Source organism: Crassostrea angulata, chromosome 2 (assembly GCF_025612915.1).
Source record: "Crassostrea angulata isolate pt1a10 chromosome 2, ASM2561291v2, whole genome shotgun sequence".
NCBI classification, from domain to species: Eukaryota; Metazoa; Mollusca; class Bivalvia; order Ostreida; family Ostreidae; genus Magallana; species Magallana angulata.
Genome location: NC_069112.1, coordinates 40,167,662 through 40,239,750, shown reverse-complemented (window position 1 = coordinate 40,239,750; position 72,089 = coordinate 40,167,662). Strand labels below are relative to the sequence as shown.

The following is a 72,089-nucleotide window of genomic DNA, read 5'->3' as shown; positions in this document are numbered from 1 at the left end:
ATGTGACAACAAGCAAGCACAACCCATTTTTTTTCCTGTGACAAAATTTATCAAATGGACTATATTTTATTGGTTTGTAACGCTCGTACAAATTTATATGTAAAGTTAACGTAATATGTTTTATTTACTCTAAGCAACGTATCTAACTTATAGTAAAAAAAAAAATGTTTGCTTTCAATAATGTTGTTGTGGATTTTATATACAATAAAAAAACTTTAGAAAATGACATTTATTTTTCCTTTTCATTTAAGGTTCTCCAATCCTCAGCCTCAAAGTAATTTTTTCATCATAAAGATGACATTATTTTTTCCACCTTTATAAATGAAATGATATAAAATGATTTTTTTAGAGGGTACCCATGCATTTTACAAAGTAATTGCAAATTTGCCTACGATGGATACATTTGTATAATGGAATAAAGAAACAAGTTGAGTCTTACAAAAAGTTCCGGAGCATCGATGGCTCGAACTCTATACCAAGATGTATATGTGGGAAAGCTCCGTAAATCCACTACGCCAAGCATGTAATTGTGTGACTGATGGTTATACTAGCAGTAGAATACTAAATTAAACTTGTCTGTATAAAAGTCTGAATATTGTACAAATAAAAGAAATCCGGATAATTTAGAGTTATCGAACTTTGCTGAGGATCGGAGATCGTTAACAATATTGATTCGCGTAATACATGTCACCATAGAAAATTATCAACTTTTGTAATGTATGGAAACAAAATAGACCTCAACTCGTAGCTCATAATGTTTTGGAATCGATGTGAATCAGGCTGTTATAAAAAGCTTTCTTAAATTCACTTGATTTAAGCGCATTGTTGATCAAGAAAAATGGTGTAGAAAATAAAATTCAGGTCCGGATCTTAACGATGTAGAGCCGGTTACCCCCCTCCCCCCGGAAAAAAACAAAAGACAAAAAGTTATTAATTTAAAAGTTGATAAAAAATGATGACGGAATGCTAACAGTAATAGGTGGTACTAAAAAATACACTATCTAAATTTTGATATCGTGCAAGATTGGGTGGTGGTGGGGTTACAATGCTCCCTTTATTAGACAATGACTTACTGAAAGAAACTAATAGAAACAGACTACATTTGATATGGTCAAAAAGCTGGCCCCGATTTTTGACAAATTTGTATATACTGTGATATGATATCAAAATCAATAATATTGATGCAACCGAGATGTCTATCACATTATGTTAATTATGAGCCACCACTGTACAGTGTGAATTTCCATCATTTCATCTATGATGTCACTAAACTGGGCTATAAAATCAAACTAACAAAATTATTGTAACTTTATCTTCAAAATTTGCTTTCAAGTACAGAACAAGTAAACTATATTATATACATTTGAGTTAAAAATTCTGCTTGAGCACTTTTGCATGCACTTGATGTTTCTCAATCAAAATTTAAAATTATAAAAAAAAGCACCCATATTTTGTTAAAAAACATACCGCAATAAGACCATATTCAAGACGTCATTACTATCATATTATGCCGTCACTGAAGTGATAACTTTTTACATACTTTTTACCCCCCCCCCCCTAAAAAAAATGCTACATGCCTTATGATGACATTAATTAAATGAGATTATATTATTAAGAGGACCTCTACTAGAGCAATTTATAAATATAACCTTTTTTATTTACTTTTTGATACAAAATTTGCCACATAAATCAAAGAAACACTTTCAACCTTTCATATACATTTGCTTTATTCAATGGCTTATTTCCTCAGAACAGCAGTTTATAATACTGTGTAATCAGTTTAAATTCATTGGACTGAGTGTCTTGATCATAAAAATTCTTTAGGTACATGTTGCAATATATTCATGATTTATTAAGGGGCAAGTGTGTACCAGAAAACCTTGAAAATTAGCTCCTCTGAATTTCTATGATTACACAGTACAATAAATTTAAGAAGCAAAGATAAAGAAACAAATAAACACAAATAAATGCAATAACTGTTCAATTCTAGCTTGTTCGAGCATGTATGTTATTAATATATTGAAAAGCACAGATAACATTTTTAATACAATAATATAGCATGCATATTTTTCATTACAATTTCAAATATAACATATGATAATAGAAATTTTGGAGCGGACTATTGCCGCACCCGAATCAACACTCCCAAAAAAAGTAAAAATCAAACCAACATATAAAAACCTTTGGAGCAGACTATTGCCGTACCTGATTAAACACCTCCATTTAAATAAAAATTTAAAATATTTTTTAGAAATTTTGGAGCGGACAATTGCTGCACCCGAATTAGAACTCCCAATAAAAGTAAATCAAACATTTAAAACAAACTTTGGAGTGGACTATGGCTGCTCCGAATAAACACTCCCATTGCTCCGACAAACAACAATTTCAAATCAAACAAATTAGAAATTTTGGAGCGGACTTTTGCCGCACCCGATTTAACACTCCCAATAAAAATAAAAATCAAATCTATTAAACATATTAAAAAACTTTGGAGCGGACTATTACCGCACCCGAATTAACACTCGTCCACAATTTCAAACTTGACATTTACATTGAATCTCAAATGTTGACATTTGTCACTTTAACCAACAATTCCAACAAGTAAATTAAGGTATTCTTCTTTGTCTTGCTGTTCGAATCTGTAGAAAAGTACATAAAAATAGATATAAAATAAATTTATACAACTTACGAGATAGAGACACACACACAGACTAAAACTTTGAAATTTATTTAAAAGGTTTTCCTTTAAGACTTGTTTCCAAATGTTTTCACTAACGATATATATCACCAAAGTTTTACAGCTAAGGAAACTCTTACAAGAATAGTTTACATAATTTGCTATTGATCACTTACTGTTGACTCCTGTGTCAGACTTGTCATGTGTCTGTAGATGGCTTCCGCCACAGCTGAGGGACCATTTCCTCAGTGGGAACCAGCCTCAGATGCTCCCTGAAGGCACTCAGCGTTGTTATGGTGGGTTGGTGATATTGAAACTGTCCATGTACATGTAAGTGGCCAGTCCACCAGTTCCTCTCCTTTGGAGACATACTCCCACTCTTCTCCCACTTCCGAGGGTCTGATTCCATGCTGCTAAATGCTTTCCTCCCCTTCTCAGGCATGGTTCCAATTTGCAGAGGTTCGCCTCTGAAAGCCCCTGCCAGGTTGGTTATGTCCACACACTTGTAGTCTGACCGCTCCATTGGCCACTCTTTGTAGAATAGCTTGACCTCCTCCTCCACCAGTTTGAACTTGAATATGTGGGGGGATTAGTGGCCGGACAACTGGACTGGGAATTCCAAGGCAAAGCCCCTGTAGTCCCAAATGTTCTCCAGGAATGTTGTCGTTGGTTCCGGATGGTACAACTGGTGGATTTCAGCATGAAGATGGTCCAGGGTTTTGATGGCCTGTTGCCAATTTGGATGGACATGCGAGGAAATAGCTGGTCCACATCTTTATGGGTATGTCCTACCATCAAAAAGGACAATTTAACCTGCAGCAATAAACAAGTGGAACATGTGAATTATTTTTTTTAAAAGAAGATATGAAAATTGTGTGCTTAATTTTCCATACCATTTGTCATGACTTTATTGATATTATACGGTATACTATAACTATGACAATTTTATTCATAAACTGAAACAGTGATGGAAGTTATTCCCAGTTATGTGTAATTAATAATCCATTATTTAAATATTTATCGAACGAATCCATCTTAAAGTGGTGGAAACTGTCCATTGCTTAATTATTTTCAAAACTTACAGTTAGCTAGCACATATAAACAATTGAATGAGATTGTTTATGGACATTATTTACATCTACCGAGTGTGGGACGCCTCTATTTCTTACGGAAACTTTATGGTTAATTCATAGTTCCAAAGAAACAGCAAGACTGAAATCTACATGTCCCTTTATCCATAGGTCAAAATCAACAGCGGCTGAAATTGACATAACTGAAATTTACATGCTCCTTTTATCAATTTTAAATTCATTATTTTTTTCAATGCGTTTTTTTCCTAACTTTCTCCTGTGATTTCAAGATTTCAAGTTGATAATTTAGTTTAAAAAATATATTTAATGGAGACAACAATAGGTTTTCCTTTTTTTCTCCCCCAAAACCAAGGACTAAAAGATTCACCTACGCTGCAAAGTAAAGGCATGTTTAAGTAGGCGGGGCTTATTTTATTGAACTTCGAGCTCAAAAAAAAATTAATCATATCGAAGTCGTTTAAAACTTGCAGGAATAAATAATGCTTTTGGTAGGGTGTTCTGTTTGTTTATTTTTTTGTTTTCTTTTGATTTTTGGGTTTTTTTTTTTTTGGTTTTTGGTTTTGTTTTGTTTTGTTTTGTTTTGTTTTGTTTTGTTTTGTTTTGTTTTGTTTTGTTTTTTTTTTTTTTTTTTTTTTTTTTTTTTTGGGGAGGGGGGGTATATCGAGACAATTAAATATGTATGCTTTCACGGTGCATAATATGTTGTAAATAACGCTTTTTAATGGAAATATAAATATACCTTTTCACGGTAACTGCGCACCGCTATTTTGCAGGGCAAAATGACATATTTTGGTAAACAAAAAAGGAGGGACATTACATTGATTGTTTCATTGATGTTCTTTCAACATCTTTGTCAAAGTATATCAATTTGCTCTACAAGAGATAAGTACTGCAATTATCGTAAAAGGGGTCAATCATTTTTTGGTTCTGATACGCTACCTCTCGACATTTGATGGTGTCTCTGACAACAACTGTATAAAAGAAGCAGGCATGGTTACGGCTAATGGCAAATACGAAGAGCTTTTTTCTTCGTTTTATCTTTTAACATCAACTAATTTCTTAAATTGAAAAGATACTTTAAGAATTCGTTAATTATGTCTATGACTTGCACACACAAGTATTATAGGTGATTTTTAGTAGCTTAATACGAGTTAGAGACCGAGGATGTATAGTTTACACAGACCACGTGTAAATAAAGTTGAAGTGGTGCATACTGGCTGTAGTTCCAATGCAACGAACATTTTGTATAATATTGAGCTAGAAATAGTTTTATCAGTTTTGGATGTAAATGTAAAATTCAGCATGGAGAAGAAAAAATGTATCTAGAGTCATTCTATCTGTAGAAAATAGCTTTGTTGTTTTCACCCGTGAATTTGAAAAGACCAATATTATCGGTGTTTTATACTTCTTGGTTATTGTGTAAAATAATTTTAATGTGATATTGAAAATAACAGAGACATTAATGTTATGACCATTTTGTCTTTTTCTGGTTTATTTTCCAGTATAATTTCAATCACAATGAACAGAAAAAATCAAAATCTACAGCTGACTACGGCTCGTAAAAGGAATTTTTTCTGCTACATTTCTTTTATCATGTCTTATGTCTGAGGCCTGTAATATGTAAGCTGTTCGCCTAATCACAGTTCAGATTATTTTTCACCTCTGTATACGGACGCATTCTACATAGCTACACAAATTGTAATGCATTCCGTAGTGACAAAAAGTAATGTGCTTCTTCCATTGCATTAGATCAAACTACGAAAGAAACAACAGTTTATCTCCTTTTTGTCCAAAATCAATTGCTCAAACCATTTTGCTGTATGATTTTTTTAAGTATTGTAAACTGATTCCCCTGTTTAGATGCCTTTCTGTATCTACCAGAGTTTTCTTAAAGAGGAGGGAACGTTATATCAAAGGTTTACTATGTGTACTTGTAGCGAAACAAATATGGATTTTAAGTAAATTTGAAATTGTAATAAAAGGATTTTTTTTTTAAATCTTAAACTTATGTACATCTTTTTATAGCCATTATAAAAATGGAATATGTTAAAATTGAAAGACGTTATAGCTCGTTAGAAAAAAGAATGAATTTCAGGTCATTGGCAGTTTGGAAAAGATTTGAAACGACAACTTTCGGTTTGGAGTTATTCTCATTATCTTTTTAAATTTTAGGGGCATTCATTTTCAGACAAATGCTCTGAAATGGTGGATAGCAAATGATTTAAAGATAAAAATCTTTAATATTGACAATTGGACGTTGTCCTCTGATTTTTGTGTTTTAGGTTTTTTTTTGTTTTTGTTTTTTTGTTTTTTTTTTTTTGTTGTACATGTATCACTCGAATTATTAAATTGAGATCTTTGTTTTAAAAATTGCTAAATTTTGATGTTTTTGCTGCATGTAAGTAGCACCTTAGTTATGAAATATTTTCTCAATGCACAAAAAAAAAGTTGTGCAAAATTTTGGGGTTTTCAGTTGAGACCATATAAAGGGGGCTGGTCCCTTAAAGAAGTGAAACAAATAAACGCCTGGAAAGTCTTTGCTTTATAACAAAAAAAAAGGTAAATATTTCGATAATGCTCCCGCTGGAAAAGTTAATCGTTATTACCATATCAATTTAATTGTAATATAGTATTGGTTGGATAGTGCGTAATAAGAGAGTGAAAAGTTTGACATAAAAAAAATGTAAATCCGCATTCATTTTGCTAATAAGCAATAACTCCCTGTGTGTTATACTGTTCTAAGGTCGCAATTAATTCTTTTCTTGTTTTTATTGGATGATACAAATTTATCAGAATGCGATTTTAGTACCCCGCGCTTTTATCACAACTCATTTTTGGATTTGTCATCCTCTTATGAAAAATTAGAACAAAATAAGGGAGGGTTTAATCAAATAGAATTGATAATTCTTTGATTTTCTTTTGTTAATTAAGCACAGAAACAGAATGAAATGAACATTTGACTATAAACATACAATAACTGCAACATTTTTAAACTTAAGCTTTGTGTAATATATTTAGTTTTTACTCATTCCCCACACGTGGCCGTGGAGAGTTATCGCGCGTTGATCGACTGGAACTATTTGTAGTTATTTTGTAGACTACCTTAAGGTAGAAACACGCGAAGTGTTTTTGTGTCGCCGTCAGACATCAATGATTAAGCACTATATATTAATTTTCCTCTTTTAGTTTATTAAGAAAAACACCAAAGATCTTCATATATTTTGTATTCTTACTTAGTTAACATTTCACCTGCGATGCTCGTACGTGCGACGACAGGCAGTAGCATGATCTGTGTTGATGCATTTAAATAATGCATTTAAAAATAACAAAAATTAATATACATTGTTAAAATATAAATAAAGTCTATCATAGGATAAATTCTGTTTACAATTTACAATTACCAATGCTAAAAACATGGATTCGTGTAACAAACACATCATGCTCTAGATTTGGACATTTTATATTGTTACGGAACTTCATTTTCTTGATGTTTATTTATTCATAAAACTGAAGAAAGCTATAAACAAACAAAAACAAGGAAGCTGTGTCGAGTTTACTTTGTGTGCATGTAACCCAATTATCAGAACTACGTCGGGGAAATTATCGCAATTCCTACATTGTTTGAACAAAATATTTTTTCATGGAACAATGAAGCAATGTAATACTATTTTGTTCAAAAATATGAAGTAATGATATTGCAGGTGCATATAATTACAATCTTTTTTTGGAAACAAGAGGCTGCTAGCATCTTCTGACAGATATTTTCGCTGCTGACAATACTTTTCACATGAATAAATATTATTATCATTATTATTATTACTATTTTAAAGTTGTTTACATTTACACAGGTTTGGCACTTGACATATTTTCAACCATCAGTTTCAAAATGGTATTGTATTGGTGATGTCCTTTCTGAGTGCTCTTAAATAAGTGTGAATGCAACTAGAAGTATTTTCAGCATGTTGGTAATTCATTTAAACCACCTAAATCTTTGAATTCATAAATGTAGAACTGATTTCGATATCTCATAAATAGACCATAAACACCATGAATGGTAAAAAATTATTTGGAAGTTCCATCATCTAGCAATAGAAATTTAACGAGGCCAGGTCTAATTTGTTCTGCCCTAGATTTTTGAATGACATATTTTGCATGAATTTCTGCTGATATAAAAATTATTTTAAGATAGAAAAATAAGACATATACCACACCGTTTGTTTAACGGGTCAACTCAAAGGTTGTTAATTTCTAACATAGAACCTTATGGGATTTTGATCAATTTTGCAATTTTTTTTTTTTACTTTTTTTTAAACTTCTGCCCAAGAGGTTTCTTTTTCTGTATTAAATATTAAAGGTTTGCTAAAAGGTATCATATGGTAAAATAAAATCAAAGGCCTGAAGGGCCATAATGGCTTACGGGTTTGATATGACTATATTTACATGGATCGAGTATGATTCCCTCTATTTATTACGGAAACTTTAGTTTATTTATAGCTCTAAAGAAAGTAACTAGCTACATGTAATTCATAGATCTATAGAAACTAACAGGACCGATATGAACATGCCCCATTTATTGATTGGTTGCACCTTAGTGACCGAAACAGACAGGATTGAAATCTGGACGCCTGTTTTATCAATTGGTTGAAACCACCATTGCTTTTAGGAAAATCATAGACTGCATAAAATAATAATGATGATGTCAGACTCAAACTCCAATATGAGACAATTTGTTTCTTTCTTTTATCCAACGACTTAAGTACATTAACTGTAAATTCATTCAACTATATAGGACACAAAAACACTTAAAACCAACATGCTCTCAAATATCGGTATACCTTGTATTCCTACGCACTATGAACTTGCGCGAGAGTTGGTGCACGGTGCGACGTAACAGCGCCACAGCCAGCGCACAATCACTGCGCGTAAAAATAATATAACCAAATGATAAAATGTACTGCATGTTATGTACTATAATTAATGAATTTTCATGAAATCTACACCAACAAGTATTATTCCATTTTCTTTGTATTTCATAAATGTATATTTATTCATATTTTCTGGGTTTTTTCTACTTTTTTAAGAGGCTGACCTTCACAAGCTTTTAGAAGAAATATAGATTCACAAGGCAGTTCTAACACCTTCTGTTTTATTTTTTTCCCTTTGTACAGAGATAAACTCTTTGGAAAGGGGGGGGGGGGCAAGAAACAGGCAGAACTATGCAATTACAGCAAACTTGTTTTGACACCAAATTTAATTAAAATTGATTATTGCACTATTACTTTGCAGTCAGTCTCTCTTCACATGACAGGTGTACACAGTCATTTTCAGAGGCATACTATACGTCGACGTCTCTATGTTATAGTAAAATATTTGTATTTGTATTTGTGACATCGCTTCCGTATATGACTTGCAATCAAGCTTAACTGTAAATTGTTTTCTTATTTGAGTACATTTGGTCTAAAGTTTCAAATATTTTAACGACAAATAAACAGTTCAATCATAGCACAACCAAGGTAACTCCATCGAGGGAACATTGTGCTAGTTTTAGATCTTGGAAAATCCCTAACATTCGATAATGGCGGAGGTGTCTAAGAAGGCACATTATATTAAAACAAGTATTAATTGCCCCTCTATTTATGCATTTATTACCGATTTATGATCCCAGTTTCAATATATCTCAATCATAAGTTCAGTTCTTTAACCGTTAAACACTTTCCCCCTTGCTGAGATCGATGTTAGCGACGCTCTCTGCGGGTGCAAACGTTTTTATGAAGATTGAACGAAATAACGACAACTTTACATTTACTTATCACTGTTAGGATCTGAAATAATTGAGAAAAGATTTTTTGCTTATAATACATGTAAGTATGCATAGCGGAAAGCATGGCGGGGGCCTATACCTCTATGCAAAAACGGCCTAGGGAAAACACTGCAGTTAATATTCATTCGCGTTGGATTTTATTTAAATAAAGTCAATTCATATTGGTTACAATAACATAAGTGATAATAACATATGGAAAATGTAATCTTGCTTAAAGATATTTATTATGAACAACAAACAGTTAACTTTGCAACATTCGAATAGAACTATTTTTTGTCGCGCATGTTCAGATAACTGAACTCTTTGCCGTAAAGACTATCCGGCAACTAGATGGCCGTAAGCCATAAAAAACCTTTTACCTCCAGGTTTGTTCCAGGGGTCTTATCAAAGTTGTTTTTTTTTTTGTATGCCCAAGTTCCCAGTTTGTCAGATAATGGCTATTTTTTATTTGACAAAGGTGGGAATGGTGATCTTTATAGTATTATTAAAACATTAAGATATATTTAAGTAATAAATAAATATGTAATATCACCTATTAAGTGTCATTAATAAAAAAGACATGGTCATTGTTTTGAAATATATGAATTAAGCTATATTTAGGCGAGTTAAGAAAGCATGACAAAGAGCTAGGCTTGCTGAACCCTCTTCACATTTTCGATGATTGGAGACCAAATAAAGCTTATGCTTCGAAACATTTATATATAATATCAATTCACGCATCAAACGAGCCATTTTCAACAAATTTCGCTGAATATCCGCAACTGAAACTATCACGCTATGGCGTCAACAAAGCAAAAAGATGACGTCATAATACAAATGAAACGCTGCGCGAAAGTGCGCGTACTCGTTCTGTACTCGGCCTCGGTAACTAATGATTCAAACTTGTTTTATATCCCTTCATTACCCATTGAATTCCTCAAATATTAGATTGTAGAATTTTGTGTTTTTACATATAAGGTAGAAAACATAGAAATAATTACATTTTAACGTTTAAGGAAATGTGTACATGTGTAGTATTCTAACAATAATCATTTCTGTTTATTATTATATAACATGTTTCATAATTGTCAAGTATCCCGAACAAGTGTTTACATGCAACATATAAAAAGAGAACTGTTTACTTCCTCTTTGTTAAAAGTCTCAGACAGACGACTTGTCTCAAGTATTACAGCATAAAATATTTCGACAGTATTTAGCCGACTAAGACGTTTTTCATTGCAACACAGATTTGTGTGAACTGTGAGCTATTCTTTTAGACATTTTTTGCAGTTGCAGAACGAATAAAAAGCAATAAAAAAAATGAGTGGATTGTACATTGTTCAAGTGGCTATATGCATTTGTTTCATGGACGGCTTTGATGGACAACCGTTGTATGAAGACAAATGCCATGTCGATGAGATGGACAGACGTTTCAACGGAGCTTACAGTAAGATTTAAACAGTTAATCATTTTATATTAAAAAAAAAATAAACGTTTAAACAATTTTTAATTCATCATAATTAATTTCTCCTATTATAAAAAGTGCTTATGATATGTTTTGCACGTTTCAATATTTTTATATTATCGAATAGAACACCTCAAGGATTTGTCAAATCCAAATTTTAATGGCTCTACGCCTAATCTTGGTAGAGTTTTTTTTATCCGTTTGTAATGATGATAATTGAACTTAAAAAATCTTGACCTTGGGTTCTACAAACGTAACGTCATTGATTAAAAGTAGAAATGTTTAAACATGGCTCTCTTCGCAGTACACTGAACCCCGCGTTATTATTTCTTTATGCCATTGTACTTATCCCAAAGGCACATGTTGTTTAATGTATGCATTTATTATATCAATTTATTTAAGACGGTCTGCTTATGAATGTTAAACATTCTATGATTTTAACAAAAATGGAAAAGGAATAGCTCTCCTATCAGCCGCGTAGTTCAGATCACTTGACTCGGCACTTATTTGTGTTTCGGCGGTGTGATATTATTGAGGTTAATTGAAGGATTTGTAGCTGCAAATCTGCTATTCTTAGGAATTATTTTATTAGAGGAGAAGTACGCATAGTGCACCTTTTAGTATAGTGTGCCAACATTTGATGGATTTTTCTAAGGTTATGAATTTGTTACAACTCAAATTTGAGAGCTCTTTTTCTTTGTATTATTTTCAGCTGTGAGAGTCATTTGATTATCATTTCTTGAGTTATAAGCGAGTTACAGAGCTTGAAATGCTTCGCTATGTAAACAAAGCGTTTGTTTACATTTTGAACGTTGAAGTAATAATTTCAGTTTTAAACCTTAAACGAATGTTTTAAACGTTATGAACTGTTTATCTATGCTTAGAATAATTAAAAAGATAGAATATGTTGAAAAAGAATTTTTACTGGTATATTGAACATATGAAAACAAAAAAAAAAGGCGGGAGTCTTCTATTGTTACCCATGCATCTTGATTATAACTCTACGAATGACTCTCAAAGGACTATGTGCGGTATGGTCAAATATCTGCCCCCGATTTCAACCAATTTTTAAATAGTATCGTATAAAAATGAAATCTTCACAAATCATTGTAAAGAGGATGCCTATAACTTTACTCTTGATTTTAGTCATCATTGCTCACTCGCTTTTTATCTATGACGTCACTTAAATGACCTAATTCCCGCAAATTTGCAAACAAATGAAGATATTCTCATTTTTGCTCTAAATTTTGCATTCGGAAGTATAGAGCGCAGGTCTGCTCAAGTGCGATTTTAATATATGTTTTTCTTCAGATAGTTATACATATAATACTAAAAAATGGAACTTGAGCAAGCCTGCGCTCGATGTTTCCCAGTCAAGATACCGTCGGAAAACACCCATATTTTGCTACAAAACATCAATTTATCAAAATAATGCAATATTCATGACGTCATTTCTACATTATGACGTCACTGTGGTAATAACCTTTTACACCTTTATTCCAATATGATTTTAACTATCTTTCACCTTATTTTAAAGCTATTTCTAAAACTTTGATTTTGGGGGGCAAAAATTGAATAAAACCGCACTTAGTCCTTTTATTTGATCATTAAAATGCAATTCTAAAGCATTGTAAATAATAAAAAAAAAATGGAATTTCACCAAAATCGTGACCATGCCCCTTTAAAATAGCGTAGTGTCAAAAAATGCAAATGTTTTGTAAACGGATTTAAGCAATCGGCAAAGGTTATTTGCTAAGATGAATATGTCGTATATTTTGTTTTCATTTCCATGAAATAAATATGTATTCATTGTTTTTATTGCGGTCATGAAACAGTATATCTGTTTTCCTTTGAAATATCTGTAGAATCCATTCTTTTTTTTTTATGTACGCAAACACTATACAGGGCGGGGTGACACTATGAACCCATAACACTACTTGTAATTTGTTTATATGTGTGCATTAGAGTGTCATTGACATATTTTTTTTTCTTAAATTAGATTACGTAAGTAATTCGGATCTGATATGGGCGGGGCTAGTATTGAATAAACACTCTTGTCAAACTTACTTTAAACCACTTTTTATTTGCAACGATTTTCTTTCGCGATTTTCTTCAGATGAACTGGTTCGCGACGAGTGTTGTTTACATCAAAGACTGCTTAAGCTGAAATTAATGACTTCTCTAGAAAAAATAAATGTAGATACAAGTTTTACAACCCAGAAGAAGAAAATAGTTATAATATTTTTACGATTTAACAGCAGATTTAAACAGGTTTTTTTCATAATGACTCTTTTCATACATGGACGGAAACAAACTTGATTTGTCGTCGGTCGAAATTAAGAAAACTTCAGATGATTTTAATTTTGTCTTAATGGAAAGCATTGTAACACTGAAAGGAACGCACTGATTTTAGCATAAACAAGGCAGAAGAAATAATATGTGCGTTGTCTTGCCCAATGTTGTCTAAATAGTTAAAGGTGAAAGACATTTAAAATTAAAATAAAACCAAGAAATAACAAATCCGGATTTAAAATGTCACAACAATATTATCCAAGAAAAAAATATTGATATGAAAACAAAGGGTTTTACTGAAGATGCGAACTTCAACTATTAAACGAAAACCAAAATAAAATCGAGGTATGGGAGTTTTTGTCTGCGTCCCCCCCCCCTTCAGAAGAACACAAACTGGACATAAATGTATTTGATGCCATTAAAACAATGGTTGCTGCAAACACATTACGATAATTTCTAAGGAAAGACAAATTATCTCCCCATATAACAACGCCAACAGAAAATATTTATTTAGTCAATATGTTGCTTATATGTTAACAACAATTTTGCACTCGTTAAGCATTTCTATAAGGGGCGGCTGTAATTTCATTATAAATATAGAGCATATCAGACCACAGGCACAATGCCTGCTTGTCAGTTATATGATATTTAACATGAAATAGCCTACGATAAGTTCGACAAGAGTGTTTATTCAATACTAGCCCCTTCCACATCAGATCCGAGTAGCTTACGCAATTTGATTTTAGAAAACAACACATTTAAATGTAATTCTCACACCTATGAATAAATTATACATGTACAGTCCCTGAAACGTTCTATTTTCCCACTTTAACGGCGAGTGAACGGTGAGCGCACGCTGAGCGAGCGGTGAGTGCACAATGAACTAAATATGAACGCAGGCTGAATTGAAATTGATGAGCACTTATGAAAGGTGAAAGGTGAGCGATCGCGAGCGCAAAGTGAAAGGTAAACGCACGGTAACAATATGTGAACGCAAGATGAATGATTTATTCTGAGTTCCTTGGGAGTTATTCTTACATTGTGTTTCGTTGGTAATCGGGGAAAAATAACAAATATACAAAATGTATGTATTGTTATCAGCCTAAATATAATATAATCTGACTGAAGAATAAGTGAACGCTCGACGAACGGTGAGTGCAAGGTGAACGCACGTTGAGCGCTCTGTGAACAGTAGGGTCGAGTTAAACGAAGCGTATAGCCCAAATAAACACACGAAGAAAGCACGGAATAAGAAAGTAAAACGTTTCAGGGACTGCACTTTATAATACTTGAACAACATGTAAAATGGAGGCTTTCGTTATTAAAAAATATATATTTTTTAAAAAAGCTTGAATTTTTTATCATGGTAAAAGTGAACAAAGATGTATAAGGTGTATGCATGATTCTGCGACTTATGATAAATGTATGAACAAAAACATAATTGATTACATTTGGTAACAAGTCAACTCATTTTAAAGAATAAAATGTTCAGGGTACAGTCGAAATTGTTAAGACCCTCAAATATGAAAATAAATTTCGCAATGAAAAGGCTTGTCGCTATTTCCCTTAGATTAATTATTTTCACAGGAAGACCAGCAGTTCAAAAGTTTGTTGCGATTTGTATTTCAAAATATCATATCCTTTTTTTTCTATTAATTTACTTTGTAGATGTACTCTTTAGAGACAGGTGAAAAAATGATCATTTTAATGGACAACAAAAGCCGACCTATTTGTCATAAATAAATAAACAAAATAAGCTTATGAACAAAAATGATGACAAAAACTATTACATATTATTATATATACTTTTAATTTACAATATCTTTTCAAAACGTGTATTTAACTTTCACAGATAGAGAAGTGGTATTGCAAAGACAAATTGGCAGTTTAAAAAATCAACTTGACTCCTTTAGAGGTATTTCTTTTTATAAACGATGAGTTTATGCTTAGTACACTTCAATCATTAAGAAATATGTCATAAAGCTTAAGAAAGCTAGTTTTAGAAGTACAAAAACTGATTGTTTATCTTAATTTAAAAAAAAAAACTTAGCTATCAAATATGTAATACTTTTGTTTTGGGTTTCAGAGACAATAGAACGTTTACAATTTCATCTTGGATGTTTAAATGAGAACGGAACATGTAAGTAATCTATTCTTGCTGTCCATACGTTCGAACGTCCATCAGTCTGTCTGATATGACGGCACATGTGTTACTGTTTAAATCACTTGAACAAGGATTCGGCAACACAAGTACACAACTATAGCAACCATTTCTACATTGTACGCAGGGCGTAGCTTTTATCGTTTGAAGAGTTAATCTTTGACTGGCCTAAGTATGATACTTCTTTTAAACATGACTCTTAAACAATCTTAACTTCTCGGGCCTTTACGACAAGCTTGGAAAAACACCTCGAATGTATTAACATCACCAGATGTTAGAATTTAATACAAAATGGAGTCGATTCCCATCAAAATAACTATCGGTTAGACAGCCTTGTATGTCGCTTATGTGTTCTATATTAGGGTATATAGTTGACTTTAATGAAGTATATAGCTCACATCTCAACAGATCGTAAAATGTGTTGTATTTATATCAAATTTTTATAAAAAAAAAGGGGGGGGGGTCATGGACGCCAAGGTAATACATTCGAGGTGTGTTCCCAGCTTGCCGGAAAGGCCCGAGAAATTGCGAATGGGCTCTCAATAACAGAACAGTATACAAGTTTAGCATTTTTAAAAAAGCTTACCGTCTTTAGAACAAACCCGAAACACCAATTAGTTATCAAAGACAGTTTAATTCTCCTTTTATATATATAAATGCCACCTTCCTCTACATAGCATGGCGAGTGGATTTATCCGAACATTTTTGTGTCTTGTGTCGTTTAAGCCTGCGTGTCTAAAATTGAGAACTGTGTGCGCGAGCATGTAAGTTGAGATCGACTATAAGGTAAACGAGATCTTAGGTAGGGTCGTAGACTTGTATTTTTTTGATAAAATCAAAGTTATACCACTGCATTTATCTATCTAAGGTGCAAATAACTTTACCGATATCAGGCATACCGCATCATTTTTTTTTACATTTTGGTATAAATATTTGAATTAACAATGCTTAAGAAAAACACATAATTTCAATAGATTGTAGAATGTTACTTTCAACTAGTTGGACCTGAAAACCAAAGGCTGGATTTCATTCATAGCAATTTGTATTGCATTTTCGTTTTCTCACTTTTTAATATTTGAAATCTACGAAATTTGTTAAGTCGTACGTGAAAAAGATCATCAGAAAATTATCTCCCTTGCGCCGAACAGTATTTCAACTAATGAAATTAATGTAAATTTTCACATCATGTATTTTCAACCAATCACAAAGGAAAGGAAGTGCCCACCCCGGAGACTGTAAATTATTTCAACTCTTTATACTGTCTTTTAAGGAAGACGGTTATAAAGGTGGTGGTATGGGAGGGTGCTTTCAATTAAACTACACACTATTGTATGTTTTATTTCAATTATTAACATTTTCAATGCCAACATTGCATAATCGGCGAAAAAAGAACAATAACTTATGCATTATTTTCAGATCTCGAAGACAACGTTACAAAGAGTCGATACTGTTTCATTAAAGCACCTTTCAACTGGAAAAATGCCAAGGTAAATTGTTTATTGCTTTAATATAATGTTTATATCCTTAGTTTATTCGAATATGAAATTTACGAAAACAACCTGGTTCTCATGTTTTTCTTATTAATTAATATATATTTACATAATCAAGTATGTGTACCTCTAATTCAAAGGAAAATATATTGTAAATTTATCTCAATCGAAACTGACAAGACTGAAATCTACACCGCGGTTAAGGTACTTCACTACACCGATACTTATACTTTTTAAGACACTACGTCACAAGATGACGATTTAAATGCTTTGTTAAACTGTTTGTATCAATCGATTCAGATGCATATCGTCATAGCTCAGTGGTTAAAGTATCAGGCTTGTGAACCGCAGGTCATGAGTTCGAATCCACCTTGGGCTTTTGTTTATGTTTACTGAATGACATTTTTGAAAATATCATTTTTTTATATAAATTGGTCATTTTTTTTGGCCTATTTGACATATATACTTCTTATCTATCATGGTTTCTATCATAATCAAGTAATTTTCTGCTGATTTGAGAAACTATTTCAAGGTGTAGTGAGGCACCTTAAGGCAAGTGTTTAAAGATAGTAGATATTATGGTCATTTTGAATAATATTTCATTCTAACAAAACCAATGCTGAATACAAGTATCTATAGTCTGTCCCAAGGTATTTATGCAGCACATTTGGACGATTCGTAATAAAAATACACATACCTGTGAAAGAAGTACAATTGAAAAAGTTGAAAGGGATAATTTCCAAGATAATTTCATTGACACATTATCATCTCTCACTGAAAAAAATTCACAGGAACGAAAACATGATGCCTAAGGTACTTATAAAAATCGAATTAGTAACAAAATGTGAATCCGGGATTTCTTGGAACAGAGTATAGTGAATGTGTTCACGAAGGATGTATATTTGTACTTTGGAATGGAGTCACTCTTAATGTAATTTCCGAATTTCATTTTATGGTTTGACAATATGCTATATCTGCATAGATTTTTTAAAATGTTATTTCATCCTCTTTATTCTGTTGTATTTAGTTCAAAATGACCTATTTTTTCATCCCCCCTACTTATACTTACTGTACATGCATGCAAAATTAACTTAAAATTAGATCGATATGACTGTAAGAATGACCATTGCTTCTATATATATAATATCTCTATCAAACCAAATCTGAGGCAGTAATCGCAGTTTATACTAAAATAGTTAGTACAGCATTACAGATGTTTGATCCACGTATTTTCCACAAATTTATCACGGAAAATATAGCACGAGATCACTGTGACGTCATACATTAAAATCAATGATCATTTGTTTGCATATCTCGACTCAATACGAAGTAATGCAAGCATGTAAAATCTCTGGTCTCACCGAAGCTTTTTGGTCTCAAAACGTGCCTTCAAACCTCAAGGCACCCTTAATTACGAGTTAAAAGTAAGTCATTTTTAGCACAGCACCATTGGAGAAAACATTAGCGAGCATTATGGGACCTAGACAAAAAAAAATTCTTAATGAATCTGTAGGTTTAGTTTGTTCTTTTTCCCGCGTGCACTGGTTCATAGTTCCAATTTTGACATTGTTTACACTTCATTCCGATGATTTTGTTCCGACATTGATCACCAAAAAAGCATTTACTTGTTTAAATACTAGTAATACATTTTGCCAAACGCATTTTTTAAACTTTGTTGGCTGTATACATTGAGAACAAAGTTAAACATGGCAATTCACATATTACTTTGATAATATAATACATGTGTATATAAACTGCTGCATTGTTTTTTGTTTTTTATTTTGTTCCTCACATATATAATAACGCAACATTTGTCAAATATGCGAATCGCTGTCAAAGGAATAAGACAAATCCTATTTTTTGACAGTAGCTGGAAACTGTATTCTAAGGAAAACTAATTGCGTGACTTTACCTCATTAAGACATTGGCCAATTCATTGATAATTGAATTATTTGTATTTTATTCATTTACCTATTTGTTCATTACCAGGGTAAATGCCAATCATTTGGGTCACATCTTCTTGAGATCAACACAGAATCAGAACAGAAATGGTTGAGAGATAAAGGTAGTTTCTTGTGCTTTAAATAGTTCTATTTGAGTTGGCCATCAGATTACGTCCATGATATAATTATGTTGCTTAACCTTCAAAAATAATGTCACGTGTTAAACTTCTTGACATTTTTGGGATTTAAAAGTAAACTCTTTAATTCTTACTTTGCAGGAACGGGCAATAGGTTACTTTCAAGTTAATAAACGTTTCAATCTCTTTCTTATGGTTTCATAGGAGTAGTAATACAATGTGACAAGCATTTTATACATAAAGGCAATCAGTTTAAATCTCTTATTGACTATATCTGCCTATATCTGCCTATAGTGAAAGATCAAAATATACATAAATAGGTTGCTCACTGCTTGAAAAGTAGGTTCCAGAGGTCGTGAGTTCAAACGCCTGCCGGGGCGGAGATGGAGCTCCATTATAGTGAATTTCTCTGTGGTTTATGCATATCTATATCCTTCACTTTGGGCAGGTATATGTCAACTTTAGAGTCGTTGCAATGTTTTTTCTTAATATATGTATATATCTATGCAATGTATATCGTTTAGATCCTCTCAAAATGTCGGTTAACCTGTACCTCAAGCGACCGTTTATTGTGCGATCAGCGCACAAGGTTCCGTTCGTCATCGAAGGCAGGAATAATGTCTTGCCTAGAAGGCCAATTGGTTGGCCCGGTGGTCGCTCACTGCTAGGAAAAAAGATTCCAGAAGTCATGTGTTTAGCCCCGGCCGGGGTGAGCTTGAGCTCCAATATAGTGAATTTCACGGTGCTTTATGTATATCTATATCCTTCACTATGGGCAGGTGTATGTCAATTTGAATGTGTTTGCAATGTTTTTGCTCTTATATATATATATATATATATATATATATATATATATATATATATATATATATATATATATATATATATATATATAAGTTTTCTTAGTCGATTACTCGTACACTCGTACAAGTTATTGAGTAAATTAATTTAAAAAAGCTTGTTCTTAACGCTGCAGTTTTGAGCTACGAATGATAATAAAAGTTTCTTTTTCTCGGTATGTTTTATGCCTTAGTTACAGGTTTTTTTTTCCATCAGTCTCCCTGGTGTATTTTTTAAGCGGCTAATGAATGATCTCTTTTGATTTACTTAGGCAATTATGTACTTGAGGAGAACAAATTGTGTTTCTTCTAATCAGTTATCTATTGGATTAGGTGTTTGTGTCTTGAAAAATCTAATCATATCAAAATTATCTCAAGGTGTTCAGTTTAATAATCATTAAGCTATTATTGTTGATTTGTCGCGGACGTAGCATGGACCTGGTCACATTTGATTTGCTTAAGATAACATGAAGCTCATTTATATGTTCTACTAGCATCACACGAAAAAGAAAAAAACTAGGACATTTGCTAACACATATCTAGATGGAAAACTTTTGTACATATTATTTTAGGTTTTTAAATGCATTTTTTAGTTTTACACAAGATGCATGTGACAGTAGCACTATTTGATTTCATCAGGACACACAATTTCAGATAAATACTCCAGTACTCAACGATTGTTCGACTAAAGCCCATTATAAATCGCCTAAGCCAACAGAGTAATATCGGGCAATCCTATTCGAAGGGGGTCAAGACTACCCCCTGAACAATTGGCTTACATACCATTTTGTGCGTCACGATACACCGAAAAAGAAAATATTTGGTAAAGGGGTCAATATTACAAGCATTTTTTTTAGATAATTGGCCATTTCTAATTCGTCGGAGTGGGGGTAACCTCAGAGGGAAGATCTAATATGCCCGCTATCTTGCCTAGTCAATGTGTGATTCTGAAGTGCATACGTTATTATCTTACATGTTATTATCATATGGTGTTTTTTTTTTTTCATTTTGGACACACACCTCTCTCAGCCACCCCCCCCCCCAAAAAAAAATGTGGTTGACTAACTCAAACGAAAAACAAAGAATATTACTGAGGTGCACAACTACAGTGAGATCAAGCAATTTAAAAAAAAACATTAACTATAGCATAGCATAAAATATAATTCTCTTACCATAGCATTAGAATCTCTTACCATAGCATACTATCTCACAGCAAAGCATTATATTCTCATTCCTCACGGCACAACATAGCATACAATAGGACAGCATACAACACACCCTCAACTCTTTTTATTTATTTTTCTTTGAGAATACATGTTAATATTGCATTTTAGAGAAAAACTGTTTATAAATTCGAAATGTTAAGAGCTATTTAAATCTCATAGTTGAACAAACCAAAGTATACCGTATCACAGCATATCATGAAAATGGCATACCATAGATTAGTATAAATATAGTATAAATATATACAGGTATTAACTGAAATATGTAGGCCCATTATGTTCTAGAAGTGATTAAAATTTCATTTGGCCGTCTTTAAGAAACGCGATCGACAAGTTCAGGGTTTAGAAAAAAGAAGACAAAGAGCTGGACGAACACAATACGTCGCAACCCCCATTTGCGAGTCTTAAAAACAATATTTCATTAGTGGTTGTATATTGAATGTATTTCATTAACATAATCACTTGGTAACCAATATATTCATACAGTTACTATTGAAATAAGTATCTCAATACTAGTAGAGAGTGATTTTCTCATATATGATGATTTATGGAGGCCGGTTTGGGGTTGTTTTTTTTGTGGAAAAACTACATTAGCAAAACTATTCATTGTTTAACCATATGTCATTTAATTAAATTTTAGTTACCTTGAAAGGTTTCTAGAAAATTGATCGTCTGGTTTTAGTTAGGGTACATCTCAAAGAGAGGTACATTTGCTATAGAAATATATAGGAAACTGTCATGTTTCGCACTTCGGAGCAGGTTTAAAAAATACTACAATAGCTTTTTTTTCTCAAATTGTTATAAAGATTGGTTGTAATGAAGTTCTTTTGGATTTTGTGTGGGTGATAGCGAAAACGAGAAACAGTAAAATAAACAAAACAATATGAAATTATTTATCAACAAAACAAATTAAAATAATAGAATATGAAGAGACTCACACTCACAAACACACACCTTCACTCTCTCACTAAGAAAGAAAATATAACTTTAAACAGTTAATCAATCAACACTGACAATGAAACAACAGTGAATTAATTTTTAACACATTCAATTGTCAATGTATATATAAAACGAATAAATTAAAGCTTTAAACGCTGGCTAAATATAGCTATTACAGTATTTAAAGGAAAAAACCAACAAATCAAAATCACCAATACTGTTAAATGTAATTTCACAGAAAAAGTAAATTGGAATGTTATCTGTAATTAAACAATCAATTTTTATCACTAGGTAAACTGATAAATCATTTAATCATAAAATAGAATTGAAAGTTTGGCTTCAAATAATTGCAAAAGCCATCCTAAAATAGTCACCACTGGGCCTCCATAGCAGACAAAACACAAACAAAATATCCTGTCTCTAGTCCCGGACTCGAAGGTCTCTCACTGGAAAACTATCCACACAGGGCCCTTTAACCATAAACGTTGGTCAAACACGAGCTCCCGTGCGTCCCACTTGCGTCACGCGCTGCTCCGTTAATAGTTCTCAGTATTAGTCCTGCCCCACATATGCTAAGCTAAGCCTTCAACTAACGTTTCACCATTGACCCACCGGGTTAACGATATGATTATCCATGCACTGAAACAATAATTACCTATGCTAAAACCTATAGACATACTCATTTATACAACGAAAATAACAAAGACCACACCCTGTAAATATACACCCCGTAAATATACTATGAAACTGACAAAATACATACAAAAACTTACCGGCTGGAGAAAAGCAAATGCCCAAACAGATTTACAGTAATTTATGGCTACCAGTCTACCAGACTAGCTTCTGGTATTCGCCAAAATTTACAAACTTGACGATTTCAACAACGTTGCCGCACACTTGACAAGCAGCCACGGCTCTAACTCACCAAACCGGTTATACTAAAAATAGCCATAACACCAAACACTCTCGATTGACAAGTATGGAACACAACTTGGTCCAAAATTACAACTATTTACACAAACAAATACAAAACTGAAATAAACTGAATTCAACTTCATCACATTGGTAATATCATTTCCTACCTTTTAGGCCTCCTTTAAAGATAATTGCAAAATATTGTGATATACTTCAAATGAAAATAGCCAATAAAATAAGATAGTTTTATAACTATCCTTAACTTTCCGGATATTCGTACCTAACAAGTAAATCAATTGGTAGAAGCATTAGCTACGAATCTGTAATTTCGAATTCCGGTTGGGCTTTTCCAAATTTTACCTTTCAAAACAATTAAAAAGTATATTTTGGTCATTTTTTTTATTTTAAAATTCTAAATCGGTGAGGGTATTTTAATTATAATGTTCTTTTATTTAGTTTCGAGCTCGGAAGGAATGTGGTGGATCGGACTTGTATTACACACCGTAGAACACTTATGGATTTGGGATCATTCGGAGAGTGCATCGACATTAAAAAACTGGCATCCAGCAGAACCCAATGGTGAAGGACTTGAGAAGTGCGCCCTGGTAAAAAAAGATGGCAGGTGGCGTGATTATCCTTGCACTAGCAAGTTCTACTTTATTTGTGAAAGAAAATAAGAGAGAAATTATCACGGGAAAAAGTGGTCAATAACTTAAAACATTGATGTCAGATCTACATGTATCACCCAGTGATAAGGAGTTAAACAAAAATGCATGTATATATTACGTTCTTTATTTTGTAATCTATATCAGCTAATCAAAACATAAAATGAGAAAGATATGAATATCCACGTTAAATGACACAGGTACATAAAAGAATTATTCTTTTTTTAATATAAGTATATATTAGATTAGTTCTCGTAATATGATTTCGTGCTGATTATTTCATTCGTACGGGGTGTTCCATAATATCCTATACCATTTGAAATTCTTAAATAATGTTTGACCAAAACTTTAGAATTGTGATTCAATTTAAAAAAAAAAAAGGAAACGAAAGTGTATTTTTCTATTTAAACAATTAAGGTGAAAATATGCCTTTCATCGACTTATGATGTCACAATATTGCATCATATTTCTTTAGTTTAATTGATTTTTTTTTCACAATGAATCGGACAAGAAAGCAAGCATCTTGCTTTTAAAGGCTGCTTTTTTAAACACATACTCCAGATACAGTTCTACGAGTTATGAAACAAGAATACTCTAGGTAAAAACAACTCAACAAGCACCGGCTTCATTAAAGAAAAAAAATTAGTTGTTTTTTTTCTGGGACACCTCGCATATAGACTACATTTAACTTTTTTTGTTTATATTTATTGATAATGCTCATATATATATTGAAACAATGCTTTGATGTATCGCATTTGAATGATTAAAATAATGACATATAAAATATTCTAAAGCTTAAAAGTTCTTACTATCTTTTTTTCTGACAAATAAAGTTTTCTTCGGTATATTAAAAAACCTATCAATTGAGTATTCGGTCGAGAGCAATTTTATTGTACATGTACCCATTGACAGTATCTATTTCCCTCGGCTTCACATCGCGGAATAAGTGATGTCTATGGGGCTTATAGCTTGATTTCGTCCTCATTTCCATCAAAAAGGTATATGATATTATTCCTGGTGTCATAACTTCATACAGTATACATGTTTTGATGTGATTCCGAAATATAATGTCATTACATTGTAGAAATAGTGCGACTATTGATACGATTAAATTATTTTTTTAATGATTAGCATCGAGTCAGTCTGAAACAAAAATGTTATAAATACGCATAATTTGGCTTTGCAGACAAATTCTAAATAAAATTACTAATTTATTTTTTATTTAAGGGATTGTTATTCTCGCTTACTCTGACAAATGTCATTAGGCATAGGACACCTCTCTTACAATTATAATTACATCAAGTTCACATACCCGTTTTCTTTATTTGATGTATAAACTAAACCTACAGGTAATACAACGGGATGATACACAACATATTTTTAATGTCAGCTCATCCACTCTCCGAAGACTTTGTCTTTATGTAATAAAAAATATTTACATTACACTTATATATTGCATGTAAGGTGTGTTGAAAGCTACGGCAGTTATAACGCTGTAACACACACAGGGTACTGCAGGTTAAAAGCTGAACACTTTAAAACGCAACGTCAAAAGCGAAAACCTAAGTTCACGCTTTTGTCTGTTACATTGACTCTTCCATTTATATTCACTTAACCTTAGGACAAAATAGGATTTTAGAGATATGAATCACATTTGCAGACAAGACAAAAAGTAAAACAACTAGAGCAAAGCTCGTTGCAAAGCAACGAGTGGGTCTTCCGGTTGTGTCGAGAGTAAAGATAGAAGTTCCTGTAAGAAGCAGAGTTCTAAAACCAACGACAAAGAAAATAAAATAAAATATTTTTAAAAAATCGAATAATTCTAAGTACGACTTAGCAATGTTTGAATGATTTCAAGAACGAATTAACAAAAACCTTTACAATTTCTAGAACGACTTAATAAAAAAATTCCCGAATGTCTTCAAGTACGAATGAACAATTTCCGAATTATTTAAGGTACGAGTTAATTTAACTTTTAACGTAACACTATTTTCTTAACCAAGAACGTGGAATCAAAATTTCCGGAAAACTCCCAATTTAAATCCCAATATTTTTGTAATGCATCGGCCGATTTTAAAACGGATTTCAGTTTTAAATTAAGCTTCATAAAAGCTCCTTTGTCGCTTTATGATTTATATCAAATTATTGGTCAGAAAAGAGTTATTATAAAAAGACTTAATAGCCCTTCTGGCCCCTAATTTGAGGGGTCGGCCCCTTTTTCTTGATATCAAATAAAAGGTCTCGCTAATAGAAACATTTTGTTCTACAAATGTTCACGAGTGGTTAACCGTTATCGAGATATCTAAACAACTGTATTTTAGGGGCCGACCCATTAACTCCTTACCGGGGCTACTAACAACAAAATGTATGGTATTATATTGTTCAGAACATTATTTTGAACAACTTTTGTTCTATATTGCTTTTAAAAATATTTCTCCTTTTTTCAGATATTTATGATCAAGGTTTTGAATTCTGGCCCCATGAAACCCCTAATTACGTAATATATGACTTAGGTATGATACTGTATAGATAAATAGCTGTACAATGAACATTTTTGCTTCTATAATTCATAACAAATTATTGTTCAGTAAAGAGCTCTTGTAAGAAGATCTAAGACCCCTCTTGACCCCTAATTGGAGGGGCCAGCCCCTTTTTCTTGATATCAAATGAAAGGTCTTGCAAATATAATCATATTTTGTTCAACAAGTGTTAAAGAAATGTTAACCGTTCTTAGGATATCTTTACAAATGTGTTTTAGGGGCCGGCCCTTTATCTCCTAAATGGGGTCATGAACAAAAACATTTGAGGTGGCATATTGTACAGAACACTATTTTAAGCAACTTTTGTTCTACAATGCTTTTCAAAATATTTCTCCTTTTTCATATATTAATGATCGAAATTTTGGACTTCTGGCCCCTTGAAACCCCTAATTACGTAACATATGACTTAGGTATGGTACTGTATAGATAAACAGCTGTACAACGAACATTTTTGCTTCTATAATTGATAACAAATATTTGTTCAGTAAAGAGTTATTGCAAAAAAACTTTAGAGCCCTTTTGGCCCCTAATTTGAGAAGCCAGTCCCTTTTTCTTGAAATCAAACGAAAGTCGTAGTAAATTTGAACAACTTTTGCATTACATGTCTTAACAAAATATTTACACATTAAAAGCTAGGGCAGAAAATGTGCGAAAATAACGTAAAAAAAATTGATGCCAATTTTTGAGCTCGGGCGAGCATCGGCGCTTTGCGCATTTTTCAAAATATCAAATAAATAGGATCATCTACAGACATTCATCTACAATCCCTGAAAGTTTCACGTTTCTATCACAATTACTTTTTGAGGAGTTACGTGGACAAAATGGTCCTTAAAAATTCACTTAATCCTCAGAATCTCAAACCGGAAGTGACGTCATCAGCCAAAAATTTTGTAATATCAAGTACGTGTGATGCTCAATATGTCCTGTAAATTTCATGCAAATCGGTCGAGTAGTTCACGAGAAATAGCGTTCGAAAAAAGTCAGAAAAAAAATAAAAAATAAAATAATAATAAGGAAAAGAAACAATAGAATAACAAGAGGGTCTTCCGTCGGAAACGGAAGACCCTAAAAATTAAATGTAAGCATCAAATCCTTTTTCTTTTTAAAATATAGTCTCATAGAACTCGTTTCAAAATTCCATCGATTTCCCCACTTGGTGACAGCCAATGTTTACGTCAGCCACTCGCTAGAATCAGTCAGCCGGTAACTTGGCCGGCATCAAAAGGATGCCGCCGTCACAACAACGCATGTGATATAAACGGTGCAATTGAACTAGAGATGGAACCTGCAGGTCGGAAAACAATTGTCTTGTTGTTTTTTTTTAATTCTAATATTAAGTAATATAAATATGCATATTTGAAATTACTTTATAAAAATGTAGCCTAAACATACACATAGACTCAAGGAGAGAAAGAGAGAGAGAACACATGCAGTTAAAACGTGCAACGGAATTAAATATAGTGTACTACTGATGAAAAAAACAACTGATTGGTTAATCATGTTTATATATTTTTTATAATGCATGCATAAATCTATGTGAATGAAAAATTAACAGTCCTTATTCATAATCGGTAAGATAGCGGCATTTCTTTGATACCGGTGGTTCTAATGCGGTTGTACTGCGTGGGAGTCTCGGCGTCATGTCTTTGATGCCGGCGAAGCGACAGGCGTCTGGATTTAGCGAGCTGCTGACAAAAGCAAGAATTTCACCAAGTGGGAAATTCGATAGCATTTTAAAATGAGCTCTAAATGCAGGGGTGTGTGATATTTGTGGTAGATTTTTGTTCATTTCATGTAAACATATTTGATCAAATATAATTTATATAAGTTGTTAATTAAATTAAATAATTTGTTTGGATTGTTATGCTCTATATATTCTAAACTACCCCAGTAAAAGAAAGAAAATTGAACAACAAATCTCAACAACAAATTAAATAAGAATAACTGAATTGAAAATGAGCTTGCAACAAAACCGAACTCTGCATGACAACACTTGAACAATGTATTACTTACACAATACACATTTTAAATCTTTGCTCAGGCAAATAACCATCTAAAATAACAACTTTGAAGTACACGAATTAAAGGTCTGAGCTTTTTCAAATTATGTTATGAACGTTTTTATATAATGTTCTGCAAAAATCTCAAATACACAGTAAATAAAACAACAATCTGCAGATCACCCTTTTCATAATCTACGTGCAGATTATATGCATAAATAGCTTGATTCCCTTCATACTGAATATTGTACCACATTGGAAATCCTGGTATAACACTAATCACTTTACCTCTATATCTATAGGTTTGGTCTGTAAATTTGTGGTCGACTGTTTTTCCCACTAAAAGAGGAATACCTACAACTTCATTCTCAGTTGTTTCACCAATCAAAGTACTTTTAATCAATTCAAGCAAGTTCGTCCTGAGTTCCAGAATTGTTAGTTTCTTGTATTTGCCTCCATCTGATTTCGTTGAAAAATTGAAAAGCTTCTTGTTCCTTGGTTTCTGTTTAAGAAATTTTTTCCCAAATTTTAGTTGTGCTTGCATTGCTTTTACAATTTCCTTGTCATCCTTCAGTCTTGAAACACCCTCATCTACTTGCTTCTCACTCTGCCAAACGCCATAAAAACATATATCATTAGTCATGTCCTCTGCTTTCTTCAATATTTCTCCATAGGATGAATCTGTGCCATTCAGTTAACTGAAATGTGACTGAACGATAACTAAAAGGTGACTGACTGGCATAGCTGTGCTATTCAGTCCCCTTTTCAGACCATTCAGTTAATATTCAGTTGACTGAATGGCAGAGTTTCATCCTGTGCTCTCTCAATTCTTTCCAGTTCTTTTTGTTTCTCTTGCTGTGCTTTTAACCTTTTCTTATTAATTATTTGTATCCGCTCCTTGAACTTATCGCGAATCTCTCTTCCTTCTAAAATTGAATCCTGCATTAGTTTGTCTTTTTCATCTGTTGGAATAGATGACAGCCATTGGGATATTTTGTTGTATGGATACAAAAGAAACGCCTCATTTGTAATCCCCTGCGAGATGATCATGAAGAATTCATGATTTTCCCTTGAATGATTCATGAATTATATTCATGAAATGTTCATGAACAGTTCATGAGGATCCCATGAACTTATTATTGGACATTTTAAAGTCATGAATTTTTGTTCATGAAGAAATGTTGATGAATATTCATGAATATAATTTTTCATGAACAATTCATGAACAGTTATATTCTGAAGCTTCATCATTTGATGAATGTCCAATAATAAGTTCATCGGATCTTCATGAACTGTTCATGAATAAGTTTAATGAATCTTCATGAACTGTTCATGAATATCATTATGAATTTTATTCATGAATAATTCATAAATAAAATCCATGAACTATTCATGAAAATTCTTACCTTCTACATTTTGTATATAAAAAGGTAAAATCTCCTAAAAAATCAAATATAAAATACTTTATTATAATAAATTGAAGAATAATGAGACAATATATTAAGTATCACATAATTCTTATGTACTGACTATCACTTTAAATAATCAGCAAGTTTAATAAAGTTGTTTTAAAAAACAACAGGTAATGATATCAATACTAACTCATTAGCTTTAAAGGAATGTTACAATATTAGAATTGACATACCAATATGCAATGATTTGAAATATAAGCGACATTAGAATATGCTTACATTGTACTAGTTGATAACTATCAATATGTTCTTTATGAAATCTTCCTTTGTTGCATCTTCCTTGCCTCTGCTCATGTTGATTTCACTTGTATTCCATATATTGCAATGTGCATTTATTGCATGGTAGGTAAAATGCTCCATCCTTTAAATGATTATTTTCTACAAACCCAGAGTGTCTTGGTGACAATACTTCTTGGTGGCAATTCTTCAGGCTTCACATATAGCCCCTTCGGTGGCAGAAGAGTTGTACCTCTGTACTGTACAAAAATAATATGACAAATAGCAGTATAATTATGACATGTCGTTTAAAACATTTGGAACATCAACTAATCATTCAATCATCTCATTTAATTCTTATTTCAAATATTTTTATCAAATGATAATGCTGAAATTGCACTAGAGCTTAAGAATGAGAGTGCCTACCCTAGAAAAAGTGATATCGCAGAAAAATAAAACAACTCAAGATGAAACAAGATGAAAAATTCAGGAGAAAACATAAATAGGCATTATGCCTGCTGTTCAATCCATTTCAATGTATCTATATACTCGAATAAAATACTTCTTTAATTTATTACGATGAAACTATAACTGTTTTCAAATTTGTAAATGATACTGGCCATTCTATTAGAAATTTTCAATTACTTGCAATAGCATTTATTTATTACTTACTGAAATTTATGTTCAATGATCACTATCTTTAGGGCTGTCCAATATTCTGGTTTCACTGCATAATTCTAGAGTAAAAAAAAAATTTGTATTAACTCAAATGACATCAGCATATAACTTTACCTTGTAATTGCACCGATATAGGTATATCAAATGTGTAATTTATTATCAATTATGTAGTTAAAACTTATAAGTTAGTCAAAAAAGAATGTCACTACAAATTAAAAACCGCCATTTTGAAATGTTTGAAAATTGAACGAAACTTAATCTTACGTTTTGAATCCCTCATAAAAGTTATTTCAATATACATGTATACATACTATATTACCTTTAATACCATTACTTTGAACTACATCTGCTGCATTATCTTCTTGCATGTTCCATGCTTAATTAATCCGTCGCTCATGTTGAAGATCCGTCTGCTTTCATTCAAAACGCGTAATCACTGGGCGGAAGTGACGTAATAGAATCAAAACAACTCGCTGACTGTGTATTCTGAGACTCTTTCATTTAGTTAAATATTTTTTTAACACATGTTAATAATAATCAAAAAATATCTTTAAATGAAACTCATTATAAAATGCTTAAGTTTTCATTATTATATTTTCAGAGATTGAAGTAACGTATGATTTAATATCGTTCGGTTTACACAAGTTGTGTCTGTTAAACTTCAACCCCCTTCGTTATTTAACCCTCAAGGTTTTGGAACTTAAAAAATAATTTACACTCAATTAAATATTCTTTCATACTTTATTTCTATAATTTGCATTAATGTTTAAAAGTAATATTTTCAATATTGCTTATCATTAAGTTTATTGACAAACGAAGTTCAGTGTGTTTTTGTAACGGAGGCGAATCGACATGGCACCTCATGAACAATGGCGGACTCCTCGAAACTCGGAATATAGTAACGGTAGTTGTCCGAGTTTAAACAGCTAATCATAAATGAATTGTTGGAAGTTCTCAACGGAATATTTACATAACGGATTTGTAACTTCTTAGAATGAATCGCTTTCAAATGTGTGCAACAGTAATGCCTTTTACAAAGAAACCGCAAAGGTTCTAAACTCGACGGGGTCAAATTTCAACCGAATAAGCTCGGAACATTTTCTCTGTCGTTCTCTCAGGAACAGACGCACTTCGTCTTGTGTGTATTTATGCTTCTATGATAGACTGACAACCTACCAAGTCTTTAATAAACTTGATATACAATGTACTTCAAACAAGTTGGAATTCAACGTATACTAATCTTTTTTCCAAAGAAATGTGCAAAGTTTTAAATTATTTCACTTTTTCAGTTTAGTTTACAAGATTTTTAACAACATAAAACAGCCATAATGTATCATCTGCAAAGACTGATTATTCACTAATAAATTATGTCATTTTTAAAAAAAATATAAATTGAACAATGAAGAAATTAAGCGTCAAATTTAGGATCTAGTAATGACCATTTGATCATGATGTCTGAGACCTTCGCTGTTGTCAATGAATTTAGATGTTTCTTAGAATTGAATAAATAAAGTAACTATAATATATCAAATCTTTCTTTTTCAAAATTAAAGATGCCACACTTATATAGGTGTTTGCATGAATATTCATGAATGTTCATGAAGACTATGTTTTAATATTAATATTTTAAGATGTATAATTTTTTTAAAAAAATATAGTGTTCTGAGTACTAGAGTAAACTATGTTATTTATTAAAGTATTTGAAATTTATTATATATTTCGTAAATAAGAACTTCATGAAAATTCATGAATGTTCAATACCTAGAACTATTGAATACCGGGTATTTCCTGTATTCTTGCATATTCATAATTTGTTCACGAATTACATTTTATGAGTATATTCATGAATAAAATTCATGAACCACCTTTATGAACCAGTCATGAATACATTGTGAAACTTCATGAACGGTTCATTAAAGTTCTTAAAATTATGAATTTCATCTCGCAGGGGTAAGAACAGATGCATTTGGTCTAAAAGATATAGAATGGTCTAGCTGACCAAATATGAATTCTGGCATCTTATTGTGCTTTGCAACAGATCTTGTTTGTTGTCGAAAGTTATCTGATGCATCCCAGTATTTTCCACCTGGTAAATGTTCTGGAATCATTCGTGCTAAAAGTTGTTTAATTGCTGTAAACAAGTTTTGAAGTAATGGCAGAACAATTTCATCTATTTGGTCAGATTTCTCAAGCAGTTTGGAAAAAATCAAGTCACCTTGTTGAACAGCTGTGTGAAAGGGAGTTGTGTTTTTTGGCATGAATTTACCAACGTATTGAAGTTTTCATTCATGTCTAGGAAGTGACCTGGTGATTCTTTCAGCCACCACAAAGGCGAAGTTATGAATTTGGATATATATGAGAGAGATTTGGTTCCTGCCATATACAAATCCTCTTTGCAGTCTAACAAACCGGCTTTTAGTAAATCATTGGAAGTTCCATGAACATGCTCCAAGAATTGACAAGTATCTTCTTTGTGGTAATAAACTGCTTGTCCTTCAAGAGAGATCATATTAAATCTATGATGAAAACCCCTTTCTTCTATTTTCATGTGATATGTAGCCGTTAAAAAGCAAAGTAAATGTCATACATGTATGTCAAGTTAAACAATCAGACAGCAGGTCTCGTTGCCCGCAACGATATCTTTTTTATTTATTTTTTAATTTAAATTATGAACGTTCATATGTCCTGGTGTTGAATTTTTATAAACATGTGTCCGATTTTTTTTAATCACATTAACTGATATCAATTACAAAATTTGTAACTGGTTACTGTACCATCGTTCCGACCGATTAATCGGTTAACCGGTTAGCAATTGCCGTCCGAAGTTTAAATTAACCTTTTGTTCTTCCGCACTTAAACATGTGAACTAACATTTGACACTTCCCTGTTACCTTGTTTACAGGTGCATGAGGACAATTACCCCCCCCCCCCCCCCCCCACACACACACACACTTCCAAGTTTAGACCTCCAGTGTTGTTGACTCTAATTAAGGTATTCCGCTCTCAGCGGAAAACCTTACTATTATTCTGAAAAATTTTCAAATTTCTTATTATTTTTTTTTTCTTCTAGACGCCAACTTTGATCCTTAATATCTCGCTCGTTTGTTCACCGATTGTTTTGAAATTTTCAGGACTGATAACATGCCGCGTGATGTTGTCGTTGCATATTTTAGTTGAGGAAAATCCCTACCCGGTTTTGAGTTATTCCCCTTTTAGTAAAATTTATCGACTTCTTCTGTCCAGGGGGTTTAGCTTTAACGATGACTGGCAGAGTCTCAAAGATGGGCTGGTTTGGAAGCTAATACATTGAATTTGTGCGAGATATATTTTATTTATCATTTAAATGCAAATAAAAGGGTTGGTATGGATGTTGAAACAAAGGTAAGAAAAAAAATCAAAAAAATTCGCGTATTTTCCGTGTTAGTTTTTTACCTGATAAAAATTTGTTATAACATGTATTTTAAAAGTTCTTGGTCTTACCCAGACCTTTCATTCGGTATACCGAAAAAGGGGCTGGCCCTTATAATTAGGGAGTTAGAGGCGTCCAAAGTTTCTTGTCAATAACTTAAAAAGGAATAAACATTTCTAATGCATTATTGAAGCAAAGTTGTAAAGAAATTAATTTTGAATCCTTCTATAGTATTCAATTTAATGTTTTCGTAATTTATAGTCAGTATTTGCAGAAACAATCATGTCAGTTCGGTCCATTTTGTGTGGGGGTGCGCACGTTTATGAGGTTATGAAAGGGTTTCTTGTAATGCATTAACTGAGACATGTAGCGCGCAAAAATAATTCCACATAAAATTCCCAAATGTTTTTATACATATGTTCATTTTCATTTCATATAGATAAACCTCTTTGACCTAATTTTTGTTGTTTGTTTCATTACTGTGCCCCTGTCTATATTTAGATGCATTACGAGACTCAGGTAACCGATCGATAGGAGAGTCGCTAGCTGTATTCAGGCCGTCGCCTAGACGACAGTGAATGTGCTTGTAGAGCTGGACGTACACGTTTAACGCCCCAATGTGTTACTGTAACAGAGACATTTTGAATTGTTTCAGTACTGGGAGATGTGTTAATAAAATGGTTCCAATGCATGGTAATTAAACTCAACTTTTCTACAATACGTATACACGGCCGTCATATAAAGCACAATGTGTATTACTGACATGACAATGTACGCTGGCAATTTGCGATGGATATAATATAATTATCATCGTGGAGATGATTTTAAAAAGTGAACTTAATATTCGTATACGATAATATTTGAATCCAAAGCCGCTAGTTTTAAGTTACGGTTATTAGGGATATTAAATAATTATCACTTGTCCCGCGTTTCAGGTTTTTTACTTGCAAAACATCTACAAACGAAAATACCAAACAACCTTCAGCAGCAACTTATAAATTATTTATTCCACACACAATTCTAAAGAGGTAATTAAATAAATTTTATAAATGCTTTATACTTGTATTCGCTATCTTCCATGGAAAAAAGTGGCATGGAAAAAATGTTGTTCACTGTTCATCAAATACGCAGTAGCCTTAGCAATCAAAAATAATTAACAAACTGTATATTGATAGATTGACATATCAACAAACATTCAGACCCGCAATGTGTTTTTTTACAAGTTCTATAAAATGTAGACTCAATGACTGAATTCTTTACCGTTTTCCGTGTGGGTTATTTTGAATCACGTGTGTACGTTATGTGTAGCCATATAGATGAACACTTTAAGTGTTTAATTTTTAAAAGAAATTGTGTACATGCAGAGCAATGCAATGCTAGGACAATAAAATTCTAACAATGTATATGGTGAGGCCGGTCAGACTGATACTGGTTCTGCTTGTTCTACAAATAGCGAATGTAAGACGAAGTATTTGGGTGTTATATTTTAAACAAATATAAGTATTGCTTTCTTAAAAGCTTGCATTACTCAACTAAGTATTTTTTTGGAATCATTCTTAGTTACCTTAGCTGCATATATGTAGCTCTCGGTCTGTATCCCGGAAAAATTGACTACCATCCGAAATTTTTAATACAAGGTTTACAGACTTGCAGCTAACATTACCTTTAAAAATACATTTTAGAATTTGCCGCTGTTTATAAATTCATTAAAAAGACGCGCAGAATCAAGTGGTAATATGTCGTTTGATATGGGATTTATGACGTCTATTTATATTGTTTTCATTAAAATTATTTCATTATTTCAAGCTTGTGGGTGGAATGAAATCAGTTTCACATGTTATATGACATAAAGATGTCCTCTCCCCACTTTTTCTCGAAGCAAACTATTTTTATAAAATTTACATAAATATTGAATTATCATGGAGTTGCCCCCCCCCCCCCTCCCCATTTTGGTAGCATGTAAAAAAAATGGTATGAAAATCATGAAATTATGAGTGAAATTTTGAAAATTTTGGGAAAATGTTTTTTTTTATTTTTTTGCTTGTCAAGATTTGTTGGATGAGTTTGCCCCCCCCCCCCCCACACACTTTCAAAAACGATGCTACGTGCTTGGAAATTACTCATTTCTTTATTCCCTCTTTAGTAAACAAAACAAATTAACAAACATAACCGATCTAGATAAATATAATCACATGTATCAAAAATAAACTTTAAAAAAACAAACTACACATTCATCCTTCACCCACAATATTGCCTTTTCGATATTTGTCATCGTTGTAGACCCGTGTAACAATTTGTTAAGTGGGTGCTTGCACGAAAAAGAACCCCTTGCTGATCTACATTTTCATTAACGCATACAGAGAAAAAATATGTTTTGATTTATTTTTGAATTTCTTTTGATGTAAAAAAAAAAAAGAGAAGAAATTGGTTCTCAGTCTGTCTTTATGCCTGTTTGTTAGCGGTTAATCGGTTCATTTTGAATATCCTTTTGTAATTTAAAAAATGCGATGTAATTTTTTTTCATGCAATATTTCGCTTAAAGCAATGAAGAGTTGTTTCTTGAAATATTATTAGACCATAAAATTGTAAAATGCTAATATTGACAATTGTGCCCGATTTCTATTTTTTTTAGGTAAAACTTTATATATTTAAAAAATGATTCTTTGAGACAAACAAATTGACATAATCAAGAAGAGTTTGACAATCTCTAACTGCAGGTCTGTAGCTTTTAGTCAGAAAAAGAATCGGATGGACGACCTAGGACACAGATTGCCATTATTTTCGTACGCGGACGCAATACTCACCGAGACTAAATAGTTCGTATCTTAAGTTTTAAGTTTTAACTGCTTTGAAAGGTAATATTGGTTTTTGATAATTATGAACATGAATAATTAAATAAAAATGGTTAAAATTACAGTAAAATTACCGGCATCGGTCTTCTCCGTGCGCGGATCTAGAAGGGGAAGGGTTCCAGACCCCCCCCCCCCCCCACCCCAGCGAAATTTCTGTCAATTACGTGTACATTATAAACTTACCAAATATGCCTCGGACATCCCTTGGCAAACTCAAATAACCGTCTGACTTTTCAACCCCCACCCCGGAAAAATTTTCGGATCCGCACATATTCCCCCTCCTCGAAATACAAAATTATTCTTCAAAACCCCTTGTAAAATTTCCAGGATCTCCGCATATATACTAAGAGATTCATTGGCGCTTGCGTTCGATAAAAATGCGTGTAAAACGTTTGCCAATGGTCTTTTTACCTTCGTACCGGGCATAACCACAGTCCCACTCTATAAATAAAATGCGGCGAATCAAACTAGAGACAACGTGTTAAGATCTGTAGTTGCTTATAAACATGTAGTATCATCGTGCAAAATGCACTGTTCAATTATAATTTTTTTTTACTTTACTTGTAAAATTCAACATCTGTTTCGTAATTTTTTCCCACAGTTTATTTCTTACATAGTTACTTTTTTATTTAGTGATTGACACTTTTCAGACTTTATATGTGATTTCAAAGAGACAGAGTGTCATGTCTCAAGGACTGTTAATCTCTTAAAACAACATTGTGCAATTATCAGATTTTCATTTCTTGGACATCAAAGACTCATTGAGTTTATTTAATTATTTTATATCTGTGAACCTTTCACTCAGCTTACTTATATCATTACCTGTCAATTTATACTCATTGTTAAGATTCTTATAAATAGTTATGTACAATTGTCAATGCGCAGTCTGGAATACGGCGGCCAGCCCCTGCCACGTCCGACTCTCCCAGAGTCTTGAGTCCGGAGGCCACTTCTGGCCATATCCGACTTGTTTGTAACATGTCTGTCTGTTAGATTGTTATAATGTTGCCATCGTTGAGTCTCGTCCAATAATGTGGAATCCTGCATCAATTGCCTGTTTATTTCTCTGGAACTGTATACTGGTGGACCTTCGGGAATACGGCAAACCTACCCTTCGTTTTAGCTTACGGCCCACAGCGCGCCCCAACCTTTTACCTTATACACTTTACGCCAACATTCCCTCACCCGGTTCGTACTGCACACGACCGATGCAGATCCAGACGAATTCTCTATCACCGTAAAATCTACGCGGTCACAGAAATATAATACTTTGTTTCTCAGTATTTACACATCTAATATTGTACTATGGTCAGCTATCAATTTTTTGTAATACGTCACAAATATGACGCAGCTACGACGGAAAACCTAATCGTTGCTTGCAACGAGCTCGTCTCTAGTTTGAATAACAATTCTTTTAATGTCATGTACACAACATATTCCTTTCTTTATATATTGGCATTAAAGGAAAACAGATAAATAAACCCCCCCCCCCCCCCATCGTCATTTAGAAATAGATAGAGAGAGGAAAGATGTGCAACTCTGCTTTCTTTATATTACTTCGCCTTCATTTTTTAAACTATCAAAATATACCAGCTTTATGTATCAAATAAGCCCGCCTTGATGTTGTCGCATTAAATGTATTTCTTTCCCAGAATGCTTTTTTTCCCGCACAAATGAATGTACGTTGTTCTGTAATCCATCAATACTATGTTTTTTGGTCTTGTTTTTTTTTTTTTTTTTTTTTTTTTTTTTTTATTCAATTTTATGATATTTTTGGCAAATACTTTTTAGATAATATCGTGTTATATTGACTGAAATAGTTTTACTTCAGTCCCAGATACTACGCAAAGTGACTTGCCTTTCTCTCTTTTTTTATATGCAGGTTGGTAGGTGTTTTACATGGATTAATTATTTGCCGTGAACTTTTAGATATCTAGAAAGGCCAATGTTGATTATTTGACATTAGAGGAATTTCCATAAAAAGTACCAAATACACTGTGCGTCTAATTCGAGGAAGGAAGGATGGGGGGGTGGATCCTATTATCAAATATTAGTGAATTGGTCGCGATGAAATAATTTAAACTTGTTTCAAGCCAGAGGAAAAGTCAAATCAGATACGCAGGGCAATTTTTAACAAACAGAACGGGTACGCGAATTTAAAAAAGAAAAAAAAATAAAAACTCACACGTCCCTACAATGAGGTAGAACATAACCATTAATTCCAGATGCGCAATCAGGTGTAAATAATACGAATGTTTTATACTCTCGCTTTGTGGTGTGTCGTATTTAAACTTTAATCATGTAGATCATACTTAAGTGACGGCCATTTAACTCGTTTCCCAATTACTAATATGACCTTTGAGCGATAGCTATTTTAGATTAATTGCAAGGTGCCCTTTGTTATTCAATGGTGATATTCTTGTCGCTTTTCAAGTACGGTTCAACATATTCTGACCAAAATTGCAGACATTAATGTTTGGTCTATTTTGAGTTTTTCATATCTAGCTGCTCTCATTTAGATTTAATCGAGAATAAATAAAGACATTTTGTTTTCTCCATTAAATGTTTCAAAAAATATATTGTGTGTATTGTTCTGTTATCCAAATCTTCAAATATCCCCTACGAATGTAAAATGATCAATATGTCTGGTTGATAGTGACCTCTGCTATCAATGAACGACAGTATCATGGTAAGCATTAACACACAATGTTGAAGGAAATGACTGCCGTCACGAGAAAAGGGTCCTTAAGGCCACATTTTCACAAACTCACGTTTTGTCAATTCCGATTAGCCAACCCTTTCTGAAAATAAATATACAACGAAATCCAAGATATTGTGTGTTTTATAAAAATTGTATGACAATTTTAGTAGGACATGTCAACACGACTTTGACGTAGCCGGTCGAGAACGTCACGAACGTCAAATTTTGTTTTGCATTATTTTTTTCCTCTGTACTCTGTTTCATCGTCTTTAATTGTTTGAAGTAGAATGAATTAAGCATGTTCTACAATTTTAGATTTCTTACTATTTTAACAAAAAAGAACAAAACATTTTGAATATAAGATTTCAATAAACCATAATCGTTGAAATAATTACTAATATATAAGTATTATCCACATTTTGTTTTCAAAATGTTCGATTGCATGTAACTTTCAATAAGACTTCTGCATTTATTATGTCCCTTTTTGGCACTAATCGATAGTACTAGTGCCGATAGACGTGACTTATGCTCAATGAGTAGTAACATTTTTACATGTTAACTAAATTTAATTTTCTTATCGATGTTGCACGATGCATGAATGAATCTCTCTCTCTCTCTCTCTCTCTCTCATTGAATACAATAATCGGCCAAGTGATTATCAGTTTTTAAAAAAAAAAATGAAAAATTAAATAAAAGCTGTTTACAGAATGCACGAGGCAGTGCATACGGTATTCCGAAGTTTTAAGGAATCTCGCGATTATTCGGATTTTATCCAAACCCTGCATGAAGAACCCTTACCCTATATAAGTGTTTTGGTCAAACCCTAGATTTAAATCCTTACATAGCAAGACAAAGATTTATAAACTTTAAAAGATGGTTTTATTTTCTTAAAATGTTGTCAATTCCTAATCAGTATATTCACCTACGCAGCACCGTAAAGGCTTGAATAAGTAGGTGGGACGTTTTATATTGAAATTTGAAATCATTAATAATAATGAGCAATTTCAAAGTCTTTAAAAACTTGCAGGAATAAATCATGATTTTTGTTGGGGGGTCCCTTTTTTCTTCTTCTTTCCTTTCATTGTTTCCTTTTTTTCCTATTTTTTTTTAATGTTTTTGTTTGTTTGTTTATTTGTTATTTTTCTTTTGTTTATATCGAGACAATTGAATATGTCTGTTTTTTTATGGTGTTAAAATTTTTGCTATTTACGCTCTATTTATTAAAATATAAATAGGGCCATTCACAGTAACTGCGTTACCACTCTTTTGAAGGGCAAAATGACATACCGGTATATTGGTAAAAAATGATATAACGTTAACTGTTTAATTGACTTCATTTGATTATCTATTAACTAAATCCTCAACAACGTATATCAATTTGCTCTGCAAATGAGCAATATTGCAGTTATTGTGAAGGGGTCTGATATTGTTTGATTCCGATCCGCTACCTTTCGACGCTTGAATCGGATATGTGACGCTTGAATCGGATATGTGACGTCAAATCTATAAAAGAAGTAATCACTGTTTGGCTAATGGCAAACGCAATATGCTCTCTTCTTGGTTTTCCGTCTTTTAACATCAGCGAATACTAAATTGAATCTATACGATAAGAATTCGTTAATTATTTCTATGACTTGCATACACAATTATTATAGGCGATTTTTAATAGTTTAAAATGACAGAAAATGTAAAGTTTCTAAGGGCAACGTGTAAATAAAGTTGAAAATGTGTGTACTGGTTATAGTTCCAATGAAACGAATAATTTGTATATTGATGAGCTAGAAATGGTGTTATCAGTTATAGATGTAAATTTGCAATTAAGCATTAGAAGAAGAAATGCACGTAGAGTCATTTTATCAGCAGGAAATATAGCTCTGTTGGTTCCATCGGACATTTGCATAGACCAATATTATACATGCTTTACACTTCCTGGTTATTGTGTAAAATAATGTTAATGTGATATTGAAAATATCTAAAAATATATGAATGTTATAATACAGAGACATTAATGTCAAGAGACCTTTTGTCATTTTCCAGTTTATTTTCCGGTATAAAATCAACCACCTTGAACAGAAAAAAATCAAAATATAATAAAAGCTGACAACGACTCATAAAAGGAATTTGTTTGCTTTATTTCTTTTATCATGTCTTATGTCTGAGGCCTGTAATATGTAATCTGTTCGCCTAATCACAGTTCAGATCATTTTTCACCTCTGTAGACGGACGCATTCTACATAGCAACATATATTGTAAAGCACTCCCTAGAGACAAAAGTAATGTAGTAATCTGCTTCTTCCATTACAAGAGATCACGTTACATGTAACAACGAAACAGCAGTTGAGCAAGTCAGCGCAGTACAAACACAAATAAAATTAATCTGAAATAAAATGACAACAAATGTAACGTAAGTTAAAAACACGAACCTATGTTGTTCTTTCTAGGCACAGCTTGACAACTTATGCATTCTTTTAGATTTTCTTTCGCTGTTCTGACCTATTGAAAATGAAACACCATTCTTATACCCCTGTAAAACAGTTACAATATAACTCTATACGAAAAAAAACCTCCAGCATTTTGACTGTTAGACCGGAACTGTTGGATTGGAACTGTTAGTCAAAGTACTGTCATTTTTATATGTCATTTGAAGCTACATGAATTTTCAAGCTAGCAATGCAAAGGACTTTTAAAAGATAATATGATTTACGGTGCGACCGTTGAGGCGAGCGCAGCAGCTGATCAAAAAATGAATAATGATAAATCAATAAAAATAAAAGTAGTGACGTAAAGTAAATGAATTTGAATGCAAAATAAAATAAACATATACCTATTTTTTCAGTATTTTTTCATTATTCAAAATTCATAAGATATTTTTTAATTATTTATATACTGGTCGCACGCCAGTATAGAATTTATCTCAGATAAAATGTTGTTGAATAATAAAGATTTTTAAATTAACATAATGTACATTGCAGTTTATTTCCTCTTTTCTTGCAGCAGACGTTTTTCTTAAACTTACATATAAAAATTGACTTATCACAGAGACCCCCCTCCCCGTTTGAAAAAAACAAATTTACTTATAAAACAATTTGTTGATTATATAAGGAAAATGGATCCCCCGGGAGCATGTAATAAATAGTAGTGAAAATAAAGACACTTTTGAGCAGCTAAAGAGCTAAAGGCATACTACGCACCTCCCATTCCTCACCCCGATTAGAATTTTCCTGATTTTGAGAATTAATTTTTTTTTTTTGCTTGTGAAGATTTTTTTTAAAAACGTTCCTGGAAATTACCGTAAATATAGTGAATAAAATAAATGTGAGCATTCATCCAAATGAGAGCAAGTTACAGCTGTTTCCTATCTCTGAAGAAATGTCCCGATTCGTTAGCTCTGCAAGATTTTGAGAAGATTTTGGTATTTATATTTCATCAGATTTACCATGTTTACAATAACTACTTAAAGTATTTTCCCCTTATTGTGACGTCAAAGTTCACGTCGGTCAAGTGTCGTCTGTCTTTTTGAACACACACTGAAAAAAACTTAGCGAAAAATACTGTTTTGTTTACTTCAAAAGCATGATGTTCTGGAAATTATACAATTTATCTGTTTCTCAAAAGTTTTACTTTGATTCTCGCGAAATGGTATCCAGTCTAGTGAGATCGACCGACATTGCGGAATTGCATTGTGGGTCGAAATTTACTGTGCCGAAAAATTCTGTTGGATCAATGTGTAAGAAATCCATTGTGACGTCACTCGAAAGGACTATAACTCCGTTAGTCTTGCCTTGAGTCAGCAGTAACAATGCATGTACTTGTTCTCGTGAGAGTATGAAAATGGGAAGCCATACTTACAGGGAACTACTGGGACGATTAAACAAGGCATTAATGGTCCGATTTACTGACGCCAAAAATATCTGTTGAATGAATGTGCAAATAGTCCGAATTTTCTATTCACACACGCCTTGTCGGTAGAGCTCGCTTCGCGCCGGCGCTACGGCAAAAACATGTCTTTGAAAATGCATGAAAAAGCGACGGCATCTGATCGCATGGAACAGCGCGCCGTCAGGAAATTGTGTCAACAGAGGTAAAACAACAAAGGATGGAGGAAACGGGAAAACCATCAAAATAGTTCGAGTAAATAAAAGTGATATTTTGATGAAATGTGTGATTGTACTCTCTGACCAAACGGTGAATGCGGCATATTACTCTCAGGTAGACCCAGGACTACGGCGTTATAGAAAGTCGTTATAACTAAACATCAGACTGGGCTGTGGCCATGTTTAGGCAATGTATATACATTGATAACTTCATTACAAAAATGTACATAGCTCCGAATTTTATTCATAATAGATTTTGACCCGTGCGTGCACGGGTTGACATTGCATATGATATCGGACATTTACGAAATAGGGAAATCGACACACCGTTTTATTGACATTTACATAACCAAGATTTAAGACTACAAAAACGCTATCAATTTCACTACACTCTGCTTAGTTAGAATAATCTAACTGTGTCTCGGAACGGGCCTTCATTACAGTAAAGATGCCTCCCATATACCCGTAATGTAGCAAAAAAATTGCAAAGTCGCTCCGAAACGATTTCAGAGAAAGTTAATGAGGCTGCTTTGGAATTAACAGTCAAATTTTCATATAAAAAATTAATTTATTCATGTCCACGAACTTTTTTGACAACCCTCGTATTAAAATTAATAACGAACTTTTTTTTTCTACACTAAACAATGTTTCATTTACATTTGATATGGCATACCCTGGTACATGTTACAGATGTTGCAACAAATCTAGATATATCTGCCTATTTATAGCCAGTCATGACGTGCAACAAAGTACAAATTAGATATTACAGTAGGTGATTATGATCAGATTCCTTATCGTTTTTGATATAGGATTCTTGTTGGTTGATAATACCATCAGTTGTTCTCAGAGATTTCAAAATTTTTAAATCTCTCTTTCACATTTCGTCTTACAAAGTTAAATGTTCTTGATAAATGCCGAAGTTCTCTAAATTATTTTGATTCTAAATTGATAGTTCAGTAATACTATTCGATGCATTCGATTATAGTGTCCTGTTTTAACGTTGTGTATATACAACTAAATATTATCAATGTGTTGGCAATTCATTAAAACCAGCTTAATCTTTCTTAGATATACAGTTCAATATCAATATTTTCAACAGAGAGATCTCCAACAATTTGGGTAGTTCACAATGACGGACGTCCCATCACATAGCAGCACATATTTAACCGTTTTAAACTGATTATGTTGTTACGAAGGCAGAAAACATATTACTAATCACATATTACCATGCAAGGAAATATATACGTGTATAGCATTTTTACTTTAATCATTTATGAATATAAGTAGATCACATTTTTCAAAATTTTATATATCAAATCCTGTTTCAGTATGTCGAACAGATGCGTACATGTGACAATATATCACTCAAACTCAATAAATGGGTGCAATTAATGTCGCCATAAAATAACAAAAAAATTAAAATCAGCAGAATTGTAATTGAGTTTGCAATACAAAGTTAGTCCATAAGTGTTTCAAAAACACACAAAAAGATCACGGGAATGCGTTTATTCCCAGCGAAAATTTAATATAAAATGCTAAAACTGACATGTTCGTTACTGTCGCCATTTTGAAATTACATTTTGAAAAGAATGTTTTGCAGTATTAACTGGACAATTAGCGAAATAAGTTCCTACATATTATTTTTCAGTCCAAGAGTTACTTAAATTAATTTGAACATTGTCTCCAGTTTCGGTGTAATCTCCGTTACTTTAGATATATAACCAGTGCAAGAGTTGTACATTCTATGAAAAAATACAAAAATCTTAAAGAGAACATTGTGAGGTCTTTTTGTCCACATAAATGTTAAGATATTTAATATAATTCCTTTTGTCTAATCATATCACTACAAAAAACAAAAAAAAGTCTGAGCGTAGATTTAAGACTGTAATGTTCGTTACTGCCGAAACTGAGAAAGCAAATGCAACAACTGTTCAATGTGAATACTGAACATAACGATAGTATTTGTTGCCATCAAAAACTGTCTTTAATAAACACTACAGGTTTTTTTTTGAAGCGCCCTAGGCACATAAATGTTGGTTACAAAATGTTCGTTACCGAAATGTTCGTTACCGTATTTTACAAAACTCTTTGTAATTTCAATCCTAGCTCAAATTGTTTGATGCAAATAAAACACGTGACAAATTGTTGGTACATCAACATCCGGCATTAGTGCCAAGGACAGTTAGAGAGCATGATTGACTGCTAAAACAACCTAAACGTCTGACCTCGTGAGTATGCATACACCTTCATTAGGACTAATTAATTTATATTATGTGTATCGAACAAATTTAAATGTGTACATACAATAAAAGTCGTCAAGATCAGTTCTAATATTATAAACGAGCCACATGTTTATTTATGTTGTTGTAGTATATCTAAAAAAAGAATGAAATGTCCGTTACCTATTGTAACGAACATTTCAATAGACAAGCATTGTAATTTTTAACAAATATTGAAATTATAAATAGCTTTAAATTGAAATCATACACACATTTTTATTTTAGTTTAATATTTGATTAATTTCTTGCTACTTAAGTGGGATTTATCTCATAAATTGCATCGCATATCAAGGTAGGAAAGGAACATGCATAATTACATAATACAATTCAGCATTTATAACACACAAAACCAAACGTATTAATAAAGGAAGTAAAAAAAAACTATATTAACAAATATTTTATGTATTTTTGAAGTTATGTTATGCTTATCAATAGGATAAACGTCAGCATGCTTGAATATCTTCAAATTATAATCTTGTCATCTTGAGTAACGTACATTTCATACGAAAGTAACGAACATTTCATTGACATTTTCACACCTAAAGAAATAATTAACAGCGAAATTATCTAATTTGTTAACAGAAAAATATGGCCAAAACAAGAGCCGAGATTCAAAAAAGCTACAGGGAGAGATTAAAGGCCAAAAATAATGAAGAATATCTTTAAAAAGAAAGGGAAAGAAGAAGAAAAAATTACGTGCCGTCAAGTCAAGGAGAGAACGTATAAGGCGCAATGTAAAACTGAACGAAGCTGTAAAACGTCATCGCAGAAGAAAAAAGGAAGCAATAGCAGAACTATTACAACAGAATGTCCCAGAAGTTGAAAGTACAAGTGGCGATGACAGTCTAGACACACAGACTGCTGATCCTCGATCACCTGACCATAGTAGCCCCAGACTTGTCGTTCAGATGGCATTTCCAAATAGGAGAAATGGGCCAAGAAAAAGAGTTGCAAAGGCACTTGCAAAAAAATCAAGAGAAGTATCTACATTGAAACAAGAGTTAGAAAAGCTGAAAACTAAACACAAGACGACACAGAGGCGACTTTTGCGGCTGCGTAGAAAAATTTCTTCGAGTCAACAAGGACCATCAACCCCAAGGAGTAAGACAGAGGCACAGATAAATTCTGCTAGATTAGATAAACATCAGGCAAACACGGTCAGGAAACATCTTTTATTGAGCAACGTTGTCATGGATGAAGTAAGGTCTGCAAAGGAGCAGAATAATCCTGGAAGAGCAAAGATTCTTCACAAGGTTGTAGCGGGGGCAATAGTTCGGAAATACAGATGCTCAAATTTGCTTAGTAAGTGGACAGGTCTGAGTAGAAATAAACTCAATGCTGCAGGAAAATCAAAGTCAAAGACACTACTGTGTAGTAAACAGCAGCGAATGAGAGAGGTTATGAAGTTTAAAAATAGTGTAATCAACTTCTTATCAAGAGATGATAACAGGCGTAACATGCCTGGAAAAGCAGACAAGGTCAGGACAGTTCTAAGACAAAGCGCCCAAGAGCGTGTACTGACTGATTATATGTCTAACCTTCACACAAAGTATCTGAGTGAAAATCCAACCATAAAACTTTCACTGGTGTCATTTCAGAGGATACGATCTAAACATATCTTAACCACTTCCTTCATCACTCGGGATTGCTGTCTATGTACCAAGCATCAGAATATGGCTCTTGTTCTGAAAGCAATTCGTCAGATTGGCATTGCTGTACCCCTAAACCCCGAGACCTATGTTGACGACCCTCCGATTGATCTAGTAAGAGAAGGAATTGACACGAACGAGTTTACTTTTGACGAATGGAAACGAGTAAGTGTGGAAGACAAGGGACAGACAAAGATGGTGATGCGGGTTGTCCATGTGACCAAAACAAAAGAAGAGTTTCTTGCTCACCTCGAAAAGCAAACAGCGGAATTTTCAGATCACGTTTCTAGAATGAAAGTCCAATATCAACAGATACGTTTACTAAAAGAGAAACTTCCTGTGAATAATGCAGTAATTCACATGGATTTTGCAGAAAATTACAACTGAAAGAGTGTATAGGAAATCCAGTCAGCATACTGGAATCAGACAGGCTTGACATTGCATCTCACAGTAATATACACACGCCCAACAGAGGAGTCAAAATTACAACATCAAAGTTTTGTGATTATATCTGATGACCAGAATCACAACTCCACATCTGTGGTTACTTTTATTAAAGAGATTGTGAAGGACGTTAAACTACTAGATCCAGAAATTAAATGTATCCATTACTGGACTTACAGTCCAACATCACAGTACAGGAATAAGACAATATTTCACTTAGTGGCAAATCACCAAGAAACGTTCGGAATAGATGCTAAGTGGAATTTTTTTTAAGCAGGACACGGTAAAGGTCCGTGTGATGGGCTTGGTGGATCAACCAAACGTTTAGCTGATGAGGCAGTAAAATCGGGAAAAGTCATCATCCAGGACGCAAATGATTTTTTTGTTGGACACAGTCAGCACATTGTTCCATGAAGCAGGTGAAATTTAGATTTGTTCTAAAAGAACATTGTCAACAAACAGAGAAAGAAATTGCATTATGGAATGCAAAACCTGTAAAAGGCATAATGAAAGTTCATGCAGTTGTTGGACAAGGATCAAACTCCATTCTAGTCGGAAACGTAAGCTGCTACTGCAGTGATTGTTTGGCTGGAAGCAAATGTTTATCGTGGAGAAAAGAATCAACAAAGCCGAAAGAAACTTTACCTACACCACTCTTTGACAAGGAAACTCAATTTGATATTAATCAGAATGATGTCACTGAAGGTAGACAACCAGTTGAATCTGAAACCGAAGAGCCTGCTGTGACCGTAGCAGCAACAAATTCAGTAATACAACATGACGAATTTCCATATCAGATTTCTTTTATGGAGAAGAAGAAAAAGATGTTTGCGTGGCCAAAAACCCCAGATGTTTTGTGGTGCAAAACATCCGACATTGTGTACACCATAAATGAGCCAAAACCCTCAGGAAAGTCAAAAAGATTATTTATAATCGACAATGATCTCTGGGAAAAACTTGACAATCTTTAAGTAACGGACATGTCCAAACATTGATTAAAAACAGTTTAAATATGTTACTCCGAGCTAATAATGTTTTTGTTGATGTTTAAGTTGGTATGTTTTTGTTAAATGTTTCATCATTTACACGAAACAAAAAGTTTCATAAAGAATTTAATTAAATTTAATACATTTTGTGCATTGTACAAAATGTAACGTACATTTTACAAATTGTAACGAAAATTACAACACAAGTCTAAGTTATTTTACAAACTTTTACAAAAAGATGTCTTTGTAATTAATCCGTAGTATACTACATTTTCCAAAAACAAAACACGTGCTTTAAGAAATTAAACTTATTTTAAAATTTATGTATTTAAATTTATTTCTGTTCAATATTTTGTACAGAAATGAACATAAAATCAATATATAACCATTAGTATCCATATTAATTAAAAATAGGATTAATATTAGTCACTGTATTTCTAGGATGAACATAAATACTATGCAAGATTACCTTAAAGATATGTTTTAATTTTGAAATAACAAATGTCTAATTCTGTAATGTTCGTTACCATAGAGGTACTGTTTTTAAATCTCTGTTTGAAAAGTTTATAATTGCTTTTTATTTTGTTTAAATGTTTATATGTTTTGGTGTTAGTTAAATGAATAAAATTTGAACACAAGTCTAGTTTTAGTCCGTGTCTATTAAACATGAATTAGTTTGTATGATTAGATAATATGACATGACATTTGATTTTGGTAAAAACATATTCGGGTCGTTTCTTTTAGCTGACAATAGATAGAAATTAATCGGAAGTATCAACGAAAGCCTAAACTGGTTTACAGCTATTTTATGTATTTCATATAAAAAAATATAATTTATTAGGGTCTTTTCCTTTTTATGTCTCTTTTGAGAATTTACAAACAATGGATTAGTAACGGATATTTCTTAGTACTTTAGTTACAGAAAAATGGTCAATGTTTGAAACGAGCTCACAAAAAAACGCTTTCTTTGATGTTAAAAATATTTTAGAAAAATAAACCTTACATATTATTCTTTTGAAAAAACAATATTCCATCAATGAGGACACTGTTTCATTTTTCTTCCAATACCCACTTTCATTTGCACCCATTTATTGAGTTTGAGTAATATATATATATATATATATATATATATATATATATATATATATATATATATATATATATATATATATATAATTTACTTCCTCTATGATTTTCTTAGAAATACAGCATGGAATATTTACAAGATTTAGTTGACTCAGACTGTCTTTTGTCAATGTAACACGGGATATTCACTCCCCTAAGTGATTTTATCCGTGTATACGTTTTGAATTGTGAGCTATTCTTTCAGTTACTATTTGAAATTACACAACGAAAAAACCAAAAGGAAATAAAAATGTCTGGATTATATTTGATTCAAGTGGCAATGTGCTTTTGTTTCATGGGCGGTTATTATGGGCAACCATTGTATGAAGACAGATGCAGAAACAACCTTGTCAATGGGATGGACCAACGTTTAAAGGAAGCCTACGGTAAGATTTAAACTAATAGACGTTTAAAAAATCGTTGAATCCTTATAACTAAACAGAATCCTACATATCATACTATCCTCCGCCTATCATAGAAAGACGCCTATGACATTTTTGCAGATTTTCATATTTTTGTATAATCGAGTGGAACACCAAAAAGTTGTCAAATCCAATCTGGTCTGGCTCTATGTCTGATCAAATAGATATTTTATCCATATAATGATACAAATATAACATGTATTCAGCAGAAAAATCTTGACGTCAGGTTCTCTGAAGGTAACATCATTGATTTTAAAGAAGAACGGATCAAACATGGCTGTTATCTTAGTATAATGCATGTAAACTACAACTCCCATTTATCAATGTTGATAAGTAATAAAAGGCTAATTTGTTAAGTAATATAGGTCGTCAAGTTTGAACTTGGTTCAAGTCCAATGATTTTTTTACAGGGTTATGCCTCATGAAACTATGTTCATACAATGTTTTAAGGATTTATAGCTTCTTTTCAATTTAGCATTGAAATAACTTTTATGCTAAATTTGGCATTTGAAATTTTGGTTTCATGCAGGGGCACTCGTGGCTTTTTAACACATCTAGTGAAAAGTACAATCATTGATTTGTTTCTCAACATATATGCCGCTTGTATAATTAAACAGTATGAAGCATTGCCATTAAGTGAACTGAATATTAACTTTGTGACGTTTTTAAATTTATTGCCGAGTTCTTATCTTTATTCAATTTAACCAATATATTAAAAACTAAAACAAGAATAAACACAAAAAAACAACAAAACTCTTGATTATTTATAGCAACGACATAATCGATTCAGCTATTAAACAACCCGTTATAAGTTTATGTTCTACAACTTTCAAATTGACGTTCCAGTCGGTGTTTACATCGTATGTCAACTTAAGGGATGTCTTCACCCTTATTGATATAGGTTGCTTTTGAACCAAACTAGAATTGTCGTCGATCAAAGTTGAGAAAACGTCATATAATTTGAGTTTGCCTTAACAGAGAGCATTACAAAAGTTAAGAAACTCCCTTTTATTGTTAGAAAATATGTGCATTAACATAAACAGAGCTGACTTCATAATTAAACCAATATTATAGTTAAAAAAAGAAAAAAAGAAACTACCTAGAAATCTATATCACAATTGAGAGTGTCTAAACAATTTGATTCAAGAAAATATCATATATGAAAACAAAGGGTTAAAATTCACTGTGACTTTTAAATTTCTTACGAAAACTAAAGATTGGATCAGCCCCTCTTAAATACTCAAATTGGACTTAAGCTAATTTAATGTTATTAAAACAATAGTTCCTATAAAACAATGCTGTCATATAACAGGAAGAAAAATCATCTCGATAATAAACACACCAACAGAGAATCTTGGTCAATATGTTGCCAATTCTTCACACTAATTGTACACACCACTTTAAACACTTATGTTAGGGATATCTCCGACACTCATAATAAAAATCAAGCCTTTCCGATTGCAATCTATGTCTGCGTGTCAATTATGATGGACATCCCTTTACACTTACATGCAGTTCGAAGAACTAATTACCACTGTATAAATAGCCTATGATGAGTTGGACAAGAGTGTTTATTCACTACAAGCCCATCCCACATCAGATCCGAGTGACTTACTCAAGCTAAATTTAGAAAATGTATTTGAATTAAACTCCCAAACATATACTGTATAAACAACTATAAGTTGTGCTATGTGGTCGAAGTGGTCCCCTGCTTTTGCAAAGTTCGCTTACATCAAATAACATAAACTTTTCATAAAATTTACACGAAAAAAAAAATGTTTCATACTTTTTCATGAAAACTAAAATCCAACCCATGAGTTACATGTATAATCATCAATTGCATGAATTCACTTACGAAGCAAACATTTTATTTTTCTCAACATTGTGGTATTCAAAAAATGTATGTATTGGCATTCAAACCCTTGATTTAAAAACATGAATAAAACAAGATTATCTTCTTTTTTTTAAACTTACCGTCTTTAGAGCGAACCCTAAACAGCAATTAGTCATCAAAGACAATTATTTTTTCGTATATAAATGTCATCTTCATCTACATACCGTGGCGTTTGGAACATTTTTATGTCATGTGTCTTTTAAACCTGCTTGTCCAACATTGAGAAATGCCTACCCGAGCTTGTAAGTTATTATCGACTATAGTAGGGTAAAATAGATCTTGGGAAGGATCATGGACTCGTATTATTTTTATTAATTCAAAGTTATACCGCTCCATTCAGCATTTTGGTTAACAAAGTTTTTACACTTAGTTTTTAGAAGGTGCAAATAACTTGTTGTACTTAAATAAAAATAATAAATGAAAGCAAATAATTTCAATAGATATTATAAAAAATTGCTTTCAACTAGTTTGACCTGAAAATCAAAAGGCTGAATTTCATTTATGGCAATTTGTATGGCTTTTTGGTTTTCTCACTTTTTAAGATTTAAAATCTTCAAAAATTGTTAAGTCGTACATGAAAACGATCATTAGAAATTATCTCCCTTGTGCCGAACAGTAGTGTAACCAATGAAATAATCTAAATTTTCAAATCATGTATTTTCTACCAATCACAAAGGCAGGAAGTGCACAACCCGGAGACTGTAAATTATATCAACTCTTTATTTATACCGTCTTGAAAGGAAGACGGTAGCAAGCTAATGCATACCACTACTATGAAGGAAGGAGTACTCGGAATGCATAAGTTTTTAGGGTTTCGTCTAGGGAGAGACGAGCCGCCATATGGGGAATGCGAGCGACCTTACTATATAAAAAGAAATCCCAAGGGAATATAAAACAGACCTTTACAAAAGGATTCTAAAATAGAAATGCAATCAATTCTAGCTTGAAAATTACGACAAAGACATGACTCTCGCAGCTGATAATAATACAAAGGTTAAAACCTATTCCACTAGTCTTTGTAACTAAGAATAACCCGCAAATTCGTTAACTTAAACAAAATATAATAATATATCGACAAACAAAAGGCTAAAAAAAAAATTAAAAAAAATGTATTCTCAAATTTACAAACTGTGTCACAAAAAATCAAAGGGGGGGATGCCTTACTTTCTCCCTTATTAAATATTTTACTTTTGAAGATTTGAAAATTAACTCCTGGTGATTGCAGATTTGATAATAAACGATAAGCATGATAGGATTCACGCACGATAGGATAGGATGAACGCACGATAGAACAATATATATGCACGATACGATAGGATAGGATTGTAAAGAATAACGTTGCCGGTACTGTAGGTGACGAATGGTAGGCATTCCTTTTTGAACGAGACATATGTTATTGACAATAAAATAATCCCATGGCAAGATATTAGTTTCCTTTTGTTTTGGGATACCAATGAGTAACCAATTTGTATAATGCTCGATATGAACGTGTGTTACATGTATAACATATGGTATATAATACAAGGTTTTAACGCTATACATAAATGAAGTTTTTACTCTTAAGAAAAACAAGGTATTTATACAAAAGCTTAAATTATTTTTTCTTAGAAAAAAAAGCTTAAGAACAAATTATAAGGGATATGCATGGTTCTGTGACTTGAGCTCAATGTTTCAGCAAAAAAAGATAAGATTAGTGATATTTCTGGATACTGACTCATATTCTAATATTAATATTTTTAATAAAGCATTTATAACGTATGGGTCTTTATCCAAATCTCTTAGAAAATAACATATTATGATTCTACTTAAAGAATATGTTTCATAAATTATTAGAGGTTTTAATACATCTCATTTTTTTATGTTTGTAATTGGTCCTATGTTATTTGCAATCTCAAAATAGGCCATCTTTTGTTTTAATCATTTAGTTTATCATTTTCCCCTGTCTATAAAGAAAAAAATATACTTGCAAAGTAAAACAATGAAACAGGAAGAAAACAAGGTGCACTTATAGTGTTATTTTGATATTCAAATTGCCATAAACGTTTGAACTATTGTTCATCATGTGGAAATTATAATAACAAAATGATCTTAACGACAATTTGTTAAACTGATTTTGATGTTGACTAAACATATCATGGGTTCTTTTTTTTCGATTTCCTTTTGGGCTAAATAAGGTTATAGAAATTATTTATCATATTTGAGTCTTTTGACATTTTTAACAGGACTATTAATATTGTTTTATTCAGAATGACTTGACTTTGTTCCAAATGTAACGCACTCAAAAAGTAAAAAAAAATGCCAAAGTGCGTAATTTTGCAAAGTGCGCAAAACATTCCTATAGCGTAGGTTGTTTATAGAACAGCATCTACCAATACATCAAGAATGTGTTTCTTTGTTAAAGAAAATCACGGGTAGAAAGCCATGTTTTAGCGTCCAGCTGAAATATGATTTAGTCATCCCATGGCTTCCAATGGCGCTCACATGTGAGCAGAACTATTTCTTTATTCCTATTAAGCAGTGTTTTTTAAGGACTTGTACATGAAAAAAAAAGAAATCACTCGTTGTGGCTATTTAGGTAAATCGATGGCATTTTATCCATTAACAATTGTTACCTCCATTCTTACGTCGACTCGATATATCCCAGTAAACTTGAACTAAAAGATACCACAGAGTCCGAATCATCTATTTCATACTTAGATGGTTTACTAAAGAAAGACATCAATGATAACTTAACAACAAAACTTTTTGATAAACGACATGCCTTTAATTTTTCTATCTTCATCTGTCCTCACTTATGTAGCAATATACATATACTATGTACCTTCATCACCTGCATATGGTGTTTTTGTCTGGCAAGTGATTGATAGGCTAGAGCATGCTCTATGTAAGAAGGATTTCTGAAAAGATGCAAACTACTGACAAACAAGTTAACAAAACAATATTATCAACGGTCTCGATTGAAATTATCATTCTACGATCGATACAACGACATGGTCAGCCAATACTTCAATGTACAATCTTCCGAATGCTGATTAAGGTTCTACGTAGTTATTGTTATGCCATTATTAACCACCTTCTCCGCACTATAACGTATAACCTGTTATCTACAATCACGCATTTTGATGCATATACCTTTATCCTGCAATCACCCACTTTAGTCGTTTACTCTTACGACTCCGACAACATGTAATTCATTGTTTTATTTATTATTTATTTATTTATTGATGGTATCATAATAAAGATAAATATATAAAAAAATATATCATTGGATTTCGAAATCTTTTGCAAATAATATTTTTTCTTTAATTTTTGAAATGTCCTAGTCGCCTGATTAGTTCGCTAAGTTTGGAGAAATCCGTGTCTGCTATGATCCTGTTTTGTATTTTTTTTTCTTCTTTGGACGTTTGATTTTGAATCACTGTTCGTTATCACAACAACTCATCTATAGAAATTGTAAAGAAAAATATCTTAAAACATTGAGATTTAATAGTAGAGAATTCCAACAAGACACTAAAATTCAGTATTAAGATAAAATGAACTTTTGATAGGTGACAAACTTTGCGAGTTGTGTCTCTAAATAACTACCTAAAGTGTAGTATTTGTTACCAAATGTTAACAAAAGTAAAATGTGTAAAAAAAATAGTGGATGGATTTTTTTTCTAAGCCGTACGAATTTGAAAATGTTTGTTATGTTATTTTTTTGTTTGTTTGTTTGACATGTCACTGACGTAACGCAATCAGATCAAAAGTTAGGCTTCAAATTTTACATTTATTCTTAACAGATCGGGACGTGCTATTGCAGACTCAAGTGGACAACTTAAAAAATCAACTTGATATTGTTAGAGGTATGTTTATGAATGAGATTTTATGTTAAGTTCAACAATTAAGCAAAATCGTACATATACATTTACTACCTTAACTATTTGAATTATTTAATAACACACTAGATTATTAAAGTTCATTACCCAAAGATATGATTTATAAAAAAGTCTTACAGTTATTGGGTGCTTAATTCTTATTGTTCATTTTTCTTTCTTTTTTACAAGAAAAGCTGAGCTTTGTAACATTTGCCCCTGAATTCGTCAAGATAATAATCGGTAACGTAATGACCAAATATATCATTTTGTTTTGTATAATGGATATTTTTTTAAGTGCATTTGAAGGTTGTCATAGAATTGGCGGATCAAGAGCGGGGGGGGGGGGGGGGGTTCCGGGGGTTTGAATACCCCCCCCCCCCCCCTTTCTCTTGGAAATGTGGTGTTTTTTTTACCATTAAATTTTATAATATAGACGACTATTTTCAATTCTATGTTTCACAAATATATTTAAACACAAATACTTCGAAAAATATCGTATTTATATGAATTCTGTACAAACAGATATAATATGTTAATGTGTCTATATTAAGTCGTTTCGGAATAATTAATTCATACGGATACAGTGTAGTTTAGTAAAATATAGTACGCTCCCTCAGCATCCGGTTTTCATTTGACTAAAACATGTGGATAATTGAAAAATTACGTAAAGCAATATTGGATAAAAAAACATAAATATATGTTTTCAAGACTCGGAGTTTTTGACACAAGAAATCCGTGAAAAGGTTTTACAGGATGTTAATCAAAACACAACAGTTCGAAACATTGTTGAAGATGCTCTAGCATCTACGTTAGCACTTCAAATCCCCATGATGGAAATTGCTTGTTTAACTGCGTTTCCGTCTATTTAGCAGGTAACATTTCCCTTTCAACACAGTTGCGTGTTCTTGTCGCTGCAGAATCGCTTATTAAATCTAAAAAAAAATATGCAAACCGTCCTGTGCTAGAAAACAGAGTGTCACATACAAAGATATTTACAGATCACGAGGATACGCTTTTCCCCTTTTACTTACAGGCGAAGCCAGTGACCTGTTTGACAGAACAAGAGACAGAGAGGCGGCTATCCGCTACGAGGCTCTGCTTACGTGTATCGATAAAATATAGTCGTCAATGATACATATTCTGGCCCTTTCAAACCTACTTCAATTAAATATAGAGTTTATGTATCTAAACGCAAATGAAGGACTTTGTCCTCTTTTTCATGACCGCATTTCCCCTTTCGATTCACCTTGAGTTGTTGATGCAAATTTTGGCATTATTTGGTCACGAGATGGTAATCTAGATACAAGGACTGGATTTGCATATGCACTTTACTGATGATTGTTGTGAAGTGGTTTCTTACTCTGTCCCTGGGTGTTGTAAAGATGTTTCTAAATCTGTTTCAAAATGTAAAGATATTTCTAACTCTGGCCCTGAGAGTTTTACAGATGTGCCAAACTCTGTCCCTGAGTGTTCTGAAGCATCAGTTCCGGGAAAAAAGTTAAACATTGATACATATAATATGAGTGGCAAAAGCGGGGAAAATACTGCTAACAATGCTCAGGAGCAAAAACTTTCAAAGGACTTTGGTGATGCTCAGTCATTTTTATATGACATCGGGAGATAAACTCTAGTTCATTTACTTTAACTGATCAAGAGAGGTATACATTTCTAAAACACCACTTTCGTCCTGATGAAAACTTTTCACAGTTTTGCCAGCAAACCGTTATTAAGGGGACCCTTAAAAAAGTACACGCTTACTTTCCAATATTCATGGTTGATAAAATATCCTTGGTTGGTTTACAGTCCCATTTTGGGCGGCGGACTTTGCAAATATTGCATTTATTCCCACCTCAGACAGGTCGTGGCAAATATGCAGTTCTCGTTTCAAGACCATTTGTAAACTTAACTAAAGCTGTCGGCAAAGAAGGCGTTCCTGAAAATCACGCAAATTGCGATTATCATTAAAAGTCAAAGGATCTTCTTTCGCTGCAGTTATTCAAAATCCAAAAGAAAGTGTTTGATATAGACTTTAAGAGGCCAACGGATTGATATACAAAAAATGAACACATTCTTAAAAGCATTATTAAAGTTGTCTTGTTATGTGGAAAACAAAACATCGCATTGAGAGGCACAGGGACGACAGTACTTCTACCACCGGTAGAAAGGGCAATTTCCATGCTATTTTGTCATTGCTATCTGACAGTGATTAAGTTCTAAGGCAACATCTCTTGGAGGGTCGTAAAAATGCACAATACACTTCACAAACAATTCAAAACCAATTAATATTTATCATTGGTATGTTTATCAGGAACCACCTTACAAAAATTTTAAAATCAGGGGAGGTAAATTCGTTTTATAGTGTAATTCCCGATGAAGTTACAGATTCTTCAAACAAAGAGATCCTCTCCAAGAATTTTTCTATAGCACTTTCTATATCATCTGTCTGGAACACCCCCCCCCCCCCCCCCCCCCCCCCTTATCATATTGCTGGGTCCGCCTCTGCATAGAAGTACAAAAACTGATTGCACTTAGCAACAACAATAATACTGGTTTTTTTTTTGGTTTCAGGGACAGTAGAATTTTTACAATTTCATCGTATGTGTTTAAATGAAAACGGAACATGTAAGTCTTCTATTCTGTCTTCATCAGTCTGTCTGTCTGAGATGACGGACACATATCGTTTGATATTTACGCATTCACTTTTTGAGCGATTAGCTGTTATTCCTGCATACCATCAGACTGGCTCAAAATGTCAAAGTAACGCATGAATTATTTGGGTCACTCATTTTTCTATGTACTCATACCAACAACTTTTCGTTAAAAAATCACGTGTTGTAATGAAACACGCAATTCAGACATACGAAAAAACATATTTATTTTACGAAATTACATTCATTCTTTGCGGTTTTTGAAATAATGTTTGAATAAATACCATATGTGTAAGTTTTTTATTTAGTGTTCTATCTGTGATCTATTTGTCTCTATATCTATCCCACTATCTATCCCACTATCTATCCCACCATCTATCTATCTATCTATCTATCTATCTATCTATCTATCTATCTATCTATCTATCTATCTATCTATCTATCTATCGTAATCAATACGTAAAACAATCATCATTACAGTTATCTTAAATGTAAACGTAAATGCAACTTAAATATATAGCAATATATTAATGAAATTACTGTATAACTGAAATGCACACGCTAATAACAATGATACAGGAAGAATAAGTATGAGGTTAGCCAGAGAAAATAGTTGTATCTATCAACAAGAACAAACTCAAAATTACCTTTAAATTTGTTCTTAACATATGCCTTTTCAAACGAGATCCATTTGCTCTTTCGTGTTTTATCTGAAAAGTATTCATATGCATGTATTTTGTCTGCGTAGTTCATAATATGCTACCATTTTAGGTCATCTGGTATTAATATTAGGACAAACTGAAAATGAATATTACTAAATATTTCTTTACATCTGAATTGTCTGAAGTTCATTGTTTTGCAAATACAGTTCAGATATATCGTAACCAATGTACTTTTTATCAATGTACACTCAGATTATGAGGAAAACTCCTTCAAGAATCAATATTGTTTCATAGAAACTTCTTTGACCTGGAATGATGCCAAGGTACGTTGTGTTTTATATTCAAATAACCTACCAATTTCATTTTTTTCAAATATGTATACATCATTTACACTTACTTTGAAGAAAAGCATTGCTTCAAACAAACATATTTGTCCGTGTAAAAGTAATCAAAACCACAAACACCCCTGCGAATATGTTTGGAATGTTTTCTTCGTCGTTGCTTAGTATAAAATAATGTAATAAAGTAGTAAATCCAGAGGCCCTCTAATGAAAATTGAAATGAGATTTCCTTGATATTTGTTCAATTCCTGTGAAATTTTGAGCGGAAGTAAGAGTGTTCGGATGGTATTCTCAAAAAACGGAATTATTGGTCGTGCTTCATATCATATTCTACCTTTATTTTTGTTAAAATATGAAATTTATTAAGGTATATGTCTTATGTCATCATTAAGTGGTTATTTAAATTAAAACATGATATTCATAACAGAGTTATCGTTCTTGTTCAACCATTTTACACGTGGTTGAAAATATAAACATATGGTTGCTTGATAAAATTATTACTATGTTTAATGCATTTGGTGTGCAATAATATGCTTGTTAAAAAAATTGGCGACTGTTTTGTATAATAACTTATTAATGTTACGTGCCATTTTTAGGGAACATTCTGCATAAAACAGCATAGTCTGTTTCACTTGTGAACTATATCTAGGTCAGGCACGGATCGAAAATTAATCCTTAGGCGAATTCGCTACCAAGCATGTTTAATGTTGAAACAGCAGAAAAAAAGCTATATTTTCTATTGGCATTTATTTTTAGAACTCATTTAAAAAAAACCTTCTAGATTTTATATTATTGACTACAAGTACAGTAAAACACGGTTATAGCGAACACGCTTATATTGAATTGACGCTTATAGCGAAGTGCCATTTATTCCCTGAGACTTTATTTCATGTTGTAAATTTAACGGAGATAACGAATTACACTTAAAATGAAGTATTACTGCCCGTCCCTGGGACTTCGTTATCTGCGTGTTTTACTGTACCTAGATTCTAGGAAATTAACTAAAAATACGAGCTACGATTTTTACTGCGAATCTAAAAATGTCAAATAAAACCACATGGTCTAAATTAAGATGACAATAGGATTCGCAGGGGTGCTAAGCCCGCCGTATTTTATTATTTTTTTCGCATGTTAAAGTTTTATAATTGTACTTAATCAAATGCCAGTAGTTTCCTTTTCATATCACCGATATTTGAAGCTTTTTGAAAAAGCCAAGATATTTTTGAAAAAATTGTTTTGAAGTGAAATATACTCCGTTACCAATATTCAATTTGACATCATTTTGAAGAGGAGGCAAAAGCTTGTTTAAAACTTTCTTTTCAAGGGACTGTAGGTGGCAATTTATATACATTTCGTTAGCCAATAATGATTTGTTAATAAATGTGTACATGTAGTAATGACATGGCTTTTTATTGTGTTTTCTGAAAAATCCTGATAACCTGTCAAACAAATTTATTGTTATAAAACATCATTTTATATTTAATTCCTTATATCTCTATGCACCTCTTAAATGAAGTACATGTATATATGGCAGACTAAATTTAAGATTTTTGATATAGTTTATTCTATCAGATGGCATTTTTAATTGTCACAGGATATTGATATTAAGACTAACAGTAAAACTGGAATATGTGCTAATGTTCTCACGATTTTAACTTTTTTATCTTAATTAATATAGAGAATGATTCAATTTACCCCTCTACGATATTCACGTATTACCTGTGAGAATGTAAACATAAGTGTCCTATGTTAAATGTTTAGAAATTCTCTATCGATTTATAACATATCCCTATGTTTGTGCAGATATTTGATAGATTATGTATTTTTTTACAGAAGAAATGCGAATCATTTAAGTCATATCTTCTCGAGATCAACTCGAAAGCAGAACAAAACTGGTTGAAAGATAAAGGTAAATGTGTATTATGTGTATTAACATAAATTCATAATTCTTTAAAATCATTCGTGTTTAAGAAACTCTTAAATTACATAATATTTGCCCAAACACAATTTATTTTATGCATAATGGTAAATCTTGACAATCTGTTTTACATTAGAAAATCTCACATGAGAAATGAAAAAACCGCAAAGCATTGTATTCACTGTTTTCAAACACACAGCCAACTAAGCACGCTGGACCAAAATAACTCGACACTAAAGATAAGCCAAATCACTTAGGTATCCCACTACTTAATGTTCTTGTATCAACAATTTCTTGAGAAGAATATCACTGAAATCTGTAGAAAAGCATATTTAGAAAAATCAAAGACAATGGGGGTCAGTCATTATTCTTTCAAGTTATGGCCAATTTAATTTTACCTTTTTGCACCTAAAATGCAGTTTAAGGATTTGTTGTCAGTAATTTTGATTAAGCAAATCATTTCTTCAGATATTGTATTTAATAATGCATAATGGTCTAACTGAATATTGGGATTAGAAAAAAAAATTAAAAGTTGCATAAATTCTTTTGTGATCTTTTTACTCATAGACAGTTTATATAATAGTTACAATTTGATTTGAAATGAAAATATTTTGAATATCAAAAAATTTATAAGATCATTCCTGTGTGCCTTGATATGTATTCAGGTAAAAAAGGTAAAATTTCTCGAAAGATTTGGTTTTAAGAATTTCAGACATTTTCTAGATATTTGCATGATTTTATGCTAAATGTATATCATTCAAGATTTAATTTTTGAACATGTCACAAAGAACCTATGTAATATGTTACATACCTACAAATGTTAAAAATGTGAAAAATAAAGTATAATAAAAAGAAATGTGTATTAAAAAAAATCAAAAATTGCTTGTTTCTGTCATTTTCGTCTAAAAAAAAAACCTGCGGCAAGAAAACAATTGTTACTCTAAAACTTTCTTAAAATCTAATGGTTTTCTTAATGAATGTTGTGTATTTATGAAATAATCATCTTTCTGAAATGTTTAAATAAATGCAATTATTCATTTAAAATATAATGATCATCTGCGCACCTAAATCAAAGCGTGAGATTTGAGATACCTTAGTTAAATCTCATCTTTATTATACAAAGACTCATCGATTATTAGTTTCAGGAGGCTATTGGTGGACAGGCGCCATCAAAGATAGAAATAAGAACATTTGGGTATGGGATCATTCAGACAGTGAACTGGTTTTCACGAACTGGGATTCGAAGGATTCCCAACCGAACGGCGAGAGTAAGGAAAAAGATGAAAATTGTGTTTTGTCAGAGTTCGGTTTCTGGCATGATTATCCGTGTCAAGACACATTCAACATGATTTGTGAGAGAGGAGAATAAAAAGCTCCAATGGTCTATGTCAGCAATGTCAAACTTTAACCGCCGCCTGTCCTCCCGATGATGCTACTAACGCCAATATCTGATAGATGTATTTTTATGTACATTTCTTGTGTGACCGATGTGTATATTTATTAATTGCAAATGGTTTAACATTTCAATTCCTTCTGTTGTTCTTAACTGTAATCACGCTATGAAAAAATGGTAATGATTATACATTGTTTAAAAAAGGAATTTATTAACTCTAGTTTTGATTAAAACAAAATTATAATTTTAATACTTAACGATGTACAGTGTAATAGCTCCTTACAACGTATAAAACGCATGGTTATCGCCTCGCCTTCTATGGACTTTACCGACCCACAAACTTTTGTAAAAAGTCAGTGACAAACCTAAGAAGAAATATTGTAAGGGGCCTTCATATAAAAAATACAAGATGAAAAAACTGAATTTGACCTAAGGAAAACATGGTTATCTAACGAGGAGTGGTGAATTTATTATACCGAAGGACATTCCGGTGGGGGGGGGGGGGGGGCTGGATATGCATTTAACAAGATTCTTAATGAATGCAAAGAAAGCAAATGAATCCGACACGTTAAAGTCAAGTCTAGGAAATGAGAACCGTTATTTGGCTGACAAGAAGTTGAACATTAACATCGTTACTGTCTTCCTAAAATAAGAGAGTTGAAATAATTAAATGTCTCCGGGTTGTGAACTTTCTCTTCTTTGTGATAGGTGGAAAATACATTATATGAAAAATGTATATAGGTAGAAAAATGCATTATATGAACAATTACATTTATTTCATTGGTTGAAAAACTATCCGGCGCAAGGGAGATAATTTTCTGATTTTTTTTTTACGTATTACTTAACAATCTTCGTAGATTTTAAACTTTGCATATTAGATACTGTAAAACTAACATGAGCAGAACAAGATGCTGAATGCTGTGGTATTACGTTTGATTTTATTTGAATAATACGACCCTTCCTAAGGTCTCTTTTTTCCTACTATATTCGATCTCAACTCACAAGCACGTAATATGCATTTCTCAATTTTAGGCACGCACGCTTTTCGGTTTGGTCGATTTGAAATTATTAGCATCCTCATCCCTAATATGTGCATGATAGTTTATTTGCACCCATTTATTTTACCCGGCCTAACCTTAAAAGTGCACCTTTCTCTCTTACAGCTGATGAACATGAACTATTCAAAATTGTAGATTAATAAATAACATAGGTTTCTATCAATCATTTGAAAACATGAAACCATTCGTAAATAAAATTGCCTTTTCTAATTGAATTGTCTCATATGGTTATTAGATTTACCATTACATGTTATTTACTTACATTTTTTGTCAATACTTTGTTTCAAATCAGTGTTGCACTTTTCAAATTATACTGCAAATAACAAAAAATAATTATGGGAAATCGTACAATTCAATTTACATGCATAAGGCATGTCAACAGTAATTTGATGTTTTATGAAAGGTCTACATATATTTTGCATGGATGGGTAAAATGACCAAATGAAAGTTACACATAGACATTCTACACAAACAGTACCATATGCATGCATGACCATGCATGTAGATTCCTCATTTAAAGAAAATCAGATGGAGACATGCAGTCATTTGTTTATTATTATTATTCTTTTTTATTACCAATAGTACAGCATCATAAGTATGAACCCTTGTGAGACAATTTCAAACAATGCTATGATAGTAATATACTGAGTTATAAAAAAAACAAGTAATAAGAATTAATGTGCATGAACATTTTATATCAACTAAATGAATGTGTAAGGAATATAAATGGACTGTGTTAGAATAATTTTGAACACGGTAGAAAGGTGTTATTGATCAGCTGTTCATCAATTTCCAGAAAATGAAATCAGCTGTTTATAATAATATTTTAGCCTGTACTGTACTGATTTTTGGAAAATCAAATCAGCTGTTTTCACACAGTCGTGTGCTGTTTACTGACAAATTGAAAAAAAAAAGTTGTGTAAAGCTAAGTATTGTCAGTACAAGTACTATGAACTGATTCGTATCGATTGGTTCTGATGAAAATGATCAACAATTTAACGGTCGGGCAATAAAGCAACATGTACATTGTATAGGCCTTAATGTAAACAATACAGTCTCTTCTCATGTTTTGAATGAAACAACACATTTAGTCGGTTGAAAATTCATCAACTCATCAACAATCACAAAAAATTGTTATTAAGCTATCTGGTAGATAACAAATACACTGTATATCCATTCTACTTAGCTGATAAATCATCAAAAAATCACTATCATCGTAAAATACCAGCTACACGTGTTTTCATCGTCTGACGAGCGCTTTTAGGACACAGATTCACACCCATACGACAGATGCGTTTTGAAAATTTTTCGTCTATTCTGATTATTGTAAACTTACAAGTTTAGCTTTTTTAAAAAGCTTACCGTCTTTAGAACAAATCCTAAACAGTAATTAGTTATCAAAGACAGTTTAATTCTTTTTATACCCCCGCTCCGAAGGAGAGGGGGTATACTGTTTTACCCTTGTGTGTCTGTCTGTCCGTCCGTCCGTCCGTCTGTCTGTCTGTCTGTCCGTCTGTCTGTCCGTCCGTAACAAAAATTTATGTCGCATTTATCTCAGCAACTATTTATCGCAGATGCTTGAAATTTTAACACAGTGTTTGTTAAGGCATGCCATATCGTGGGATATATTTTTGTACCAATCGGACGTCAACTTCCTGTTAAATGACGACTTTGCTTATTTTTTAACCAAAATTTTCAAACAAGTTTTCGTCAAAGATTTCTCAGCAACTGTTTATCGCAGATGCTTGAAATTTTTACACAGTATTTGTATAGGCATGCTATATCGTGGGATGTATTTTTGTACTAATCAAACGTCAACTTCCTGTTAAATGACGACTTCGTTTATTTTTAGCCAAAATTTTCAAACAAATTTTCGTCAAAGATTTCTCAGCAGCTAGTTTTCGCAGATGCTTGAAATTTTAACACACTATTTGTTTTGGCATGCCATATCGTGGGATATATTTTTGTATCTATCAGACGTCAACATCCTGTTAAATAATGACTTTGTTTATTTTTTGCCAAAATTTTCAAACAAATTTTCGTCAAAGATTTCTCAGCAGCTATTTATCGTAGATGCTTGAAATTTTTACACAGTGTTTGTTAAGGCATGCCATATTGTGGGATATATTTTTGTACCAATCGGACGTCATCTTCCTGTTAAATGAGTACTTTGTTTATTTTAGCCAAAATTTTCAAACAAATTTTCGTCAAAGATTTCTCAGCAGCTGTTTATCGCAGATGCTTGAAATTTTAACACACTATTTGTTTAGGCATGCAATATTGTTGGATATATTTCTGTACCAATCGGATGCCAGCTTTCTGTTAAATGTCGACTTTGCTTATTTTGCATATTCACATCAGAGCGGGGGTATCACTAGTGAGCATTGGCTCACAGATATCTTGTTTTATATAAATGTCACCTTACTCTACATAGCATGGCGAGTGGATTTATCCGAACATTTTTGTGTCATGTGTCGTTTAAGCCTGCCTGTCTAAAATTGAGAACTGTGTACCCGAGCTTGTAAGTTGAGATCGACTGTAGGGTGAAAAAGATCTTAGGTAGGGTCGTAGACTCGTATTATTTTGATAAAATCAAAGTTATACCACTGCATTTATCTATCTAAGGTGCAAATAACTTTACCGATATTAGGCATACCGCATCAATTTTTGTTTTTGTTTTACATTTTGGTAAAAATATTTGAATAAACAATTAATTTCAATAGATATTGTAGAATGTTACTTTCAACTAGTTCGACCTGAAAACCAAAGGCTGAATTTCATTCATAGCAATTTCTATCGCTTTTGCGTTTTCTCACTTTTTAAGATTTGAAATCTACGAAATCTGTTAAGTCGTACGTGAAAAAGATCATCAGAAAATTATCTCCCTTGCGCCGAACAGTATTTCAACCAATGAAATAATTGTAAATTTTCACATCATGTGTTTTCAACCAATCACAAAGGAAAGGAACTGCACAACCCGGAAGAAGACGGTAATAAAAAAAACACAAAATAAGAGGCGAGGCGTATATAATGACGGCAAATCCCATTATCCCTTCATTTGCATATCAAAACGACGTGTAGCCTTATCTGTCCTGCGTTCAGTAGTTTTTTGGAAATAAGGTCTTATACTGTAACAATATGTTTGAATTCCCATGGGCACCAATTGCGCCCAATGGTTAACTGACCTATTTTTGTATTCTTATGAAGCAGAATTTGTTCAAAATCGTGTACGCTAAAAAAATCGTAATATCTCAGTGAATTTGAATAAAAGCCTGCGTCATCTGTTTCATATTGGATATTTTACTGGAAAGGGGCATTGATGGTAACTTTACAACAAAACTTAATGAAAAACGTAATGACTTCAATTTTTCTACAGTTAACTTTCCTAACTTATGTAGTAATATACCTTCATTACCTGCATATGGAGTTTTTGTCTCTCAGTTAATTGACTATCAACACTCTCAATTGAAGTCAGTTTTTCGTAAGTTCTGTGGTGGTTTAAAGGATCTTGTCAGCAAATACATCTTAGACTAGGTCGCATGCTGACTAACGTTTTTCACACTTATTGTTAGATCATAATCAATCACCTCCGTAAGTTTTCCGTATTTCCCGATAACGAAAATGAACACACAGTGGGTGTGACCGTTCACCAGAGGATGCTCACTACCCCATGACACCTGGTCCTGCATCTAATTTTTAAGAGGTCCGTGGTTGTTCCTGCTCCTCTTTTGTATTTTTTTTTTGGACTTTAGAATTTTAACACTTTTATTATTAGCGCATGTTATGTTGTGCAAGAAGCACAGCATGTTATGATGAACCGTTCTGTATTTTTGCTTTCCAAGTAGCAAGAAACAATAAAACTTTATGTCTAGTAAGCGAAGTGTTCCTCCAAAAGAACTTCGAACGCATGTAAAAACAAGTATTCCTTTTAAAGGAATGATCGACTTGAAATATTATTGGTCAGCTCTGTTTATATAATATACGCAACATGTAGTGTATACGCAACATGTAGTGAACTATATATAGCACCGTTTTATTGATTTCCAAAATGACAAGGCATGAGTGAGCTTTACTTTTAGTAGGCGAATTATACTTCCGACTAATATTTCTTACGCATATATGTGAAAAAAACGTAACTTGAATCATTTTGTATGTAACTCTATAAATGTTTTATTTTCAGGGTAAACGGATAAGATTACCGTTTTAGTAATCTACGTCTAACTAAAGATTTAAATAAGGTTGTCATTGCATAGTAAATAAAATAGTGCAAGGCGCAATTCGTGCGCAATAAGTTAAATTTTCCGGATACCTCATAAGGTCACAAATGTGATCGGCCGAAGCCAATCACAAAAAGCAATACTCCAATCAATATGTAACTGTATAAATGTTTCATTTTAAGAAAAATGCATAAAAAAATTTTCTTATGTATTACGCTATTAATTAATATTCAAACTAGAGGTACTGTGATCAAGCTCACAATTGAGACCCCCCGCTAAGAAAAAAATCAAAACGCGCGTATTTTTGCTATTACGCAGTACAGTTAAGGCGGTCAATAAAAATATGGGCAAATTTTTGTAATGAAAACACGTATACTTTAGTTAAACTGGCATGTCCTTTTTAAAATCAATAACAGTCACTCAAATGCAATATATTTCTAAAATATATATATAACAGTACAATATTTTATGTTCATAGTGGTCACGTGATATGGCAGTCGCATGGTACAAGCAGATGTATTTGTGGTTTTGAGGTCATTTAAAAAATTCAATATTGCAAGGGCATAATCATGTCAAAATTCACAACTGAATTATGAAATAACTTGATGTTATATCGTAGATTTTGAAAAACGGTGCGAACTTTTTAAGATAAGAATATTTGTTAGTAGAAACCGTAATTTATGATGCATATGTTGAATAATTTTGAAGGTCACAGGGTTAATTTCATTAAAAAATAATTAATTTGTAAGATTTTACAAGGATCGTAGAAGTTTTTAAGTTACATAGCATATTTCAAATTCACATGTAAAAGTTTGTCGGGATCAGGAAAGTGTATGCCCTTGCAATTAAGTGATTTATTTAGGTACTCAGATTTTAGATATACGATATTTTATACAAAACCGAGGTGGCTTCTTTATACGATGCATACTTTTAACAAAATGAAAATAAGACTATATAGGTAGCATTCTACTAATAATAATTGTAAACAAAATATTCATTTATACTTTTCCGTTAATGTATGACATTTATTTTTCTTCGCTATAAAACTGCACGATAGCCTTCAATGATTTAACTTAATGCGTCATTTTGAAGCATATGACGTCATATTTTGTAGTACAGCGAGAACGACATCTCGCTTATTTTTCAGTGTGTACGATATAACGGACATCAAAATTGTAAGTAATAGCATTTGTTGTTTTTAATTAAAAGATTAGTATAAGTTAATTTTACTAATAAATAGTTTAATAAGTACTTTCGAGGTTTGTAATATACTGTGATGTCATAATGCACATTTCCCGTACTTTTTGTCTGAACGGAGTTTATTGACAGCCTTAACTGTGCTGCGTATAGAAAATATTGGATGAATCTATTTTAATGTCCATTTTCTATAAATAACAACTGCTCTTTTTAAAAAAAAAAAACTGTTAATGCTAACAGGAGTAAACAAACCAATTTCTATCCTTTAATTCCATTTTATCTTAAGTTAACTGTTAATGCATGAGGATAGTTGCATCCTTCCGTTAACAACCATGACTCGAATTAAACGAAATCCACATGTCAAGCAGCCATTTAATATTTAAACATTTTGAATTTTTGGTATACTGAGCCCGACGTTTTTCCAATTTGTTTCCATATATTTTTCCCCCCAAATAAATTTCATCCGGGCAGGCCTATTTCAAAGAGACGTGAATGAAAAACTAAAAATAATGTTATGTGGACTGAGAAGAGCAAGCTTTGTGTCAAATTTTAGCTTCTTATATTTCCATATATACAAGACATGACACAGACAGAATTTAGCATTTTAGAAACAATGACCTTGAACTTCCTCAATTGACCTTTGGTCAAGGTCATGACACACCCTTTGGTCATGAGTAATATTTGTGCAAAGTAAAAACTTCCAATGTTTCTCCATAAGAAAGAAATGGACCGGACACGAATTTTGCATTTTTTTACGCGTGACCTTGACCTTGCCTGAATGACCTTGGGTCAAGGTCATGACACACCCTTAGGTAATAAGCAATCTTTGTGTGTAGTGAGAACTTCCAATGTTTTATCCATAAGAAAGATATGGACCGGACAATAATTTTGCATTTTTTCTGTAAGTGACCTTGACCTTGTCCAAATGACCTTGGGTTAAGGTCATGACACACCCTTAGGTCATAAGCAATCTTTGTGTGAAGTAAAAATTCCAATGTTTCTCCATAAGATAAATATGGACCGGACACGATTGCACAGACAGATGGACGGACGGACTGATCTTGCCTGAATGACCTTGGGTCAAGGTCATGACACATTCTTAGGTCATAAGCAATCTTTGTGTGAAGTAACAACTTTAAATGTTTCTCCATAAGAAAGATATGGACCGGACAGAAATTTTGCATTTTTACTGCCAGTGACCTTGACCGAATGACCTTGGAACAAGGTCATGACACACCCTTAGGTCATAAGAAATCTTTGTGTGAAGTAAGAACTTCCAGTGTTTCTCCATAAGAAAGATATGGACCGGACACGATTGCACAGACAGACGGACGGACGGAGTAGGTGATTCCTATATACCCCCCCCCCCAAAAAAAAAAAAACAAACAAAAAAAACTTTGATTGCGGGTGGTATAATGAAGCTGTCACTGCATAGTTAACAAATTAGTCCAACGCGCAATATATGTACATGTACAACTATTGAGTTTTGCTGCTTTCATTATACAAACACAACCGTAATCCATCGAAGGCATTCAGCAAACAAATAATTATCAGACGCAAAGAAGAGGGTACTTTTTGCTATCTTTTTATTACTGTTTTGTCTACATCTGTGTGATTACAAAAACGGTTGTTACATTGATATTTTACTATAAATTGTCTGTTTTTTTTAATATTATTTTACATTTCTTTTTTTTTTCATTTGTTTTTCTCACATCGACAAAAAATTAAAGATTTCAAGATATCGATTACGGGATATTTTAAATGTTTAATGAGACTGATAACTTTTAAATGTTTTCAATCGTACATGTTTTCTGAAATTCATTGATTTCCAATATCATTAATCGTATTTAAATCTTCACCTGGAAAATAACAAAATAAATTTAATTTCGCTCGTTACGTTAGTATAGCGAGAAATAGTTCTCCTAACGACATGTAAACAATTTGTGGCGCCGAAACGGAAATTCCGTTTCGTATATTTAGTAGCGTTTTTATACTTAGTAATAGCTAATGAAATTAGAGTTTTGGGAATGACGTGACGTAGAATTTTTAAAGTTCAGTTTCTAGCGCACGCTCTACCCGAGCATGTACAATTTAGATTATTTTAAAGATCATTTAAGTTGTAAAATTTATGACTAATTTTTGTGAGAATGAATCCGCCATTCATTTTTTTTACCTTGTAATTGCTGCGGATTGACAGGTTTCCATAGTTTTTGAACACATAACATTGTGATTTTTTATCTATGGTTTTTCCGTGGCGGCGAGGGAAGCATAATTATATATTTATATTACATTACTCTGCTCTGTTTTCTGTGACAAATAAAAACCTAAAGTCCCTCTACAGTGCGCTATGATGTACATAACTAAATGTATAAGTGTTGTTTCTTTTAATGATCGGGGTAA

The 72,089-nt window shown here is 32.6% G+C and overlaps 2 protein-coding genes and 1 long non-coding RNA gene across 3 annotated transcripts; 2 read left to right on the top strand and 1 right to left on the bottom strand.

The window, feature by feature from the left end:
• Nucleotides 1–10,744: 10,744 nt before the first annotated feature.
• On the top strand, nucleotides 10,745–24,385 carry LOC128171718 (hepatic lectin-like). Its single transcript, XM_052837482.1, has 6 exons — nucleotides 10,745–11,015; nucleotides 15,178–15,240; nucleotides 15,412–15,465; nucleotides 16,903–16,973; nucleotides 18,966–19,041; nucleotides 23,429–24,385. The coding sequence occupies exons 1-6, from the start codon at nucleotides 10,889–10,891 to the stop codon at nucleotides 23,647–23,649; spliced, it is 612 nt and encodes a 203-aa protein (XP_052693442.1). The 5' UTR covers nucleotides 10,745–10,888; the 3' UTR covers nucleotides 23,650–24,385.
• A 5,501-nt stretch (nucleotides 24,386–29,886) lies between these two features.
• LOC128171721 (uncharacterized) lies at nucleotides 29,887–30,981 on the bottom strand. Its single transcript, XR_008242137.1, has 3 exons — nucleotides 30,863–30,981; nucleotides 30,538–30,602; nucleotides 29,887–30,125 (listed from the first exon to the last, which is right to left on the bottom strand). It is a non-coding gene; the product is annotated as an uncharacterized LOC128171721 (long non-coding RNA).
• A 19,218-nt stretch (nucleotides 30,982–50,199) lies between these two features.
• On the top strand, nucleotides 50,200–64,706 carry LOC128171717 (perlucin-like protein). The gene is made up of 6 exons (XM_052837481.1): nucleotides 50,200–50,468; nucleotides 56,181–56,243; nucleotides 58,824–58,877; nucleotides 59,818–59,888; nucleotides 61,740–61,815; nucleotides 62,964–64,706. Exons 1-6 carry the CDS (start codon nucleotides 50,333–50,335, stop codon nucleotides 63,191–63,193), a joined length of 630 nt encoding a protein of 209 aa, XP_052693441.1. The 5' UTR covers nucleotides 50,200–50,332; the 3' UTR covers nucleotides 63,194–64,706.
• Nucleotides 64,707–72,089: the final 7,383 nt, after the last annotated feature.

Excerpts from the sequence above, each read along its gene's own strand:
- LOC128171718 (XM_052837482.1), top strand. The coding sequence starts at position 10,889 with ATGAGTGGATTGTACATTGTTCAAGTGGCTATATGCATTTGTTTCATG. Across the intron at positions 15,241-15,411 it reads TCAACTTGACTCCTTTAGAG|AGACAATAGAACGTTTACAA; the intron begins GTATTTCTTTTT and ends TTTGGGTTTCAG. Across the intron at positions 16,974-18,965 it reads TCAACTGGAAAAATGCCAAG|GGTAAATGCCAATCATTTGG; the intron begins GTAAATTGTTTA and ends GTTCATTACCAG.
- LOC128171717 (XM_052837481.1), top strand. The coding sequence starts at position 50,333 with ATGTCTGGATTATATTTGATTCAAGTGGCAATGTGCTTTTGTTTCATG. Across the intron at positions 59,889-61,739 it reads TGACCTGGAATGATGCCAAG|AAGAAATGCGAATCATTTAA; the intron begins GTACGTTGTGTT and ends ATTTTTTTACAG. Across the intron at positions 61,816-62,963 it reads AAACTGGTTGAAAGATAAAG|TTTCAGGAGGCTATTGGTGG; the intron begins GTAAATGTGTAT and ends ATCGATTATTAG.